At 43.0% G+C, this 66,137-nt stretch overlaps 4 protein-coding genes across 4 annotated transcripts; 2 read left to right on the forward strand and 2 right to left on the reverse strand.

Moving 5' to 3' along the window:
* Window positions 1–2,571: 2,571 nt before the first annotated feature.
* dlgap3 (discs, large homolog-associated protein 3) lies at window positions 2,572–20,884 on the forward strand (the record flags this gene model as incomplete). The annotated part of the gene is made up of 12 exons (XM_080485014.1): window positions 2,572–3,618; window positions 9,710–9,742; window positions 10,877–11,088; window positions 12,873–12,975; window positions 13,075–13,291; window positions 14,608–15,146; window positions 16,617–16,711; window positions 17,698–17,917; window positions 19,277–19,571; window positions 19,661–19,752; window positions 19,858–20,004; window positions 20,555–20,884. The coding sequence occupies 12 exons, from the start codon at window positions 2,572–2,574 to the stop codon at window positions 20,882–20,884; spliced, it is 3,330 nt and encodes a 1,109-aa protein (XP_080341140.1).
* Window positions 20,885–29,013: 8,129 nt separating this feature from the next.
* Window positions 29,014–33,536, reverse strand: LOC308123246 (tissue alpha-L-fucosidase-like). Its single transcript, XM_080485645.1, has 8 exons — window positions 32,982–33,536; window positions 32,334–32,468; window positions 32,035–32,172; window positions 31,827–31,932; window positions 31,175–31,375; window positions 30,869–31,059; window positions 30,678–30,777; window positions 29,014–30,490 (listed from the first exon to the last, which is right to left on the reverse strand). Exons 1-8 carry the CDS (start codon window positions 33,320–33,322, stop codon window positions 30,356–30,358), a joined length of 1,347 nt encoding a protein of 448 aa, XP_080341771.1. The 5' UTR covers window positions 33,323–33,536; the 3' UTR covers window positions 29,014–30,355.
* Window positions 33,537–37,618: 4,082 nt separating this feature from the next.
* zbtb8b (zinc finger and BTB domain containing 8B) lies at window positions 37,619–42,878 on the reverse strand. The gene is made up of 5 exons (XM_080484244.1): window positions 42,757–42,878; window positions 42,138–42,330; window positions 41,155–42,037; window positions 40,882–41,060; window positions 37,619–39,726 (listed from the first exon to the last, which is right to left on the reverse strand). The coding sequence occupies exons 2-5, from the start codon at window positions 42,309–42,311 to the stop codon at window positions 39,412–39,414; spliced, it is 1,551 nt and encodes a 516-aa protein (XP_080340370.1). The 5' UTR covers window positions 42,312–42,330; window positions 42,757–42,878; the 3' UTR covers window positions 37,619–39,411.
* A 14,549-nt stretch (window positions 42,879–57,427) lies between these two features.
* On the forward strand, window positions 57,428–61,870 carry heyl (hes related family bHLH transcription factor with YRPW motif like). The gene is made up of 5 exons (XM_080485705.1): window positions 57,428–58,193; window positions 60,143–60,209; window positions 60,313–60,396; window positions 60,482–60,563; window positions 60,780–61,870. The coding sequence occupies exons 1-5, from the start codon at window positions 58,114–58,116 to the stop codon at window positions 61,466–61,468; spliced, it is 1,002 nt and encodes a 333-aa protein (XP_080341831.1). The 5' UTR covers window positions 57,428–58,113; the 3' UTR covers window positions 61,469–61,870.
* The last annotated feature ends 4,267 nt before the right edge of the window (window positions 61,871–66,137 follow it).

The following is a 66,137-nucleotide window of genomic DNA, read 5'->3' on the forward strand; positions in this document are numbered from 1 at the left end:
CTACTGGAAGCTTAACGATAGACCCACATTTTACAATACCATCAGAAACCATGGGGGGCAGTGTTGAGATTTTAATAACAAAAAGTGGAAGTGTTCCAAGAGTGGCTGTGTGGTGCCTTGAGCTGATAGCCTCATAGACATTTTTCAAAATGAACATCATTGCTACTTCCTGTCATCGGCATCATATTTATTTTTGACTTCCTTCCTTTTCTTGGTGTTTAGCCAGTGTTTTGATCTAGAGCGGCGGCTTCTGGCAGACTGAAGGCAAATGCAGTGATGTGTGTGCAGCTTGAAGTGCCCATTTCTTTTGTGTGTGCGAGTGTAGAGCGTATCTTACCCTTGAAGGTGCGTTTGTGAAATCTTGCACACCGAAGGCTGCAGAAATAGTATGATCAAGGACGGGCTTTTGTCAAGATTAGTCAGGAGAGAAATACTGTGGCAAACCTGATGTCAGCTTTTGTAAGAAAGAGCTAATCGCCTCTGAATATATACTTATTTCACAAGATATTCATAGGTTGTTATTAATAGGTTATTATGCTTCTTGTTGCAGGTGCAGCCTCAGCTCAAACTTGGTTTGAATGTGGCCCCCGATGTAAAATGCCTGCCTTGTAGGTTTCTGGCTCTATTTCTCGTTATATTTATTCTGCGACAACAACAATGCCTCCTCCATCAGTGCTCGTCGGGTGTTTTGATTGTTTTCTCTCAGCTGATGCTGTCTGATTATTGAAATCTCTCTTTGACTTGGCCCCAATTGTGTTTCAGCCATCAAATGAGCACACACCCGCGGAGTTAATGTGAGGCGGCCCAGTCCACTCAGGTGCCACGTCTGTCTGAAATCTGTCCACGGTGGGATGCTGACTGGAGGAGGCCCGTCGTCACGGCTACACCAATGCCACGGCTTAGATGTGGGCGAGCTTTCTGGGTGGCAGCTCTCATTCAGCCAATCAAGGCAAACAGGCCACGCTCTATTTAATAATTATCCCAGCATCTGTCCCCTATCTCTCATCTCTGTGTGAAAGCCGGCAAAACGCAAGTGCAAATACACTCGCAGGAGCTCGGCGAATCCCCGTCTCGCCCAGCGGCTCCTTTCTGGCTCTCCCACCATCGTCGCCTCATCTCAATTTAATCAAATCTGGAATTGTTGGGAGAATGCCTGTGTGCATTACGAACGGGCTTGTGTGCCCGTGAAGCATTATGTAGTTAGCGAAGAAGTGGCTAATAGAGGACGTGATTACTACAGCTGCAATTAATGCCAGTCCAATAGAATACATGATTACCACATTTGGAAAAGTAATCTCAGCTGTTATCTCCACGCTGAAGAGAGAGCCCTTCCAAATATAGCTTTTATCTTGTTTCCATTTAGTTTAACTACACTTACAACATCCGCAGTGTTTGGATTGGCTTTTACAATGGGCAGCTCTCCTGCTGCAGCTTGGCAAGGTGCGCTGTATGTAGGATCTCATATTTATTTACTTTTCTATCCTTTCAACGCAGCAGCGGCAGCTGGATACTGCTATTGTTGAGTCTTTTAAAACACTATTCAACAGATCGCGCAGACAGTTATGCTTGGGTGTTTACCTTCGCTCTCCATCCTCTCTGCATTAGAATGCAGTTGATCGATAAACACGCTGTTTTTGTTTTTTTTTTCCTCAGCTGTAAATCACGTGAATGCTGAGAGACTCCCTGCGGGCCCCTGAACAGAGGGGGGAAAGGAAAACAACGAGAAGCTTCTGGGCTGATGAATAAAACGATAAACGGCAGAGAGTGCAGCACGAGGTGCAAAATAGGGAGGCTGAAGCTGAAGAGGCGCGTTAAGAGAAAAGAAAGGCTAATATTCTTGATTTATCAGTCCGCCAGCCTCTGAGATGAATGACAAGAAAAAGAGCTGTCTGTGGTCACCTATTGCAGCCCGTGTGAGCTGAATGCTCCACTGTTGTCTTGTTTGTCTTTGATTGGGCAGAAAGAAAATAACAAAAGAAATGAAGTACACCATCAATAAAAATGATAATCAGAAAAAAGAAAGGGGGGAAAAAAAGGAATCATGGTTTTTACTTTCAATTTATGGGCGCACTTGACAGAAGAGCGAAAACAATCTGACATCAATCAACAGAATCTATTTCTTTCTTGCTGCGATTCATTTTGTAAGTCAAACTATGAATTTCAATTCACTCAACCTCCCAGATTCAAACAAAATTGTGCGAGTCTTTCTGTTTCTGTTTTGGTGTCCTGCGGCCCGTTGTGTGAACTCACAGACTCAGATGCAGAAAGCTGGGAATTTTCTGTTGTTACCAAGTGATTGGCAGGAAGAAGCAAACACTTCCTCATCATCTCAGTTACTCTGTGTAATGAGACAGTAAAATATTACTGATTGCAAGGGTGAGCACGAGATTCAATTATTTGATAGGATGAATATTGCAATTCATCCAATGTTTACAAGACCCTGTTTGTTGCTCCTCTCTTTTGGCTCCAGGTGAGACCGGTGCAACCCTGTCGCGACCACAGCGCCCCCTTTCGGCCCGGACGGCTCACCACGCCCCGGCGCCTATGAAAGGGTACCATGTCAGCCGTAGCATGTCTCAGCATTCCTCTGGCGGTCCCTGCCACTGCGCACCGGACAACTGTGACGGTCCGGGCAGGGACTACTACCACGGGCACAGCGATGGACACCATTACCCTCCGGGTGGTCCAGCGGAGGCTCTGGCACTAGAGAGGCACCATTCTCACTCTCACTCACACTCCCACAGCCACTCCGGTGGGGGCACCTTCCCCCGGTCCCATCCCAACCAGAACCCACCACTCCAGTCGTTCGACTCCTGTGAGGAGTGCCTGCCGGGCCACGGGGGGAATAGGCACCGCATCCCCCCGAACTTGATGGACCAGTTTGAGAAGCAGGTGCCCTTCCACCCGGACGGCTTCCACACGCTGCAGTACCAACGCACGGCAAGTGGGGGGGCCGAGCCACGTAGCGAGAGCCCCTCGCGCATCCGGCACCTGGTCAACTCGGTGCAGCGCCTCTTTGCCAAGTCGCATTCCCTGGAGGCCCCTTCCAAACGGGAGTACAACGGCACAAGGGGAGGAGGGGAGTACCGGGGTGAGAGAGGGGGAGGTCACCGCAGTGGAGGAGAGGACGGGCACTACTCCGGCCACCAGTCTCGCTCCACCAGGAGGAGCAAGTCTCGAGAACGTAGCAAGAGCGGAGACTCCCGGCACGAGTCAGGCCGGCGCCACCGCAGCAGGACGGCTGGTTGGTGGAGCTCCGACGACAACCTGGACAGCGATAGCAGCTTCATGGTCAGTGGCGGGAGACGCGGGTATCCCAGCGGGCACGAGAGCCTGGATGCCGCCATTCAGGAGCTCACCATGAAAAAGCCCAAGGAGCGAGGCGGGGGGCCGGGGTCCGGGGAGTGCGTGGCCTGTACCACAATGGCTCTGGCGTCGACTGATGGGGGAGGACACCACGGCCACCATGGCCACTCGCTGAAGAGGAGTACCTGGTCAGCCATGACAGTCAGTCAGGCCAGAGAAGTGTATCCTTCCACCAGGGGAGGAGGAGGTTACGACAAAGCACTGGTGCCAATTGAGAGCAAGCTCAAGGAGAGGACCTTCCACTACCTCCAGGTGTGTGTCTGCATACATATGAAACTGTGTGAGCTGAATGAGAATGCATAAATGTAACATAGTCTGCTCTCTGGTGATGAACAATGCCAAATTAGCAACCCAAAAAAAAGGCAAAAAAACCCCAACATTATGCCTGTAGTTTGTGAATAGGAGGACAATAAACATTTGTATATGAAGAAATCACACATTGCTATTTTTCATACAGTATTTAACTCACACATTTAGGATCAAGAATTTCACAGCTTTTCTCTCAAGTTATATCTCAGTGAATCTTTTGCCTAAACTTTCCGATCTTCGTGCTTCTGATTTGTCATACAAGCAATCAAAAGACCACATTTTTAATCTGTGGAAAGGATTTTTTTTTTCCCCATACAAATTCAATCAAACCACATAGTTTTTCATTCATGATTATTGAGTGAATTGAAGTTATTGGCAGGAAATTCTTCTTAAAAATGTATCAAATAAACATAAATGGGGAAGTTTAACCACCAGCAAAGGCACCCACCTTAGTTCTTCCATTGGTCATCAATGAGATTCCATTGCAAAGGATTTTATTTTATTTTTTTAATTCAAGGTTTGTTATAACTTCAGGCTACAGTTCCACCATGATCGAAAATGGACCAAAGGTTAAATATATTGACGAAGCCTGAAGAACATGTTTTTTATTGTGGCTTGCCATCTCAACAAGGACAAATAAGACAAAATCATTAGCTTCCTGCTGTCAACACAAATGAAATGGGGTGGTTTGAATTGCAGGTTTTAATGATGTTACATTGTGGTCAAAGAGGTTTTCTTTTCCTTAAATTAATTATGAAGCTGTTCAGTGAGATAATGTATATCCATCTGTACTTCAGAAAAGCACCGCATAGGTGTTGTTGGGAAAAACCTGAGGTTGGAAGCTTATTTAAAGAGAAAAGTAAGCATTGCAAGGTGTAGGTGTAGCCTTTATACATATTTATAAAATGATAGTTGTTGCTTTGAAGTCATCGTCAGAATAATTTTGTTGTTTGATTTACAACAGATGAAAGCATTTCCCACATTTTAACACAGATGGCAACAACAACAAAAAAAAGATAGACTGAAACATGAGGCTTATTCTTGCTTATCCTGTACGATCCATTAAAATGAGATAACCCAGTGGGGTTATCTTATCTGCCTGGGGCAAGGGTGGGCAATTAATTTTCACGAGAGGGGCACAAGAAAAAACTGAGCCATTGGATTTATTCAATTTGATGCAATATAATCATCTTTAATAATAAGATGTTACATGGTTTTGAAAAGCTGCTGTTCCAACTCTGCAGTAGTGTTTTTGTTTTTTCGTTTTTCATTTGTTTGCATGTTTTATCTGATAGTGGTGATGTAATAATTAGTAGCAATTGATATTCACACATCAGTAATGTTTACAGGAATGGCCCAGACCTTAGTATTGCACGTCGGTAGCTTGAACCCCAGGTCAACCGGGTTTTGATCAAAAACCACAACTGGTTTGCACCTTACTTGCCACCAAAGTATAGTAGGTGCTTGAGCACTATACTTCTAAAAAACACATTTTTTTAAATAATCTCAGTATTTAAAGTTGAAATATTTTATCACGACTGTGTCATGATTCACCTTCTTAAACTGAAACGTGTCTATATTACACCCACAAGCCTTTCAAAATAGTATATATACAGTATATATATATAATTTTTTAAATAACTAGAGTGAATTCTAATTTTCCTACCTTTCAATGTAAAACGTTTTAAACGGAGACAAAAATATTTTTATCCCTATCTTGAAACTGTATTTCCATTATCTTTACATCAAACATCAAGGTGCAAAACTGCATGAAGCGTTTGGTTCGTAAATTTGTTCTAAAAAAATAATAAAGAACTTGCTGTGGACATTTCACTGCACGTTTAGTTTTGGGTGAAATGCTGGAAATATGCAGTGCAATAAACACATAAAAGAATGCATATGTGCACTTTTACAAAGAATTCTGCTGTTGTTCCTGCACTAGCCACACATATGCAGGAGTTTGTTGCATCCTGATGCAATTTCACCCACAAACAGCAATTCTGAATGGTGTGACACTTTTTTTTTATTTTCTTGTCAGAAATATGACAAGAAAAGTGAGATGTAAGCGGCCCAATAATCAAAAGTGTTAAAGTATGCAAGTAATTGCTAATTGCAAGTATTTGCAAACCACTTTTAACTTAATGTCTTTCACTTATACCCAACAAGCGTAGACTTAAATCAAAGCTGCGTCAAAGGAGTACATGTTCAGAATATGTGTTTTCTTTCACTAAAACTAAAGGTAAAACTTTGAGGTTATCAGTATTTGTAGGTCACTGTGCCCTTATTTCACTGGTCCACTTGAGGTCGAACTGGACCGTATGCATGAGGGGCTCTAAAATAAGTTTGACACACCTGTCTTGAATACATTATTCGTAGTTATCCCAGTGCGCATCAGCTCATTGATGCGTGTGGAAATCCTCCTAACTTGTTAAGCTAAAACTTGTCCCGCAGTGAGCCTCAAAAGTCAGTTTAAAGAGCCAAAACAGACAAACACAAACCTTGACTGGGTTGAGGTGAAGCTGCCGTGCGGGCTGTGCTTCTTCTGCAGAAACAGCAGGCAGCCACAGGAGTCCCTGGTGTTTTTCCAACTCTCGTCCTTTAGACACAGCTGACCTCTGCTGATAGAAGAGGCAGAAAGAGCAGGGTAGTGGTTTCAAAGGACAAACCCCACATATTTCTTTTTGCCTCTGTGCTTCAGGCTGCATTACATCCACACCTCAGGACACAGAATGGACTTCGCCGCCGCAGCTTTTCTGTCGTCTAATGGCATCACTTGCAGTTCTGGGATGGCCGAGGGGACTGTGTTGAGTAAATTTCATTGTGGTGCTTAGGAGAGCTGAGGAGAAGCCAGATTGATCCATGGGAGCAGATAGCTTTCTGTAGCTGCAGATATGGAGCTTTGAAAGTCTCCTCCACAGGACAAGACCCACGACAAAAAGCAGCAGAAAAGCAATGTGGTAACAGTAGCTTCACAAACAAAGGTAGACACACTCTCAACAGCTGGTTTTTAACTTCTCACATGGTTGCTGATTGTGACATGTGTCTCCTCAATTCCTTTTTCATGCCTTTTCAGCCAGAACCTTTGCTGTGTGGGTTCAGCGCCACCACTCCCACTGTGTGCTCAGTAGTTGCCTTTTAGCTAGAAAACTATAAAAACCCAGCCTTACCTGCCAAACACTGACTGCAGAAACAAAAAGAAATACCTTGTAAACTTATTTAAGAAGTGTGGATTTGTAAAATGGTTAATAATCGACCACTTCAACTTTAAAGCTCTTAGCTCAGGGTGATCATAACACTTCTTGTGCTCCTCTCATGTGGCCAGAAATGTCAACTTTTCAGTTAAATTACATTGAAAAATAATAATCAAAAACATTGTTTTTTTGCATTTTAAAATTCAAAAACCAACAGGATGGATGGATGGATGGATGGATGGATGGATGGATGGATGGATGGATGGATGGATGGATGGATGGTTGGTTGGTTGGTTCATTGGCTCCACATAACAAACAGTGTACATTTAACAATTCCACAAATTAAACAAAAGAAAAAGAAAATTATTTTATCTCAAAGCAATCAGTATACATGACAGCGTGAAAGATACACCCTATCTAAAGTGGATATACGCTTTGTTCTGTCAGCCATCTATGAACATCTCTGGATCAGATCTAAACCGTGTGTGTTTCAACACTATAACATGTACATGCAATTTTACGGTGACAAGTCCGCACAGGGTGATTGTTCACAAACTCTGAACAAAAAGAGGAACAGCCCAAACAAAAAATGAGTGAATCTTCACAGGTCTGAATTGCAGCGAGAAGGCGAAAGGACGTGCAAGACCTTCTCCCATGGCGTCGACGCCAATCACGATGTGCACAATCGGAACCAGGCGGGCGCTCTATGTTCCCTAAGCTTCTCCCATCCCTTCAGTCTGTGTGTGATAGATAAGAAATGATAATAAAAAAAGTAAGAGAGAGAAGAGAAAGAATATGGAGCAAGACTCAAATGAAGACAGAAACAGCGAGGGAGAGGGAGACAAAGATGGAGAGGATAGGGAAAGAGCAAGGTAAAGGGATGCAGAGATAGCAAAGCCAGCACAGGGATAGAAAAGAGATAAAGGAGGTGATGGCAGCCAGGGGCCAAACTGAGAAGAGGAGAGCGAAACGCCGGATGAGGAAATGAGAGAGATAGTGAAAGGCCAGGGGGATCGGGAGATTAGGCTGAATCATCTTTTAAGTGATGACCTTAAAAACACACACTCAGCTGGATGCCAAGCCCTGGGGCCTCAAAACTGTGTGTGTGTGTGTGTGTGTGTGTGTGTGTGTGTGTGTGTGTGTGTGTGTGTGTGTGTGTGTGTGTGTGTGTGTGTGTGTGTGTGTGTGTGTGTGTGTGTGTGTGTGTGTGTGTGTGTGTGTGTGTGTGTGTGTGTGTGTGTGTGTGTGTGTGTGTGTGTGTGTGTGTGTGTGTGTGTGTGTGTGTGTGTGTGTGTGTGTGTGTGCGTGAGCGTGTGTGTGTCACCGTGTGTAGGTGTTTTCATTCAGTTTAATTCGGTCACATGCTCATGCGAGGCTGCACACCCCGCAACATTCGCAACAACGGAAAGATTGAAGGGTCCTTCAGCGTAAGCAGCTGCTTTTACTCACCAAAGGATGGTGCGAAGCTTTTATCATGCCAGGAACGAAGTGGGATCAGATGGTACACACACAAACACTTTTACTTGTCTTCCTGAGTGGTCCTCCACAATAATAGAATCTCATGCACAAGGTTGAAAGGTGCACTCGTCTACTATGATATTAATTAAAGTTTTGATTGTCCGTAATGGAAAAGGGTTCACTCCAGGTGACAGACAACCCCCCCCCCCACCCCCCCCACCCCCCCAGCCCCCCGCCCCCGCCAAATCGTCACATAACCTCACATCTCAACAGCTTGACAGAGCTTTTAGCTTCTTTTAGTTTGTTGTCTCAGCTTTCTGCCATCGCAAAACAAAACGCATTTCCAGCACTTTAGCTTTATGAACCATCAACCCATACAAATCATTTCTTTTTCTACTATATTTTAAGCATTTTTAGTTACAGCAAATTAGAAGGAGATAACATTGGCAGCAAAAAGAGGACATGGTTTTCAGACATTTCACTGTATTTTGCATAATTAAAAATGCCATCGCTTTCAAATGTACTTATTTGTTTTTGTACCGTTCATCTTTTTCAGGTTTTGCGATATGATATTTAAATATTCCCAGAATGTATTCATACTGTTTCAGGAACACAACACTTTATTAGTAGTTATTTATTTATAAGATTGTGCTCTTATTTAATTTATATCATCGTATTAAATTTAGCTCCAATGAGTTTCACAATGACATTAACTCAAATATATACTTCATAGTGTTCTAATCCATCACATACAGTACATTTCATGTATTAGCATATATAATTTGTCGTTTAATTGGGTTCCTTCATCAGCTTCAGATATTGTATGAATTGTAGAGTTTCTCATCTTTTTCTGTTTGTTTGTTTGTTTGTTTGTTTGTTTCTTGCTGCTTAAGTCTCTGGAGTGTTGTTTAATTAAATTGTTGAATCATCGTAGGCCTGCTAAGTCGGGGTATTTGGTCAAATCTGAAAGTAAATCATGGAAGAGTACAAAAATGTTACAAATACATCATCCCCACATTTGAATATGCCAGGAAGCAGAACACATTGCCTAATGTTTTGTCTCATTATTGTCTTGTGAGAAATGGCCCCCTGACTCAAGTCTTGACGGCTCATACATTTCACACGAGGGACACAGTGGGAATCTGTCAGCGTGATTCTTCGCTTCAATTCTCTATATGTTGTTTACCCCCTTAGTTTTCTTGTCTTGATTATCCTCCTGTGTGTATGTGAGTGTGTGCATTTTTTCCAAAAATCGCCGGCGTGTCCATCTCTCATCCCGGTGTGCCGGCCCCTCCGCCCGTCCACCTGCCTCTCTGTGCGCTTGTAAAGTCGCTCTAAGTCTGTCGGCTTCTCGCTTATACGCTGCTTCTCCTTCTCCGTGTCAGTGTCTCTCCAGCTGTCAGAGTTTCACTCTCTCTGTAAGTCCTTTCATCCCTTTTCTCGCTCTCTCTCTCTCTCTCTCTTGCTCTCTCTCTCTCTCTCTCTCTCACTCTCTTTCTCTGACATCATCTCCCATGTTTGCATATATAAGCGCATGTGCGTGTGCTTTAGCGTGTGCATGAGCATGGCTGAGCGCTCTCTTACGTGCACGTGTGCTGCCAGGACGGTGTGTCTGTGTGTCGCCGCTCTCCTTCTGGTTGAGGTGCGAAATATTTTTCGGTGATGAAATATATTTCCCTTTTTGAGAAATGTTTGGCCCATATTAACAGATATTGGGAAGAAGCTGCCACTTTCGCAGTCAAAACACTTCCAATATCTCAACACTAATGAATTCATAGTGGTGCTATGACTCCACCTTTAACAGTTGTAGGTGTAGAAGACGAATGCCTGTGATACATATGAACTGTTTAACCCATTAATGCCGAACTCAAAGTTTGACCATGTGGCTGTGTTGGTGTTTACAACCTGATCCATAAACATTATCACGCTCAGTAGAAGATAGTGATGGACTCTTTTTTTTGAATCAGGGATTAAAAACTGGTTTTCAAAGTGTAAGGCACCAGAGAGCTTAAGATTATGGGTCAATTTTGTACCTTGCTTCCATCTTAGAGAATAATTCAGGATTAAATAAACAAAGGGGATGTTGTAAAACTGCTTTGTAGAACTGAATGTGTTCAATATTTAAGAGTGATGGAGACTACATTTTTAAAATCAGTTACACCAGTTACCAACTGTATGGAAAGATTTTCTGCTGATAAAATCATCTGGCTAGCTTGAAACAAGAGCTTATTATTGCCTGTGGATTCCATTAGATGTTGGAAATACTATATTATGCTGTGTAAATCATCAAGTATTTAGACAAAACTGTACTTGAAATGAGACAAAGCATGAAAATCTCGGCCCACAACGCAGTTCAAGCACTGTCAAATGGGCCCACCCTCCCATACTTTGAAAACCCCTGATCTAAAACATGCAGAGCAGCCATACTCCAGAGCAAGGACTGAGAAACACCAGCCCGAGCCACATGAATGTTTCTAACTCACCACATGTTCAGTTCTCGCTGGTTGTTTCTTGTGGTCACTTCTGTGGACTTGTGGGTGAATGTGTCTCAGGTCCCATCGGAAGACTGGGGAGGGGGATACGGCGGCAGTGCATCCGACAGCGGCGGGGAGATCCCGTGCCGCCGAATGCGGAGTGGCAGCTACATCAAGGCCATGGGTGACGACGACAGCGCCGACTCGGACACGAGCCCGAAAGCCTCGCCCAAGTCCACCCTGATCGCCCAGAGGGACGCCTTCAGACGATCCATCAGCATGGATCAAAGGTTGTATGCCTCAAATGAAGCGTGTCATATTGAAATGAGGAACCGCGGCTCTCGGAAAAAAACAGACTGTGGGAGTTGCAATAATGACACGATATTAAAGCGATTACACAGATGTGGCAAATGCACTCAGCGGTACGATATATTGTACAATGACAGCCAACAAGGACAAGACATAAAACCTAATTGGAACATGAAAAAGGTTGTTCTTTTTATTTGGTGGGGGGAAAAGGTCACTCTATTAGTAAGCTGACATTTCACATTAGAACTGTTTTTGCACAATGCTAATTTATTGTGTTTCTTGAATATATCAATCCCCCGGTTTTTGATTGCGGCCCAAAGCAGCGCCGCAGCGTTTGATTACGACGTTGAGATCCCAGACTTCAAACGCGGATGAAAATAGTTTCACAGCTTGGAACAATACATCAGAAATTCATGCGAGTTTATGTTTCGACCATATGTCGTGGAAGATTTGTTCATGAATACTGGATCAACTTGTGAATTCCCTGTTTACACCCCGTCTGAATTTGAACGGCATGTCAGTGTCTTTCGACTATTTTTACTCGCATTATCAAACAAAAGCATAAGCAAACAAAAGCTCTTTATTTCACATTTACGGTGTGTCGGGGAACCTGGTGGTGCCCCGTGTGGGAGGTCCTACCCAGACAGTTTGACTTTGCAGAAGACATCTCAGATTTAATGTCTAAGATCTGTTCGATGACTCCGATGACATAATGAGATTGTGCTGTCAGACTTTTAAAGAGGCTTCATTCATAGCTGCAGAGGTGTCCCTGTTCTCACAGTCTAAAGTGGCCCTTTAGGATATCCAGTGACATATTTCTGTCAAATTGTAATCATTTTCTAAAGGATGATAAAGGTTTTACATGTGTTTGTTGGCATAAAAACTAGAAACCCCCAGTGTGAGTCCAGGATAAGCCCTTTATGTGTTAAATTTGCACATTTCCCCTGGTTGTTGGTAGGTTTCCTCCAGGTACTTTAGCTTCATTCCATGCATTTGAGGTTAAGTAATGGGCTTGAATTGTGTAAATGTGTATTTTGTTCAATAACGGCTGTTATGGGCTTAAATGAAATAGGTATATAACAGCAATTCCCATGTGGTGATCCCGATTGTCTCTAAGAAAGACTTTGGAGCCACTTTCTGGTCTCCGATTGTCCAAAATATTACAGTGAAGTCAAACACTGGTGGTCACAGCTACTCTCAACAACAGATTCTTATTATGACCATAACACCAGGGAATGTTGGGACCATAACTATTCACACTCATTATCACCCAATCCAACTGCAAGCCGATGGAGTAAAGGCATTTTCATCACATTGGCACAACTCTGTTTCTGCTATTTGAAAAAAACAAACAAACATAAAAGTCACTTTTTTTTTGTCATTTTATAAAAGAGACCTCTTCATACACATGTGGTAGTTTTCACATTTAGATGTAGTTTATTATCACCGGCATGATAAACACTCAAAAATTACTGCTGTAATTTGTTGTGCATTTTGCCCCCATTGGCATAGAAATGCAGCATCCCAACACTCGAAATGACTCCATCTGGCATATTCATCAAGCATGACTCAGTGAAATTTTATTTGATAATTGTGGCGAGCCAAATGGCGCACTGTGTGCATTACAAATATGAGTTTTTTGCTAAAAATAGCAACGCAAATGGCTGAAGGTTTTACCGCAAGAATGTGACATCAAATTAGTGTGAAAAATCTGATGTTGGGTGCAGGTAATCAACCATGTTGTCTGTGTTTGTGTTCATTCCAGGTATTCGTGTAAGCAGTGCACAGACTCCTACCCCAACAGCCGCACCACGCCCAAAACCCACACCCGCTCCCGCAGTTACACCCGCTCTTTGACCAGCTCGCAGGTAATAACGGGTTGTGAAATTAACAATCCGACGATTATGAGGGATCCTCCTCCCAACTCTCGTTCGACGTTCCCCTCACTTTCCTTATCGCCCCTTCAGCTGGGAGACACGCTGAACCGTCAGTTTGAGGCCGTGTGTGAGACCATGTTCGGGGAGGTGGAGTCTCAAGCCGTGGACGCCCTGGACCTCCCCGGCGTGTTTCGCACTCGCAGCCACAGCTACGTCCGCGCAATCCAGGCCGGCTGCTCCCAGGACGACGACTGCCTCTCCGTCTTCTCCATGTCCGGCCCCCAGGGAAGCGTCAAGGGCGGGGCCGGTGAGTACGCAAACGCCTTGTGAGCGACGGAGACGTTCCTTCTCGCCTCTTTATGTGGCAGCCACCTGGTGGGAAACTCAGTGGGAGAAGGAGTTTTGTGACAGCCTGTGTCTGTTCACCTTGACAAGACCAAATTTATGCACACAAACCCTGCACTCTCACTCAAAGCACAGCTGCCACCAATGTGTGCATCCATTTTTAATCTCTCGCGTTTCTTTTTCCACTCATTTCCTTCCATTTCTGACGATCACACTCTGTGTATGTCTGTGTGCGCGTGCTCCAGACACCGACTTGTTGTGTGTTATTGTTCATGCTCTTTGTTCTCTGTCATCTCTCTCTCGCCTTTGGATCCCATCTCTTCCTTCACACTCCCTTGTGTGATCGCAGGTTTCTCAGGCTCAGTAATAGGTAGAGGAACACTCATGATTATGATGATAGCTCAGTGTCTCCAGCTGCTTCTCTGTCTTCCTGTCGGCGTCTCTTCCTCATTTCTTTGCCTTCTCCCTCCCCATCGCTTTCGCTGATGTTTGTCTCACTCGGAGAATTCTTCCCCGATGATGCACAAGCCTAATATACAGTACATCTGTAGGTGACTTGTGTATTCATGTGTGTACGGAGCCAATTTAGTCCCAGGCAGGACTCAGATTTCTCAGCTTCCAGCAAATCCCCGTTCGAGATTTATTAAAGCCTCTGTGAAGTGTCATCGACGTCAACCAAGAGGCACCTACATACGTGTATATTCACACACATGAGGCTGGGGCTTTATAGATAGCATCTCTGCACTCTGAAAATAAACTGCATCTATGCATATGCATTTGAAGAGACTGCCAGGACGGAGGAGACAGGAGCTGTGTGTTTAATATTTCTCTCAGGAAATTGTTTCATCTATTTAAGAAGCAGAGTTAAATTACCTCGAGAGATGAGGTTTTCTTTTGTCACTTCTGTTGTGTCGGTCTTTTTCAACTTTGCAGGCTGCTGCCTCACTGAAACTCCTTGCCAAATATTTCTTTTCTCTTTCTTTTTTTTTAACAAAAGTTAACAAAGCGTCACATGGTCGTCTCATCTTGCATTATTTCTTAATGATTTTGTTGTTTCTCTCTCCCTCCCTCTGTATTGGCTCTTCTCATTTTCCACCAACGTTTTTTTTTTTTTTTTCATTTCTTTCCACTTTCATACTCTCCCGTGTCGTTCTTTCTCCAGTCTGTCCCCTTTGTAAGTATCCACCTCCCCTGCTCCCTGTTGAAAAATTACTGTTATACTCGTAACAGCCCGCTATGCCTCTGTCTTCCTTCTCTCCTGCTCCTCTGACACTTCAGTCTTTCCATATCGTAAAGGTGCTCCTCCCCCACTCCCACCTCGCATGTCCAAGTCTTCGCTCTCGGTGCGAGCCCAGAGCAGCACCGAGTCCACCCAGGACGCGTATTTCCAGAGCAGCGCGCAGATGGGCTCGGGCGCCGGTCCCGGGCGCCCAAAGCAGCACAGCAACTCAGTGGACCTGGGAAGCGCCGACGGACCCTCGGGCCGCTCCTCCAGAGGGGGCTACTACACGGCCAGCGGACCCGGGCGCTCCCGACAGCACAGCAACTCCGCAGAGAGCCTGGATGGGGTCAGGGGGTCAAGGGAGCTGGTGCCCTACAGCGGGGGTCCGGGCATCGGGGTGCGGGCCAAGCACAGCAGCTCAGCCGACAGCTTGCTGGAGGGACCTCCGAGGCCGGCCAGGGAGAGGGACAGCAGGGTCGGAGGCAGCCTGGGGAAGTCTGCCTCTCTGCCTCAGAACAGCATAATGCTGAGTAAAGCAGGAGGGCAGGACGAGGGCCGCGGGGGCAGGAAGTGGAGGCCATCCATCGCTGTGCAGGTGATAAAAAATAGGCACCTCTGATTAATTTTTCTACCACTGGAATCAGTTTATTGTTTGTGTGAATGTTTTGTTTGTTACCACTTATTACACTTAACCACATTCTGGTCCCGGATTTGACAGGGTACTCCCTGAATGTGTATATTTCACTCACAACACCATGCAAAAACCTCATAGGGATGTGTTTACATTTTAAATCAGTTGTGTACGATTCAGAATTCAGATCTAGTACTTGGGCTGTCAGCCACTAAATTCAGGTGAAGGATTAAACAAAAAGAACTGGTTCAGTACCTCTTACTTATAGGTGAATATGTCTGACATCAGCAGGTTATATCACTGTGTGATCACAGCTTAAGATTCAGTGAACTGTTTAAAAACACTTCTTAATTAATATGCGTTATGTTATTATTTAATTCAGTTTAGTCTACTATTTTACATTTGGTATTCTGTTTTTAGTTTGCTCTTCTCCAGTCCTCCTAATGTATTAATTCATTCTGTTTCTCTATTACACTTTCTAGTCTGGTTGCTTCTCGATGTTGCAGCTTTTTGTGAAAGTTCTTTTAAAAAGATTTGATTATTACCATAACCCAAAAGGAAATAGGAGAAGAGAAAACTGTAATAAACATGCCTTTAGTCTTAGTTTATTGTGACATTTTCAGCTGTAATGAGAACAAACCATGTCAGGAGTTTAAAGAATGAAAGGAATGTGGAGCTGTTAACAATTCCCTGACACATCTGTTCACTGCTTTTTATTAGATTATTGAAGATCACACAGTTAAACCTGGTATAATCTTTAACAGTCTGTTGCATTTTTAAAGTAATTTTTTATATTGTAAGCGCTTCATATTTTAAGTCACTAAACAATGTCAAATAAATACTCTTAAGTTCAATAGTTACCCCTGAAATTAAATGATGTGGAAGTATATAAAGTAGCTTAAGTATAGCACATGATTGAATGTGTTAATTCCAACCACTAAAATGTAAAGTTACTGTTTTTCCTTTTGCTCATTGAAATAGCCTAGTCATAAAACTAACCACTCCACAGTGGAAAATGGAAAAAGGTGCCTGCATTGTCTTTACAATAAGAAAGACAACAAAAGCAAGGTAAAGAAATAACAACATGAACTGAATAAACTTAGTTAATCCTATTAGTCTCAATATTATGGCAGCTTTCATTTGTATCCATATTTGGATATCCCACAAATTTGGTACCCCCCTTTGCTGTAGCCTTTGAATTCAAGAAAAGAAATAGTTGCATAAATGTCATAAATGACGTGATTTCCTACAAAAAAGCAGCCACACAGACACTACTACTACTACAGAGGTACATCGATCTTTTAACTTAATTGTCAGCAAGAAACCAGGCCTTTTCTCACAGATGTCTCAATAATCCTTTTTTTTCCAGTTGTGTTTGTTAGCTTTATGGCATTTGGTCCAACTAATAGTTGCTTTTTGGTTCTTCTGCTGCAGGTGGACAGCTCAGAGACTCTGTCAGATTCAGACGCGGAGGGCAAAGCTCTCACTGAGGTTCACTCTATAGGAGTCCAAGTGGAAGATGAGAAAAGGTAAAGAAAGTACAATGCAAGGCAGCAAACAAACAAAACAAAAAAAAAAAAGTAATTGCCTCTGAAATCTCTTTCAGACTTTAGCTGTTTACTTTGCTTGGCATTTAAGTTACTTTCATTACAGGCACAAATTTGCAAACTCACATGAGCATTTGTTTATTTGCTAATTTGTCTTTTCCCTCAAAATATGTGGCTTCATCAAGAACTTTTGATCTTTCCTCTGTGATTTATGTGAATAATTTTGATTTATAATTTGAGAAAGCCTTCATCTTCAGGGCGCCCAGCAGTGCGGCCACCTATGGTTGATTTCAAGGCTAGAGCCTATTATTTAATTTAACATTTCATCAGACATCACAGCTTGAACTCAGTCACACTTTGTTCCAAAAATGTCTTGTGTTTGCACCAGTTGTGTGTGTAACCATGACTACCGCAAATCATACGCTCAACATGACTTTCACATGTGACTCAGACCCCTCTCCTAATTATATCCAGCCTTGCTTACAGGTCAGATTTGCACTCACGCATGCACACAAGCCCTCGAAGCAAAACAAAAACCCTCCTACAAAAGATGCGAACAATCACGCACCAGGTGAAAATGTCCTTCCGCCCTCTTGCCGTCATTAAGAATGACAGTGTGAAGAAAACCCGGGTCCAATAATGAAAGGCTGAGTCATAGCTCACACCTCATCAGACAGCAAAGACGGATGAGGGGAGGTGGGGGGGGTTAACTTGTAACAGAGTAAACACTCATCACTGAGTCCACTGACGTGACATTTGCACACACTGGTGCGTCATATGCCAGAGGATTTAGCAGGACTTATCGCAACCCATGTGAGCTACAGTGAGTGCATGGACAACACAGGCTCCAATATGAATGTGCAATTATTAGGGATGGAGAAAAAAATAAATAAATGAGAGAGGCTTTTGCATGCCATTGCCTACGTGACTGATTTGCTCAGGGCCCGCTATGACTCCCTGTCTTGCAGGCGCGCTCGCTTCAAACGCTCAAACAGCGTGACAGCAAGCGTGCAGGCCGACCTGGACCCCGAGGGCTTCCCAGGGCTCAGCATCGCAGTGCCAACGCAGGACAAGAGTCTCCAGTTCGGCTGCTCCTTTCAAAGGCACTCGTCAGAGCCGGAGTCTGCCAGTCAGTACACAGAATGCCACCGCACCGTCCACACACAGGGACAGTGGGCCTATAGAGAGGTAGGTGTGCAAGGGTGTGCGCAATTCATCTTGACTTTGTTACCTCCTGGAGTTCTAATTGATAATTTTCAATAATAAAAACAATAATAATAATAATAATAATAATAATTATTATTATTATTATTATTATTATTATTATTATTATTATTATTATTATTATTATTATTATAGTTAATACTTATAATTAATAACGTTTTCAAGTCAAAACTAAAAACTTTTGGAGGCTGAGTGGTTATTGTGTCTGACTCTGATACTGTGTTGTGTCCTTGAGCAAGGCACTTTGCCCGACTTTGCTCCAATCTACTCAGCCGTATAAATGGGGGACCAACCTGCTATGGACCAGTGTCACATCCAGGGGGAATTATAAACTTTCACCCGCTGAGCACTACGGGAACCGGAGATAAGCCTGATAAGCCCTTGTGGCTTGAAATGGGTTTAGTTTAGTCTCAAGTCAGAACTTTTTAAAAGTGCTCCGACTATGTGTCCGTGGAAACAGCGGAAAACGCAACTTTTTGAAATCACTCCGACTTCATTTCCATGTGAACAGGGAGAAATGCAACTTGACCTTCCGACTCTGTCTCCGTGGAAACAGGAGAAAACAACTTTTTTTAATGTGTATGCGTTTACGTGCATGTGCGTGTGTTACAAAGAAGCTGTGAAGGGCAATCATTATTTAATCAGTTGGTTGGTAGAATGGATGGACAGCTAATTGATGAATGAACGAATGATTGATGGATCGACTCGAGATGTGTGCGATAAAGTAAATTGTTAATGGTAGTGTGGACTAATATTCTCATTGGTCATACCCACTTCGCCCTGCTCGCTATAGTGATTCATAGGGAGCAACCTATTTAGTAGTACTGTGTCCTTGACATTACAGGCACATTTCTTGCCACGTTACGGTCACCTACAGTAAATCATTGACATGCCATTCAAACTGTGACGGGAATGCAAATTTCTGTTGATACCCTTTAAACATCTGCACAAAAGGTCAAACAAGACAAATATTTAAACCCTTGCTTAGTAGCAATAAGAGCTTGCACAGGCTTAAAACTCATTTTGGAATAAAACTGATTGCACTTCAACACCACTTCTGTTTCGGATTTCCCTACTTGACCCCTACTACATACTGTGTAATGTACTGTAAAAAATTAGGTTTTGTGTTTGGATTATAATTCTCACTCCATTCGGATGCATTATGTCACTTGACATCAATCTGTTTTGACCAGCTGTTGTAATCAAAGTTTTGGACCGTGCGAGTGGGAGATTGCAATGCCAATGAACAGAATGTTTACAAGACCACAGACCATTTAATGGACTGAAAATCATGAAAAATAGTTTTCTCATATGTTATCCCAGGACTTTATCCAGAGCGGTTACGCCACTGACGCCTGCCAAGCGGACCCACGGTCCCACCAGCACCCACACTTGCCTCCACGTTCCCACTCCCCCCTGCCCATTACGTCTGAGCGAGCCTGGGCCGGGACACCGTCCCTGGAGGGCCCCCGGAGCCTGCCCGACTCGGGTCGCGCTTCGCCCTGCATGAGAGACGGAGAGTTCTTCTTACGCCTCCTACAGACAGAGGTGGAGAGGATGGAGGGATGGTGTCAGAACATGGAGAGAGAGGCAGAAGAGAACGAACTTCCAGAGGAAAGTGAGTTCCACAAGGGTAAACAGTGATGGAGAGTATCAGCGGGGAGTTCTTGTGTTTTTAAAGGTACTCGTGTGCTGTTTCCTCCCCAGTTCTCGAGCCGATTCGAAACGCAGTTGGCAGTGCGCAGATGCTCATGTCTCAGAAAGTCCAGCAGTTCTTCCGTCTCTGCCAACAAAGCGTGGTGCGTATGCATGAGTGCATGCCAAATTATGACAAGACATATTAGATATGGTGCGTGGTTATGTGGAGATCCACTGCCGTTGAAAGCACTTCTCTCCCCACGTAGGACCCGTCAGCCTACCCTCAGCCCACGTCTCAGGACCTGGCAGCCTTCTGGGACCTGCTGCAGCTCAACATAGAGGACGTCAGGGTCAAGTTTCAGGACCTTCAGAGGCTCAAGGACTCTGGCTGGAGGCTCCCACCTGAAAAGAAGGTGAGAGACCCGGGGATCCAGAGGACCCTGGTTTCCCTGCAGCGCTCTCCCCGAGCTAAAATGGCCGTGTGCAGACGAGTAGCACAGATTATTGTGCCCTCCAAGCATTTGCAAGCTGTGAGAATACAAAACAAGAGGAACTGAGCTGAGCGGCTCACAGGACTGTTAAACTTATCTGTTACCTTTTCCTTTGCAGAAAATCATTCTCCGAAACTAATAGTTATCTCTCTTTTCTTCCTTTCCTTTGTATGTTACCTCTTCCTTTCTCATTTCATGTTCTCTTCCCCAATGCATGCGGAAATACTGTTCTGCTGATTTTTTTTTTGGTTCGTTTGTTTGTTGTTTCGGACCTTGATTTCGCCTCATTTGAATTGTGCCCTTTCTTTTGGTGGTTCTTTTGGCCCATTGATTTCACATTCTTTTTGTATGTGTCAATATATTTCCTTTCGTATTGCATGTTATCCCCTGTTACACCACCATACAAAACCTGCATTATTTTCACCCACCCAACACCACCAACCCACTGTCCGCTGAACCATCACCTTGCCAGGAGGACAAGAAGCTTCCTCCCCCGTTACCAAAGAAGCCAGCAGGCGGGGTGAGCGGCAGCCTCCGTGCCGACAGCGTTGGGGACGGGGGTGCTGGAGGTGGAGGTGGAGGAGGAGGGGGGGGTGTATCAGGGAGCCTGGTGGTGCCCCGTGTGGGAGGTCACACCCTACCCATCAGGGAGAAGTCCCTGGATCTCGGGGACCGTCAGAGGACAGAAGCGAGGAGGAGGCTGCTGCAGACCAAGCGCACTGCCTCTTTCAGGCAGAACTCAGCCACCGAGAGCGCCGACAGTATCGAGATTTACATCCCCGAAGCCCAAACTCGACTCTGAACGCAGGATGCTCGAGGGAGTCTCGCTCCCACCTTCTCACTCTCACTCGCCCTCGGCATAGCTGACCCATGTACCAATCTCAGTCTGTGGATCTTATTGCGCTATGCCCCTCAGTATTTCCACTCACTTCAGTTATCATTCTCACTAAACAAGCAATGACAGCCATTTCAGTGTCTTGAAAATTTTGAGATTTTACTGACACAGTGCCGTAGATCTGATATGGTAGCTAGAAGACAAGTTACAGTGGGGTTTTTTTTAGGTCTCCGAGTGTTTATTTTTTAGCGATATTTTTTGGCTGACAAAAACAAGAACCAGTCCACTTTTCTAACAATAGTCAGCAGAGGTTCACGCAGTAGTAGCATGCCTGTGCGTGTTCATCTAGCACATCACCATCACTGAAAATAAAGGGCTTAATAGGCACAAGACCTCTGACAGAAGCTCCCTTTGTGGATCCCCAATGCCATTTGCAGCAAAAACATCTCTGTAATATTTATGGGGTTCCCGAATCACAACTTCTTTTCACTGATGCTAGTATGAATGAGTAGTGACGGATGATTTTCCACAGCATTGGTTTAAATGCCCTTAAGGTCAGATGGTTGGCAAAACCCCCAAAGAGCACCCCCACCCCGCCAGCATTATCAGAACCCAGGGCCCACTTGTCCATCCAAGGAGCGTAGACACACAGTTCGAACCAATTTTTATCCCTGCTCTCGCTCTTTTCATTCTTCACCAAACGCGTCTCCATCCACTCCCATCAGCATTCAGCTGAGAGGCTGTTTGAATGTGCAAGTGCTATTTGTATATAGAGTGCACACCCATGTTTGCCAAAAGGAGCTTTTGCAGTGTAGCATCACAGCCTTGACTGCGCGAGAGCATCACAGACAAACACAGAACAAGACAAAACTACTACAACAACAAAAAGGAAAAGCCGTTTGCTTCTTACGTAGTCTTTTTGAAGTTTCGAGCGTTCAGGGGTGGGGTTTTTCTGGGAGTTTTTTGGGGCTTTTCAGGACTTTACTGAGGAAGCCACTTTTTCACTGTGAGACTATAGCACCACCAAGTGGTTTACAGCCACCTAAACTGACAACAGTGGTATATGTGGAGTGTTTCTGTCCCACTTCTGTCAGGAATTAACAGACACCCTGAAACAGCCATGAAAGCTCACTTCCTTTATCACTGTTTTCAGTTTCCTCCTTCTGTCACACAGTGAGTTTTCTCCTCTGTCCATTATGGTTCAAAAGGAATTTTCCCTGTGATGTTTTTTTTCTTTTGCTTAAAATAAGAGGGCAGTGGATCACAAAGTACAAACATGGAGAGCTGACAGGGTCTTCAGCTGAATCCGTGACTCCAAGATGAAGCATTGCCTATTTAATTGCACACGGCACTGATGAAAAGAAGGGAGGATTTGTATTTGATCAGTATAAAAGAAAAGGTGTCACAGTCAGTCAACAGTAGCTCCCTCCAAAACCTTTCCAAAGACAGAAAAGCATCCGTTGTGGAAATTCACACAACTTGTTTGAGTTGAGTAATTATGGATTATGTATGTGTCTGACACTTTGATTTCCCTCTTCCCTTAGTTATGAAATCACATTATCTGGTGTTTCTACAAAGTGTAGCATGATTTTAAACATTTTTAAAGGAGAATCGTTCAGATCAGATATTTCTAGATTTTTGTATGGGTCTCACATAAAATCTTGGATTTACTGGAATACGAAATGCTTTCTGTCATAAGGGACATGTGAAGCTTGGCGAATACTAAAAAGTCCCAAAGAATCTGCCATTTTGAAAGAAAGAAAGAGAAAATACGAGAATCTTTCAGCATGACACATTTTTTTAATCCCTTAACATTTAGATGGTGTTGGCAAAATGGGATATTTTATTGGGAGATGTATATTTTATAGTATAATCTACATTTCTAGATTAGTAGAGATTATTGAGAAACAATATATGTACAAAAAAAAGGCATATATCAATTGTGAAATACTACAGTATTATTATGATAGATTATAGTATTGTGTGATACTACAGCTGTGTGGCATATCCAGACTCAGTACATGTGAAAAAGAATTTCAAATGATTATGAATATCTTCAGTTTGTGAGTCAGGTTCACAGGGTATAACTGGCAAGAGTGTTAATTGCCAAGTATGATCCTCCTTAGGCCTACTATATATCTGTCCGTGGTTCTAACAACATATACTGCTGTATCCCCTTCCTGTATTTCCTCTTTAGAACCAACTACATGTGCCTAACCAGCTATATGTGGAGGTTTCCTTTGAACACAGTTTACAGTATAAATATATATAAATATATAAATATATAGAGAGAAATGTAAATAGAAAAGTATGAGCTCTGCAGAGAATATTGTTAAGAAAATGTTTTTATTGTATTGACACGCCGTCCTTTATCTCCTTCACTTTCACTTTGCAATACACAAACACACACAAGACTGGTGATTTCTTTTTTTTTTTTTTTTGATGTTAATACTGCATGTTTATTGACAGCCTCCTTGAGAAGAGAGGGGAAAAAAAGCCAAAATGTCACTTTTGACGATAAAAGGTAATCAAATTTTATAGCCTAACAACTTTTTTTTTCTTTTTTTTTTTTTGTGATTGAGATTTAAAAAAAAAAATGCTAGGATTTTACAACACAGCTATGACAGTGAGTCACTTCTTTGTACAAAGATTACACCTGTGGAGGACAATGATTCTGGCTTCGTCCGGAGCAGCAATCAATGTTTTGATTTGAACCTCAACAGATAAATTCTAACAGCCTCCATGTAAAACGTGCTGCCTTGGCGACTGAAAGAGGGACGGACATCATGTTTAATTCATCTGCGGCAGAGTGGGATGCAGAGCAACTTTTTTAATCATTTCAATTTTTAATGTTTTTTTTAAATCCATCATCCTCTTTTTCCTCTGTTCCCCTAAAAACTTGACAACATCTCCGCAGCGTTTGACACAGCCCTCATCGAACAAAGCACAAAGACCTGCTTTAATACTGTTACTCCACTGTGAAGGACTCTTGACTCCACCCTCACGATCCTCAAACCTTACTTGCGGAGGGATGGCAAGGTCTTTCCATTATGACTTGGCCTTGAAGGACACCAGGAATCAAAGACGCTTTGTTGGATATTTATCCACAGTAGCATCTACTTCTTCTTCTTCTTCTTCTTCTTCTTCTTCTTCGACTCTTGCTGACTTTCTCCTCTACACTTTTTATCACAAGTTGAGGTGTTAGCTGGCCACCTTGCCTTGAAACAGGTCCATTGCAAACACACTCTTGGTGGTTCAGATTTCCATTTTCTTTTCTTTTCTGTTTAGTTTTTTGGTTTGTTTTTATTGTACCTACCCATCGTCCTGTATCTGCACAGTGTAAACACACCCGGCACTATGGGAGTGTATTTGTAAAAACATGATGTGAGCACTCACCACCACACACACACACACACACACACACACACACACACACACACACACACACACAGACGTCTCTGCGAACCCTTTCACCTCTTTCTAGAAGTGCAAAAACCCCTCGTGGACAGCCAGACGGACAAGTCAACTCCGAGTACCTCAGTTTCTAGCAGCAGCGTCTCCACCTGACCCAGGCCTCTGTCCTCAGGGGATTCTCCAACACCCCACAACCAACGGACCCTGAAATTACCGGGGCCAACATCAGTCCTTCAGGAATGTTTCTGAATGGAGGGGGAAGTCCCTCGTCACTTGAGCCCAGATTCTCTTCTAGCCATTATTTTCAAGTCCGGAGAGCATCGGCATGCAGGAGGCGGTGGCTGAGCTCAACTGTAGCCAGTGTGTGTGTGTGTGTGTGTGTGTGTGTGTGTGTGTGTGTGTGTGTGTGTGTGTGTGTGTGTGTGTGTGTGTGTGTGTGTGTGTGTGTGTGTGTGTGTGTGTGTGTGTGCGTGCGTGCGTGCGTGCGTGCGTGCGTGCGTGCGTGTGTGTGTGCGCGCGCGCGCGCGCGCTGTATGCTGTGCATCTGCAACTTACCGGAGCCGGAGGGATGTCATAGCAGCAGATTCGAGTTTTAATTTGACATTTCTGTGAGGCGGAGCTGCTCTGGAGGGGGAACGCTAAGTCACTGAATTGAAACTCATTAGAAGAAGTTAAGAAATGTGTTTTTTTTTCCAGGCTGAGTAAAAAGAAGCCTTCGCTGCTCCCGCTCAAGGATTCCCAGCAATATTGAAAACACATCCTCAGTCAAATAGGAAAACTTGGAGCTGATTTTTAGAGCGCAATCACACACTCAGGCCAGCTTTAGATATCAATAGCATCCTGCACGGACTTGTGATAACACATCGATTAAAAACTATTTTTGATTTCAACAATTACAGGTGGCGTTTTCAAAATGATTTTAGAAATATTTTCGATGTGGTGTGTGTTGCATATCCATTTGTCAGGTTGGTTTCGCACCAGCAGCAAACTCTATATGGGGATATTAGTAGAGTTTTAGGTGGGCGGATGATAAACACGCAGAAATCTGCAAGAAGTCCGTGCTTGAATATTTTAAACATAAAAGCCATATTTCTATTCCTTCTTCGACATTGCTCTCCATAATTTGAAGTATGACTCAAATTCAGAGTCAGACCCCCTTCTCGCCCAGTTTAATGGCCCCCAACTGTATAATTACGGCCAGAAATCCATTTAGAGTTTGCATTATACAGTCACCAACCACCTCATTAGGTACACTTGTGCAGTCTAATGCGTTTCAGCGCAACAACTGCTGTACTCTGTTTTGGCCATTTACATACATAAGAGGGACTGAAGACTGGAAACATCTCTCAGTATATTTTAGTCCAAGTAGCATGTTGAGAATAACACTGTATAAAGTAGGATTTTTACTTTTGCAACACTTTCTCTGGTAGAAATGCACAAGCAACTGATTGCCAATGCATTAGTTGTTACTCTTGCGTTCATGAAATTACAATTACTTGGATTAGTTTTGTAATAATGCATGTTTCTTGTTTTTTTAAGCCGTTTTGTTGCTGCTTCTATATCATTGATAAGATGAGAAAGACGAACTACACATTTCTTTCCAGCAATCAGTAAGTTAACTACTTTTTGAAGCAACTGTGCACAATAGATGACGACAATCCTTAAATACACTTAAAGGCCTATTGCTCAAAGCATTTTCAGCCATGTAATTACTTTGAAACTTAAAGGATTCCATCCTTAAGACTTTGATTCAGACTTAAACCCCCTCCCAGGACCTGTTGGCCCACACCTCCTGCCTTCCAGAGCAGCTCAAACCCGAGCAGATGTTTAACTGAAACTCCAATGTGCCTTTTTAGCACCGAGGTGTGACCTGTGTGTGTGTGTGTGTGTGTGTGTGTGTGTGTGTGTGTGTGTGTGTGTGTGTGTGTGTGTGTGTGTGTGTGTGTGTGTGTGTGTGTGTGTGTGTGTGTGTGTGTGTGTGTGTGTGTGTGTGTGTGTGTGTGTGTGTGTGTGTGTGTGTGTGTGTGTGCGTGCGCTCAGACACACACACACATACACAAACACGACCGTGTGGATCAGAGACAACAGAGCAATTACTGTGTAATTAATGAGGAAACAATTCTACCCTGCCACCAACACGTTTACAAAACTGTAAATACCTGTCACCAGTGGACATTGCTCTTCTCAATATTACCTATATTGTTATTACAATATGATTATTATTAGTATGATTATTGTCATTAAAAGGATTAATTATTGCCATCACTTTCATAAATGGTGTTGTCGATTATAGCGATGGGTGAACATTGTCCTGCTTTCCACGGCGAGTCTTGTGTACGACGACTGGAGAGGGTATAGAGAAGTGAAACACATTGCTGCTACTATACAGACATGGAGTAGAGGGAAACTGACAATAACTCTGGGAAGATATTTTGCTCTGGGATCAAGGATGAACACTCCTGCGAGGATTGAGAGATCAACAAGAGAGTAATGAACAGATGGAGTGAATGGGAGATCCAAACACAAGACTTTTCTCTCTCTCTCCTCGTGTTTTTATTCCTTTTTCTGAACTCTTAGTGCTGCCAGAGGAGGAAACCATGGACCATACTGTCAGACGCTCCATCCTCTGTATTCTACTCTCTAAATGTAGCAAAAACAAATCTGTATCCTCTCCTCCTCGTTCGCCTCTCGTACTTCAACATGATTTCTAATCAGACGGGTTTTGATGCAGCAAGCTTTTCTGTCTTTTCGCTCAGCTTTACTCTTCAGTTCACTTGTTTTCTACAGTGCCAAGACAAGCATTCTGTACATACAGACATTAAAAAGCATTTTGTTCTATTCTTTTCTTTTTCTCCCTCCGATTAAAAAAAAAAAAAGAAAAAAAGATTTGACTTGATCATATAGCAATAGAGATGCCATAATATATGAACTGTCACAAGGCCACCACTGGATACACAAGATGCATGAGGACACACAGCGGAGGCCGCGAGAACGCAGTGCGAGTGTGATTCACTCTCCGGACGGCGGTGGGGGAGACGTTGCACAGTGTAAATCATGGTTCCGTTCGTTGTGTTGTGGTTCTCATTTTGTACATGCAAATTTATTTATCGACCGCGTACGTTTTACGGATCTAGAGGCACGTCTGATAGCGCTGAAGCCAGAAGAGATGGCACACTGTGACGTGGTTTTACCCCCCTCCCCCCAACACAGAATGTAACACTGTCGACGTTGTCTAAACATTTTCTAATGGCTAATATTATTACTATTATTATGATTATTATAAAGCTATTTTAGCGAGTTAAATGAGGGAGTGTGGTGTCTCTTGTCTCTCTTTTGTCTTGATTCTTTGACTCCACTGAAAAGCACCAAAGCTCTTTAGCCGCACTCAATTGGACACCAAACTAAGGCACGGTTAAAATGCTTTCTTGTAACTATAACATTTAATCTGCGGTGGTAATACAAGCAGACTACACTGAGCAGCTTCACTCACTTTAAATCAGCCGGAAAAGACGTCAAATATAATCCAAAACTGCTTTATTATGATTACCCAGTGTATCCTGCCTTCACTGATAAACTAGTGTAACAACCAATAATGGCCTTTTTCAGTTTACAAAGCCACATATGTCAATAATCTTAGTTATTACATGGTTGATTTAGCATTAAAATCTTTTAAAATGTAATAACTGCAGCCAATGTTGTTAGAATACATAAATAATGTGCTTGTGAAAACTAGGTATAGTGGATGGGATATACGATGGAGCCCTCTCACACAGTAATGTTTGTAAAAGTGACTTTATCATTCCATTAAATTATTGCCACGGCATTACATGATTGGCTTTATTAAATAAAGAATGGCCAAAGTATTTATGCTTTTGGCCAGTTAGTAGGTGCATAACTAATACTTGTAATCCTCCTGTGTCTTTTTCTCTTTCACACGCTTACTTAATTATAGAGTGAATTTGAATTGGCCATACATTTAAAAGTGTCATTTTAAGTCCACGGTTTGACCTGTCTTTTGTCCAGAATCAGAAGGGATAATTTCTCTAAGCTTTAAGCAACTGGGGATCACCAAGTCTTCAATCTAATAAGCAAGGCTTTAGTGTGATATTCTACATTCAAAAATAACAGAAATCAATGAGGCCAAACAAGCCAAAATACTTGTTCATAGCTGTTGGAGCATGTGCTAATTCCATTAAACTATTTTCAGCTTCTGCCAATTCCTTTTTGCTTTTTTATTTTTTGCAATCCGCCTTTGAATGAGGCAACAATTTAGGCCACAGACAATAAAAGCTAAACTCCCGGGTAAAATCACCTCATGGAGGGATTTAATTTCTTTCGCGGTGCACATGCATTAACCTCGATAGCACAGCAGCACAAATGCAAAGTAGAGGTCAGGGAATAATATTTTCCAAAGAGAATTTCCTTTTCCTTTTTGTGCCTCTCTCTGCCTGTAGGAATTTACAATGCAAATTCAAAGCAGATCACATAAACCTATTAAGAGAGGTTAAAAGAGAGGACAGAGAACAATTTAGCGCAGGCATTCTGAGCCAAATGCACAATTCCCTGGGGTATTTTTCCAGCCCGGTTTGAACTCCGACATGGATATTTTCATCCATTAACACAACGGAAACGGCTCGGCGAGGTTTAGGAATATGCAGCATGAAGAGCGAGAGACGCAGGCTGCAAAGGTCAGCTTTTACTAAAGATGAGGGATAAGAAATGACCTCAAGAACTTCAGGGAAATCCTGACAATACAAGAGTGCAAACATTAGATTCTATATTATACTTGTGTGCGGTAAAGGCTCTCCAGGTAGATGTTGACTGAGACTTTTGACTTTGTTTCAGTGGTCAGAGACGCACAAAACTGCAGCAGGGAACTTTTGAAGGAGTCTTAAAGATCCATCCAATAAATGTGCTCGTTAACCTTGTTATCTAGCTTCACAACTTCTTCACACTCAGGACTCTGCTGCAGAGAGTCGAGTGTTCTTTTCCTTTTGACAATGGCGGCAGTTGCTTATTATGATTTTATTCAATCACTTCAAAAAAAAAAAATCCCAGTAGAAAAATACATATTTGAACCGTTACCAATCGCCTTCAATTACAAAAAACATTTCTGTGACAGTGAATACAAACTGTTTTCACCAGCAGAAGGGCACGTTACACTTTTCATTCAAAAGAAGGCGAACAAATAATTCTCATTAAAAAGGAAACTTCAGGGGCAGAGAAATGTCATACGTGCATTTGCTTTTTTTTCTTCAAATTGAGACGTCAGATCGCCTCATCTACATGGAACACTGAACCAAATGATTGGCGTGTACGTCTAATTGTAACAAGAATATCATCCTGTTTGGGAAGTCAAACATTCCCAGAATGCTTTTCAGTGAGACGTTGGACATTCCTGACACATTATCCTGCATCTAGCTTGACTCAAAGGCACATGAAAGATGAATTTGTTTGTTTTTTAAAACATTTTCCTTGTCACAGTAAGACCAGTAAGCAACAATAATATTCATTATATGTAATTTGGTACGTTTCCAGCATGCTTGTTGATTCGTATCTAATAGCGTAATACCACTGATGACTTGTGGGGGCAGTGTTGAGCAGTATAACTCGTGCGACCAGTGAAAGTAATAAAGACGACGAGATACAGCGTGTGTGGATAGAAACATATATCTGACATTACTTCGGTTGGGCACCGAGACAAGAAAGCCATACAAAAACTGCCCGGAGGACCTTCAAGATAACACTACTCTAAATTGCACTGCCCCCTACTTTACCGATGTAATCAGAAGTGTTTACATGACTTGTTCTTAATCAGATTAAATCTGAGCCACAGCTACTGAGTTCCATAAGGAAAAAAGGAGTCATTGATGTACAATATGTCTCGTTCTTTTCCTTTGGCAAAATTATGAAATTATAACACAAAGCTGTGTCCCTTCTGTCGATAGTGCAAACATTTCCCCTTACATCCCTTCAACACACGTTGATAACCTGAGTTTATGAACTCATGTAGAGGTTCAAGGCTCACTGGACACCTTCCAGTTTCAGTGTCCAGGCTTGACCCGGAATAAAAGGCAGATTGGGCAGGAGGATTGTGAGGCCACCGCTGGGGTGGAGTGGAGACCAGGGCAGGGGCTGAGAAAACCCCAACAATGTCACCTGCACAAGAGACAAAACCAGAAATACAACATGATGTCCAATAACTTTACACACCAGGGGTGTTTTATGCCAAATCCCTTTTACACAAACGACAACAAACTGAAGCTACTTATTTCAATCTCTATAATAAATATCTGTTACAAGTTCCTATTGGCTCACACCAACAGCGTTGTCCGAGTCACTTTACCTTAGTGCCCGCTGATGTTTTCGGCTCCAACAGCTGCAGAGAGGGCTTTGGGGGATCAGTGGTCAAGATTGCATACACACTGCTCCCTTTTGAAGTATACCTGCAAAAATTAATAATAAAATAAAAAAATGCTTCTACATTTAACTAATTAAGCTTTAACCTGAAGTGAAGCGCTCTCCCCTCCATCTTACCAGACTGGTATGGTGCTGTTTTCTGTCTGGATCCTCCAGGGTTTGGAGGCGTAGATGGCCTCCCCATTGATCTGTAGCCAGGCTCCCAGACCTCGGAGTCTCTCCTCAAACACGGCAGGGATCATCCCATCAGGTGTGGGTCCCACATTCAGCAGGTAGTTACCCCCGAGAGCCACGGTGGTGACCAAGTCCTGTCACGCAGACACAGTCAAAACACTTAATATCACTCACAGTCTTAAGCCTGGTGAGCAAAAATAACTGGCTGCATAGTGAGTTCAGTTTCGGGCAGTAATCCCAAGTCTTTACCTTGATAATGGTGGGCAAGTCCATGAGTTCATGGAGCTTCATGTTGCGGCGGTAACCCCAGGACCGAGTGTCCACAGAGTTGCATTTCTCCCACTTGTGGTCAGGCAGATGGCCTGGTGTGTACTTGTCTTTGCAGTTGTAGTATCCGCCGTGTTTACATGCGCAGCCAGCTCCCCAGCGGTCGTTTGTCACGATGACGTCCTGAAACAGGGAAGATGAAGTCGGCACTGAAACAACAAAGTTTTAATAAAGTATGCTACATTATTCTTGTGTAGATTTTATAGCAATAGAAATGTTAAATTAAAAAAAATAAAAATAATAGGTGAGTACTTCTGTCCTGTTTTAAAAAAGCAACTGCAACTTTCAATATGTGGTAGTTATTCAGGAATATAGGGAGTGTTTGGTGGTGCACTTTTCTGAAAAAATGGAGAATCTTTTACTTTTAGGTTTACTTTTTTTGCCTCAAAGTTCAAACTTTCCCCTCATAATTAAGACTTTTTTTCATAAAACTCAGTTTTTTTCCCCACTCAGAAAACATCATTTTTCTTTATGTTTTTTAATGTTACATGAAGGATCAAGTAGTTACTAGTAGACATTTTAAATCCTGTTAACTGCAACATAATACATAGTTTCAAAGCTTAAAGATAATTACTTTAACAGGGCTGTCATTGTAGAGCCAGGCCAGGAATTCGGTGGAGTGCCAATAGGTGTCGGGTGCTTCCCAGTCACCATCAGACCAAATAAGCTCAGGTCGGTACCTGCAGAGCAGCAAAAGGGTCAAAGTGTGACGATGACACGCTTTTGTAACATTAAAAAAGTGCAATCACAATAATAAACACAATAACCTGTATCTTACACACCTTACAACCATGTTATATAGCTCTGGGAGGAGTTTTTTTGTCACAAATTCCTGGGTCATGAATCCGTTCTTCTTATCAGTCAAGTACAACGGGTTGAACCACTCGTATAAGGAGTTGTAGAGCCCATAGTGCAATGACCTACATACAGAAATCCCAAAAGGCAAATCACAATTGAAGCCGTAAAGCAAGAAATGTCAAGAAGTAAACAAATGGACAGCTGAAAATAATCAAAGCACTTCACAGGGCACCAGTAACCATCCCAGCTTCCTCCTCTGAGTCCAACCGTTTTGAGGGCTCACCTGTTGCGCACGGCTTCTCCCAGTTCTCCCACCAAGTCCCTGTGAGGACCAATATTCACTGAATTCCAGTTCCAGGAGTTTGGAGAGCCCCAGTTGGTAAATCCTTCATGGTGTTTAGCGGTCAGGACAACATATCTGGTTAGGAAATGTAATTGTTACAATATGAATAATACTTAAACAATTATCCAATCGATACTCTGAGTTGTACAAATCAAGGTTATCACAATTCAATTATAAGCCTTGAGTGAGATTTGTGTAATAATCCCACATTATTACAAAAACATTTCTCACATGGCATATAATTATTAATGAAGCCTGCAACGTCGACAAGTTGTTTTCTCCCAATGCACTGTGTATTTAAAGAGCAAATTAGTTTATTATTGATGATTTACATTAAGGCCTGTGCGCACCCCGCAATGCAATTCTATATTAATTGTGTTGCATATTAAAACGCAACCATTAAAGCATTCTATTTTGATGTTTGAGCATATTAGTGGTAAATAAATAATACGAGAGCTCACATAAGCGTACGGTTGACGAGACTTCTCTACAAAGTCCTGGTATCAATATCATGACGGTTTTATGCACTATCGGATCGGAAATACGATCAACGCGTGCGTCCTGTGCGCGTCTGTGGATCAGACTCACTTTGCCCCAGATGCCTGGAAGATCTCTGCCCACTCTGCTGGATTGAAGAACTGTGCGTGAAACTCCGGGGCGAACTCCGGGTAGCTGAACCCCGGGGGGTAGTTCTCAGACATGAACTTTACGCAGGTGGGGTCGGGGGGGTTCTTGCCCTGCCAGTGCCACCAGAACCACTCGCTCTGGAACCCGGGGACGGAAAACACGCCCCAGTGAATGAAGATGCCCACTTTTGCCTCATCGTACCATGCAGGTAGCGGCCTGGCGTCCAGACTGGTCCAGTCTGGAGTGTACCGAGCCGCAGCTTCACAAAGTAAAGCGGCGAACAGAAGATAAGCAGCGCGCATGGTGAGCGCGCTCCGTACGTCCGGGTGTGTTGTGTGCGCGCTCTGCTCGAGCTCCGCTGGGCTCAAACTGCGGATCACACCCGGTCTGCACTCAGAGATCCTCCCGCAATCAAGCGCAGATTAGGAAAACAACCCCAATTCAATGCGTATCAACACAACAGTGCCTATGCATCGAGTCATATGAGCGACGTCACGTGGACGATCACGTGGTCGTGGTCAGGTTTTTTTTTTTTTATATATAACTTTATCCAACTCAAAGACATAAATGGACTGGGAGAATTTCTCACATGAGTGTTTTTCACTGTAATCGAGTGAAAACATTAAACATGTAAAAACGGTAAAACTAGACATTTCAACACGTCTGTCAATATTTTTAAAAGTGTATGAAATAATCTACATCACACTGTTGGATTTTTTTTTAACTTGAATTCTTCTATGTAGTCTGCTATTTTAGCTTCACTGTTAGAGACAATAATATTGCATCCTCCCATGTGTTTTGCCCTCCATTTTGAACCATGTACTTTCAATGATACTTAAGAACAATAGCCTGTTAAAGTGTAAACAAGGAAGTGTCTACAGACAAGAGCCCGCCTCAGAGAACAGAGTCCATTGTGATTGGTGCAGAGTGTAACACAGGAAGTGGTCACAGGAGGCGGTTCACAGAGACGGAAGGAGGACTGCCTCTCTGATTCAAAAGTCAATGTTTGGGTAGAATCTCTCTCTTTCCCTTCCTTAAGTTGGGGGGAGCAAGGCCGTGACCTGTACAGCTGACCATGTGGTGAGAATGTCTTTGTTTGATAAATAATTGTGTAAATTCTTAACAATCTCAGATCTGGTGTTTCCATAGTCAGCCACAGTTTTAGGAACAAGCAGAATCATGAGAATTAGATAAAATTCTATCTGACAGGTAGCAACATCACTGAGTGAAGCTCTGAGCAGGGAGTGTCTCCATAGCAACAGACATTGATCTCCATGAGGTGTCTCTCATCCACTTGGTTTGGGAAATAATTTCGCAGTTTTTGGTGATTTATTTGGATCACCCCTGAAAATTTTGTGCAATTCAGGTGAGCAATTTTATGCGAAAAATTTGGAAAATACATAGGTTTTATATAGTTTTCAGGACACTCAAAGATGCTTTATATTGCATTATTCATTCTCTCCATGGGCCAGACTGACGGAGGCGAGGCTGCCAATATGCGCCATCGGCCCCTCCGACCACCACCAACCACTCACTCTCACACTGCATTCACCCAGGCAGTTTGTGGTTCAGTGTTTTGCCCAAGGACACTCCGGCATGTGGGCAGGCAGAGATGGGAATCGAACCCGCAACATTCCGATTGGGAGACGACTGCTCTACCAACCAATACAATACAATACAATAAATACATGCAGACGAAAACAGAACCTTCTCAGCCAAACTTTCATTGGCGAGGTAATAAAGGGTATCCATGTTGAAGTACAGTGGAGGCAGCATCATGATTATGGGCTGCTTTGGTGCCTCAAAGCCTCTACAGCTTGCCTTTGAGAAGGAAAGATTAATTTCAAAATGTATCAAAGTATTTTACAAGGGAATATAGCAGCTACTTGATGACCCCTACAGTTTCTACAAGTCCTCTGATGGTATTTCTTGACATTGCAGTCATTCAAGAAAGCAGCGTATGCACTTCGTCTTACTTAGATGGTATAATGGATTAAGCCTAATACAGAAGCTTTCAGGGAGACAATTTGTGTTAAATTGAGGTCCTCTTACTCTTTTACATTGGCTGCTGGTGTTACTCAATCAAACACAAGTCTGTCTTTTGCCTCACTGTCAGAGTTTGTTTTTGTTTATTCGATTGGTACCTGTACAAGTCCAAGTTAGGTAAATTATGTGCAAGCTTTTGATCATATTGGGATTCAAACCTCCAATCCCAGACCATTGTTTAACTTATATTAAAAAAACACACACAAAAAAACAAGTGTCTCAAACTACAGATGTTAGCATTAGCAACCCACCCAGTAAATATCTAGTATGATGTCTAGTAGTTCCACAATCACTACCATATAGTTCACAAGTGACACCAGGACTGTGTAACACTAAGCCACTTTTCTCCCGGCATAAGCGGCGCTGATATGTTTGACCGCTCTGTAATGTAGTTTTCACTATCAAGTCAACTTAATTTTTTTTTTTACTCTTTTACTCCTAAATTATCATATTCTAGCCTGTATATTTTTACGTGTGGAATTTCTATTTTTAAAATGTGAGAGAAAAGCTATTTCGGTTCTCTATATGTGAAAATGTTTAGAACTCACAAATAAAGCGACGTTGACGTTCTTTTGTTGCAAATGAAATTTTGCAGGTTTTTTGCTTCAATAAAGTCAACTTTCGAGCTTCACTGCTTAGAATAGAACCTTTATTTACTATCTGAATTAGTCGTTACTTGACAAGTTGGTACCACTAGTCATCTACTAGTCTTTGCACACTAAGTCCAAGTAGATACTAAATAAAATCCACAATGCAGCTTCCATTTATAATTTATCAAAGCAACTACATTCGCAGACTTCCCTGTCCTGTTCCAAAAAGAAAGAAACGAGACTGTCCCACTCTGAAACTTTTGTCAGTCTAATCAATGAAATAATACTGGGACGCCATAATGGAGTAGTTTTTGTTGAATACAGTCATGTCTGAGGTTTTCCCTCCTGACTGCACACAGGCTGTGTGGAGGACTGGGTCTTTGGCTCGGTCTCATGCTGTCCCGGAGAGGACGTGTAGGCGGCCAGAGCCTCCAGTCCGGCCGCGATGAGCGCGTCTTGCTGCGGCGTGGTGCGGCTGTAGCCCAGCCTCTTCAGCGTCCTCCTGGTGGTGGTCAGGGAGATCGGCCTCTCCGGCTTGTTGCTGTTGTACAGCGCCTGGATCTGCGTGCACGTCGCCTGGTTGTTCTCCTCCACCATCCTCTCCAGACGCTTCTCGCCGCTCTCGTCGACCAGCCGCTTCCTCCCGCAGCCCCTCCTCTGGCTGGAGGTCTTCTGCGTGTCGCACCACTCCCGGTAAACCCGCGACACGGCGGTGCGGGAGAACTCCAGCAGGTTCGCCGTCTGCGTGATGCTGCAGCCGGCGCGGCGCGCTCCCACGATCGTGCCCCGCTCGAACTCGTTGAGGTCCCGCGACTTCCCCATGTATCACCGCAGGGAAGGCTGGATCTCTCTCTCTCTCTCTCTTTCACACTTCCTCCTGGTGAAAACCTCCAAGGCTGCCATAGATCGTCACTCTTCTTCTTTGTGCTGCACACACACTAAAGAGGGCTTATTGTCGCCCTCCTCAGTTGGTTCAGTGAGTTCCTGGACGCAAAAATCTCAATGCATTAAAATTATATCATCAGGATGTTTAATTATGCACTGAAAAAGAGTAGGACAAATATCTGCGGAAGCAGGGGTGTTTCTTGACAATCTGGGGGCCCCAGTCAAGAGCCTTGGGGGATCCCGGACATCAACCATACACCCTTCTTAGCGAGATCTTGACTGAAAGCAATATTTTGAATGAAATTATATAATTATTATGTAATACAATTCAACGATCCTGTAATACTATTTGATACAAATAAGTCCAACATTGGGATCCTACACTAATTCTTTGCACGAAAAGAATAACTTTAAATTCATGTGGCATAAGACAACAGTTCATCACCTTTTCTTTCAAGTCATAAATCACCCAAGAAAACAGTATCATCTCTGGGCCCCAGTCAAGAGCCTTGGGGAATCCCGAAAACCCCAACCCTATAATCTTCTCAGTGGGATCATATAAACCAATAACTAAAAGCAATATTTTGAATGAAATTACATCTTTATGTGATACAATTCAAGTTATTTCCTAATTCAATTAACAGAAAAACATTTTGTACTTTGTACAAAAGAATAATCCTATACTAACGTGGTGAATGACGACAGTTCGTCATAAAACACACTGAGCTACTTATTAACAATCCAGGCTTTAATGACAGCATTATTATTAAAAAGTGGGATGAATATTTTATTGTAATTATGAGGTTATTTCACAAATCTCATTTGATGATTTAGACAATCCCTTCATTTTGTTTTCTACTGAACAGAAAATCTACTACAACCACGTTTATCCGAAAATATTAAATATATTGTAAATAGAAATATTTTAACCAGAAACTTGATTCAGAAGCAGACCAAACTGGGATTGAAAATATTGCATATTGTAAACAGGATTTTAAAGTCACCGACTGACAGAGAACCTGGGGCAATGTGAACCCTTTACACGCCACAACATATGCTTTTAACAACACCCAAATTCAAGATGCAAAGTGTTTATTGTCATGTGTACAGTAAAGAAACCTGTTTCCCTGTACAATGAAATTCTTACTTTGCTGCCCACACTGAACGCCACATAATAGAAAAACTATAAAAAAAAAAAAACCTATAATAAACTTAAGTAATAGAAATATAAACCTATACATTAAAACTGTGCAAAATACAAGTGATATATACAAGTGAATATACAATTGTGCAGGACAATGACACAAACAGACTAAAAGTGTTTTTATCTTTGTATTTCATACGCAATATGCATAAAAACATGATTGGACAGGATAAGAGAAGAAGACAGACAAATGGCACACATTAAACAATAATCTGCACGCATGGCAAAGAGTCGCTCAGTTAGCACCAGTGGCGGGACAAAATTCACTATTCATTAAAGGAAAATCTTGGAAGTTGATAAGAAAAGTTTTTTTCACCTCATCGCATAACGTGACTACACACCCAGATGTTAGCAGGAAAGTGAACAGTTTTCCCTCAATGTTGATTTTAAGCAACAAAATAATGAGAAAACATAGGGATGGTCATGACGTTGTACAGAACAGATATGCAAATGTGGACTTCAGGTTGTGAAAATAAATATTCTCTGGAAGAATAAAAGACACCATTCACCAGCATTTCCATTGGACTCTATGGAGCTTGATGAATACCTATTCACAGTTCTGATGAGTACTTTCATATTTCCTGTCATTATACAGGCAGTTTGCAGCCAGATTCTTAAACCTTTCAGCAGCATGAATATACACCTGATTTAAATCCAAATTATTAGGAAGCCGCCACTTTCATTTCATTAAACACATTTCTCTAATGGATCACAGAAAATTTGCATGTCATTTCAGAGGCTGTTGTCTCAAATCTGAAGTCAATAAAGAGCGCCAGAAGCTACTTTGGTTACCAATGTGGATCTACTTTATGCAGCGTATGAATTAATTCATATCCGGACGAAGAAATACATGATATAGACAAAAAGGCATGTTGAAGCACAGGTCAGGTTTGTCTACAGTTGCATTTATTGCAACAATGACCTCAATGGTAGTTACAACCACAAAGATTTTATTTTTTTTTAACAAACTGAGTTCTTTATGGAGAAACCAAAAAAGAAACACAAGCTACCACCAGCTCAGGCCGTGTTTACACGTACCCAGGTTTTTACAGAAAGTGACATTTCCCCCCTCTACACTCACAAAAAAAAATAAAAAATCATCTCCACAGACTGCATATGCACCTTGGTTCAGAGCCACTATGAGCATGCCAAACCTGTAGGGGGCAGTATAACGAGACGCACCTCTCTTTAGATGCAACCGGAGACACAGAGTATTTCAGAAGTCTCCACAGTGGCTGGAGTTTTCAGGAATCATCATTTGTGGTGACTTGTAGCTGCTTTTATGTGTAAATATAAGGCCCAAACACAGAGAAATATCACTGTTCCGCAAATAACCGGGTACGAGTAAACGTGGCCTCAGACAGACACGATTCTCTTAATGTACAAACAAGTCATACAGAGACATTTGGTTTTCATTAGCTGTGCAAAAACATTGTTAAAATAAGCAATGTATTAAAAAAAAGGCTAGTACTTGGTCCTATTTCCAGAAAAATCAATGGAGAAATTTGTGACAATCAGACTAATTATTAATAAAAAATTTAAAAAAACTTGAATAAATTAGAATTACAATAATCATTTCATAACAGCGTGGCAGCAGCTCATTGAACAGTGGAACAACTGTTTAAGGAAAGGTTTTTATTCTCTCCGAGGACGACGGGCAAGAAATTCACAGTGTGTGACTCACATCAGTACAGACAGACAGCTGTCTCTCCAGCATCTGCTTCTCCACCAAGTCCTCCACTCTGCCCACCTCCACCTCGTCCACGTCGTCCATAAAACTGGACCAATCGGTGCCCCCGTCCGTGCGCTCCATGGCCTCCGGCTGGCTGGACGGGTGCCCGGGCGCGGAGTCGTCGTGAGTCGTGGTTACGCAGTTGCAGCTGTCGCAGATGCCGAAGCGCCTGAGGCCCGGCGAAACGCTCGACCCGGTGAAGGTTCGCCTGCAGCTCTTGCACGACACTGGCCAGAAGTGTCTGTGAACCTGCAGACGGTTAATACAAGAAGAACGTCAGTCATTCAGGTTAGGACAACACACGTATGTACACTTTTAGCATTTTTCTGCAAGAATCTGTCCGAAACTGTGATTCTGTTCCTGTCAGTCACTGGTACCTGCAAATAAAATGTACTTTACCCCCAACAAAGTCTCAATTTATTGCCATTTCTGAGTTGACCCAAACCAAATAACTTTCACTAACACAGATAATAATGTCACTCAAGTCAGTACAGCTTGGACTGGTCAAGAAATTCAATCTTCACTTACTTTTCTAAGCAAATGTCCTCATTAAAGACCAGATTTATTTTGTCTATACATCAAATAAGAACATATTTTATGATTTTAAGCAAACAACTTTCCCCCCCCACCAACATGCATTGGTATGAGTAAACACTGGAGCAGGAATTTAACACAAAGCATCTCAAAACAAATCTTTCCAGACAGAAGTATTCAGACGGTGTAATATGCTACTATTCATCCAACATGTAATACCAACAGGAAAGTATCTTGATTGTCTCTTAATCCCTTCTCCAGCAGAAACCAACAACAAACTTCTGCAGATTCTTATGCAGGAACAAGTCGGGCCGGGCGATTTGGCCTAAAAAAAAAAAGAGTCTATCATTTTTCCAAGAAGAATTTGAGTTTAGATTTTTTTTTCCTCAATGCACTTAAAAATGACTGCAGGCATCAGATTTATTAAAGTGCAACTTTATTGCTGTGACTGTCCTCAGAGTTAAAATGCATGTAAGTGAATGAGGCTCCGTCATTCGATAAATTCTAGCTTTAACCCAGGTTTAAGCAACAGTGCAACAGCAACTACAAAAACCCACAAGGAATGGTAGAGCGGAACGTCAAAATGCCCAAAAAATTGGGGGGAGAAAAAAAATTGAATTTGCAAAATAAAAATCTTTCATAGCTACAAATTTGATTCATTGATTAAATGGATGTTTTGCCCAGCCCCAGGAACACCTAGGGGTCCTGGAAGTGATGATGCGGCCCTCGCAAAGCCCCACACTAGCAATGAACTGGTTCAAAACAACGAATGCAAATATTTTACTCGTAAAGTGTTCACACAATCCTGAGAATATGTTATTTTACATCTTGAGCCAATCAATGCTCAGGTAACAACCACAGCGTTCTTACACTGAGCGCGTGACTGCGCAGGTGCTCCTGTCGGGTGAACCTCTTGCCACACATGGGGCAGGGGAAGGGCCTTTCTCCTGTGTGGCAGCGTATGTGTCTCTTCATGATTCCCTTCTGTTTGGCTGTGTACGGGCAAAAAGGACACTTGTGGAGTTTCACCGGCACTACCAAGCCATCACCTGCAGGGGGAGAGAGAGGCCATCAATTCACATCTACCTCAGCCCAACAAAGCCAGCATCAATTTAAATGTTGACTTGCATGATATTTGATTACCTGTTTCCTCTCCGAGCCAATCAGTCTGGATCTCCATGATAGAGGAACCCCCAAACCCTAGACCTTCATCCATTCTGCTTCCTCCTGCGCCGTTACCTAGTCCTTGGGTAAACCGCTGACCCGCTCTGTCCCCTAGAGGACTGGGACCTTCACCTCTGGACAGCATCTCCATCAACTGCCTGGCATTAAAGGAAGGACTGTATCCCAAAGGAGAGCGCTCACTAGAAGGAGACGGACTCGGGGGGAGTAGTCTGCTGTGATGGCTATTATGCAGCGACGGTCCAGAATACGATGCAAGGTCTTTATTGTCGGGGGACTCCATAAGTTCCTCATCAGGGTCATATTCTATCTTAGGGTTCACTAACTCTGGAGTTAGAGCAGAAGGTGAGGAGGATGACAGGTTAGTCTGCTCTATATGTCCCTTCTGTTCTTCAGTCCCAGATGTAAACTCCTCCCGGGAAGTGTAAGTGCGGTCCATGTCCCTGCTGGAGCCTGGTGCCGAGGTCTCCGACTCCGTACCTCCGGCAGAGCCTCTGTCAGCCTCTGTGACCTCTGAACAGGGCTCAGCATCTCCTTCCCCACCAGAGATCGCTGCGGCAGGAGTGCCACTGTCCGCAGGACCCATCGCCCTTTCCTCCGGCTGGTTTTCCTTCTCCGTGTACCTCTCCTTCTCCTTACTGCAAATCTCCAAAGACGAGCGAATGTACGATTTACAGAAATTCACCAAATCGGTCATCTGCAGGTAGCTGGCTGCGGACATCACTTCAATGACGTTACTCCTGTTCAGGGCCAACCGGCCTGAGTAGAGGAAGTCCAGGATGATAGAAAAGGCATCTGCAGTTACAATGTCCAATGATGCTGTGCTGTACCGCTGTCCATTGTCCTGAAAGACATGCATTTAAACTTTCAATATAATCTGATAACCACTTCATCTCAGCCAAATTCAAAATGGGAACGAAAAACTGAATATGTCATGTGCTGACCTGCAGATAATGAACCAGAAGAGCCCTAAAGTATCCGCTCCCAGCAAACAGCACATTGCGGTGGGCCTTGAAGACACGACCCTCGACAAGGATGCTGCAGTCACAGAAGAAGTCACGTTTCCTCTGCTCGTTGAGCTCAAACAGCAGTTTGGGCAGGTAACAAGGCACTTCCATATTTGTACCTCAGATGACTCTGACAAAGTGAAAAAGTTCACGTTAGAACTGCTATAGATGGAGGGAATCTCCATGTTTCGAGAAACAACCTATTAGAAGTCTAATCACTGCATTCCAATTGGAGATTACAAAGGAGGAAACTGCCTCAGAAAGTACAGAGTTCAAAATAATCACTACTCAAGTATACCAAATGAGGTTAGATAACCTGCAAGTGTTCGCATATGTCGGTGGTGATTGACTACACAAATACAAAAGCAAACAGGTTTAATAAATGGGAATTGTAAACAGCTTTGCTTTGTTTTCTTGCTGACGAGCGTGTGTTGCTAGCGTTGGCAAGCTAACTGGGCTCGCTGTATTCCACCGGGAAAGAGGACCAGAACGACTTATTAACGACGAAATAAACTAACGCTGTGAGATTGTAGGATACACAACAAAGCCTGTATACCTGTGTTATTACAGTGGAGGTTATAAATCCTTCAAATTCGCAGGAAAGTCGCGTTTAGCGCTGCTCATTGTCCCACCGTGTCCACAAAAAGATAAACAGTTCCGCATTCGGCGATTAGTGACGCACTACTCCCATCCAATCAGAGAGTGGTGGGCGTGGCCTGACGCTTCCATAGAATATCACCTTTCGCAGCCACTCACACAGGCAGGTTTATTAAATCCCACACAAATGGCTGGATTATATAACAACACCAACAGATGTTCACAGCACACTGCAGCTAAAAAAGAGAATAATTTCACACCTGGACCTCTACACCAGTTTAGTCTTTTTGGAAAGCAGCGATACTGGGGATTTTAGGGGTTTGCAACACTACTCAAGTTTAATTGGACAATATACAACAAGAACTCATAACTATAGGATTTATATTTTTACAAGAACTTATTTTCTGGGGCTGTTTGGTGGTTCCTCCACTGTGTTCAATTTGTGGTTCAGGGTTTTCCTTGCTTGCTGAGTGCAGCCTCCAGGAGGCTTCCATGAAGCATAGAAGAGGAAAGGGGCAGCATCTGATGTGGTGATTGATAAAGAAGTCGAGCTCAACGTACCCTGTAACAATGAGAATAACACAATGAATAAGGCTGTCTGTGAGAATCCCTCCCCAAAAGTATTCAAAGAATACTATGAATCACATCTTAATTTACTCACCATGATGGAGATTCTTCTTTTTTTGGGGCATCACTGTGTGTCACAAGATTATGGATACCCCCAAGACATCCAACACATGCAATTTTAATCTATTCAATGCATGAAGACCTGAACATCGTACATTTTGGACAGAAAAACACAAACACCGAAGAATTTACAAACAATTGCTGATAATCAAACGGGACACCTCCAAATACATAAAAATGTCCAAACACCAGTAGACAGATTCAACCAAAATACTAATCAAACATCCATGTTAACAGAAATCTTGTGCTCTCATCAGACTTATTGTAACTGTGCCTTGGCAACCACATTTTGCAAAACACCCAGCTGTGATTCACATGAAGACACGAAGTGCGTTGAATCTGGAACGTAAACGCATCCAAGCCTCACGGCCAGTATTGTGAATCACAGCTGTACATTTGCGCCATCTAGTGGACAATTCTAATACTGTGCTCTTTTCTGAACCTTATTAAGCGATATGTCAAATCCCAAAAACTTGAATATGATTATATTTGACAAGATTTTTTTTAAAACCATTTGTGCATAAAAAAAAGACCTAATCGCTTCATTAAACTGTTACTGATTAAATTTTTGGAATAATCAAGTATTATATCAATGCATTAACTAAGTCAAAGTTTTGTGTTGTTTCTGCCCCACTACAGTAATAGTTAACTCAAACGTGCATCATTTATTGTGAAATATACTGTAGTACCACAATATTTTATACCCCTTCATATGTCATTGAGTCGCAAACACAGAAAGGCACCTTGTATTAAATTGTTAACATATTCAGAAATGGAGAATTTCAAGAGCTGGGTGTTGTTAATTTCTGGAGTCAGTATTAAAAACAGCACTAAATGTTATCTATATGTAATTAAAATCTGTTGTAAAGTGTCAAACTGACAATATATTTCACTATACAAAATACACAAAATACACATGGACATGGAGAACATGCAAACCCCTCACAGAAAGTCTACTGTGGGACTTCAATCAAGTTTGGGGTTTTTTTTCAGTGAGGTGAAAACACTGTACAGCCCCTATACATTTTGCATTCCAAAAATACCTAGAGCCAAAACCTTCAGGTAACGGGGCGTCACTGAGGGGAACTATCTAAAGTAAGAGATTAAATAAATATTTTGGCTCACATATCTATACACGTCTTGGCCCTGATCAATTCAAGCAAAGTAAAGGCAATTAGAAACGAAAAATAGTTTGATGACATTTCCCTAATCAAGGCTAAGGGGTCTTTGAATGCTTGGCCTGTTCAGACCGTACATATTATTGTTTGCCACATTCCCAGTAACCAACGCAATCTGCGCGGAGTTTTGATTCAAAAGGTAAAAACAAAGAGAAGTAGCAGCATGTGCAAACTTTGATATTGTTGAATGCACGTGTACACCAATGCCTGTTGAGTAAGAAAGGAGGAGTCGTTGCATCAGGAACACTGGCATGTGAACCCCGTATGTAATTAAGTTTCTTGTGTTTTGTTTTTACTTAAAAGGGTATGGCCTTCTCATACATCTATAAGATCATTTATGTGCAGCAAAATCTATCTGCCTGCGTCTTTGATTTTTGTTCATGACATTTCTCTTCTTCTGCTAAGTAAGACAAACAAAAACAATATTGCACACTTGATTTTCACAGCAACCTAGAGACCAAAACAAGCTGTTTGTTCATTATATTGATCGTTTTATTGTGGTGCAGCTGCAGAAAATCCTTCCAATCAGAGAACGACACATGTACGGATCCTTTAAGTATGAATTTCCATGAAAACAGTGACACTGACTCTTGCCATGATGTTGTCTTTTACTCCTAATTGCATCCTCATTAAGCCTCACGGACACTTTCAATTGGGATTATTCCATGAGTTATGAGACTGAGAAGGAAAACATAAAGAAGAGAAGAAACACACAACTGAAGTGAAAGTAGTAAGTAAGTAAATGCTGGCACACCAAGTGAAACAATCTTAAGGTCACTCGGGTAAAACTAATCAGAACTAATCCTTTCATATAATTGGAGGCGTCCCCCTGGGTGGCTTTATTTAGTCCTATTTTATTTTGTTTTGTTGTTTTTGGTCTGTTTAGTTTACTGTTGTTATAGTGACTGAACTATAGTCACAATACCATAGCTCCTTCTTGCCCAATGTCAGCAAAAAGTCAGGTCCAGCACTCTGCTCAGGAGGAAGTAGGCACAAATAATGACTTCTTGGACTAATACAAGTGCTATATAAATAAAGTTGAATTGAATTGAATATCTATTGGGACTTTGCTAGGCAATAGGCAAACCTAATCTATATTCAAATAAGTTTAATGACTTGTAGAATAGATCTTAAACTCCTTGCATCAACCAAGCCATTCATTTTCTTCACACACTTTATTCAATTTCTGGTCATGAGGGGTTGTTGCTTCTTTCAGTTGACATCAGGTCAAGGGCAGGCTCAGGTCGAAGATACAAACTCATGGATGTATCATTTAGAGTTATCTGTTACTCTTTTAAGCATGTCCCTGTGTTGGGTGAGTCGATGCAACTGTAGAAAATACACAGAGAGAACGTGCAACCTCCACAAAGGAATTCTTGTACCCAGAAATGATCCCAGGCTTTCTAAATAAGTAAAAATCAAAGTAATGGTTTGTGATATATCGTATGAGCCCAACTGTCATGTTAGAGGCCTCAGATGATGAGGGAAGGATTACATGTCGGCTGCAACCATGTAAAGTAAAACGGGGTGGAATGTGGAATGCAATAGAAACAATTAATGAAATTGTATTTTTTATTTATTTATTTATTTTTTTTAAATCCCGAAAAGGGACACTAACAGATTCCAGTTCACAAACCATGAAGCAAACCAGCACAACAACCATTGTGTAGCCACAGTCTGTAACAACTGACAAGACTGACTATCATCACTTTTCACCTCAGACTCAGACTTGTTTTGTTAGTTTGCAGTTAAACAGTACGACATTACTCACCCTCTGAGAAGAATCCTTTTTTTTTAAACAAGCACGTCTCCATCTTAGTAACTAAGAAAGCCACGCGATGGAGTCGTGGTTTAGACTCTTGCTTCACACCAAGGAGGCCCTGGTTCAGATCAAGTCTCAAGGGGTTTCTGTGCAGAACTGCATGTTATTCCTGTGCGCGTTCAGCTCTGGCTTCCTCCCACAATCCAAAAACGTGTCCACCCTTCTGTGATTGACTCGCAACCCGTCCAAATATTTGTCCAGTCAAGTAGGATTGGCTGAAGCTTCACTTTTCCTTCGGTTGGATAAAGAGAGAAGATGTTCTTATTTAGTTTGAAGATGTTCTTCCCAAACATTTAACCACAGTTATAATGACTTTTTTACTCCTCGTCTTTGCTTCTTCATTATACTTTATATTGATGTCTTAACATCAAATCAAAATGAGAGGGATGACTTCGATGAAACAATCTATCTGTGTGTTTCATGCGTGGCAGATAAAGTACGACATTTTAAGGACGCAACTGGGTGAAACAAACAAGAGAGGGAGTCTTGACAGCAGAATAAAAAGGCTGACATGTCAGACAGAGAGAATTCAAATACACGTGACTGAAATTGACCAGATAGTACTGAGGGATTCAGAGCAGAAACATAATCTATTACATCTGCCTTTATGTCCCGGAGAAGTTGAATGACGCTGACGATGGCAAGGATCATGATGGCAATCATGTTTTAAGGGGTAAAAACCTTAAAGCGTCGCCCTCCTCCTCAAACTAAGTCCAGCATGCCAACGCACGACCGCAGGCCGCTCGCGTCTGCCCACATTGTCTGCTCAAGAATACTTGTTTATTTGCCTTTCATTTCAGAGAGAAAATAGTTCCTTTTTTTTTTATATTTTTGGACACAGAAAGAGTAAACAAGTAGTTCCTTTAGCACGGCGCCACACCCTCTCAGCGCAATCCACAGCTCTTAGAAGTGTTTTAGTTTTTTTGCTTTTTACATTGATGGGTGCCGACCAGGCAACTTATTTGTTTCAGATATTTTCCCATGGCAAACAGGGCGAATACAAAGGCTTCGTGGTGGCCTCGGGAAACCACAGGGTAGGCGTCCATGATCTTCCACACTCGTCCCCTTTTTTTTTTTTTTTTTTTTTTTTTTTTGCAACCGAAATTTATGGCGCCTCATAAAAACTCTATTCATCCTTATAAGCACTAAATATAACGTAGTATAAACTGGCAGGGTTTCAATGAGCCCCCGTAAACTTGACCTGAGGGAGCGTTGTGTCCAGCTCAAGGCGAGACCAACTGTCAGTTGACCCAGCTGGCCGGCCCTCGCACGAGCCTGCCCCCAAAACAGAGCTGAATTAATTTGAACTGGGAGGCTGCTTGCTGACCTTCCTCAGGGTGTGACTCCAGGAAACTTAAAACCTTTTGTTTTGGACATTTGTTGACTTCGGGACAGGAAACCCCCTCTCGATAGGCCTTTTTAAAACAGTCACGCTGGAGTTTCGACAAATCTGTGTTGTAGTTTTGCTCCGGTTTATACCCAGCAACTTCTGCTGAGTGTAAATCGCTGATTTATGATTCGGTTTTGGCTCATGCCTGTAAATATGATTGGGTATGATTTACTCATCGACGCTCAGACGGGAAAAAACTCGATAGATGCAGCGATGGTTGTGATGTAAGGTTGCGTCCAGACTTCAGACCTCACTCATTATGTGTGTGTGTGTGTGTGTGTGTGTGTGTGTGTGTGTGTGTGTGTGTGTGTGTGTGTGTGTGTGTGTGTGTGTGTGTGTGTGTGTGTGTGTGTGAGACCCACGGCTGGCACAGCGGGCTCCAGCAGCACCCCTCTGGGTCCCTGTGGTCTGCGCCTCAGCACATAACAGCCACTTAGGCCGGCATTTTCCCAGGCTGAGACAACACACCACGGTGGCAGCGCGAGCCACAGAGAGGGCCTGATTAAAGAGTAGGGACAATGGAAGGAGAGAGAGCCGGGGACCGTGGTGGCATTTTCCATCTCCGCCGCTGTCTCCTGGGGGGGACCAAGTATGTGCCGTGAAACGTTTGAATTATCCCAGAATCTCTGGAATTCAGACAGAGGCACCGCGGAGAGGACCCTCGACCGGGGATCAAAGAGCTTTGAAAGGAGTGCGGTGGACTGGTGGTGAATTCGAGCACATAGGAGAGCATGAGTGTGTGTGTGTGTGTGTGTGTGTGTGTGTGTGTGTGTGTGTGTGTGTGTGTGTGTGTGTGTGTGTGTGTGTGTGTGTGTGTGTGTGTGTGTGTGTGTGTGTGTGTGTGTTTTAAGAGAAACACAACATGAAAAAGATAAAGACAATGTTTGAATCATGTCTTTCCTTTCATGGCTTCACGTCTAACGAAAGGAGTAAAAAAATAAAAAAAGAAGTCATGTTTGACTTCTGAGGAGGCAGCGATCCTTGAGCAATGAGATACAGGCATGTGGCGGTTGTGTGTGTGTGTGTGTGTGTGTGTGTGTGTGTGTGTGTGTGTGTGTGTGTGTGTGTGTGTGTGTGTGTGTGTGTGTGTGTGTGTGTGTGTGTGTGTGTGTGTGTGTGTGTGTGTGTGTGTGTGTGTGTGTGTGTGTGTGTCGCCGTCCTTTTATCCCTCATGGGATCAGATAATGCAATCATAGCCAATCATTGAGAGTCTAATACAGTGGGCGCCTCTCTTTAGTTTAGAGACGCCACTCTCTGCGGTGACAGAGGAAAAGGAAAAGAAAAGGGGGGAAACCTCATCTCTCTCTTTCTGTCTATCTCTCTCTCTGTAATTATCACTTAATGTTCTTTGGTAATCTGCAGACGTCTGTCTCGCGCTTGGTCCTTTTATTCCCTGAGAGGAAATGTATGTGTCTGAAATAAATCTGCCAGCCTTTTTATTATTGTATATTTAGCACCAGAACAGAGGAGTGAAAGGAGCCGTCCCAGACCACAAGCTTCCGGTAACGCGGGGCCTCAACGCCGGCTGGCTGTCTTTGCCACAGCCAAGTCCGAACATCAAAGCCTCCCGCACTATATACAGTTAGCCTGCCGTCCCCAAGCTTTGACCTCAAGCAAGTTTCCCTGTCTGACAAAGACAGAGGGTGTTTGTGCACAAGCCACACGTCGAGCCGAGTAAAATTAGTTCGCTGTGCAAAAACGCCTTTCAGCAAGCAAGTTTTGCATCTGCGAGTGTCTGTGGACCGTATATCACTGCGGTGACATTGCCTTGTGTTGTGTTTGTTTGATGTGCACAGAAAGTTCCAGTTAAAATAGAAAAAATCGACAAAATGATACACGGAAACTCCCTCATGGCATTTGAGGAGCACAAATAGCATCATATTAGACTTTTACACTCCATTCACAGCTGGTACTTCTACTCTAAGGGGTAAATATTGAGTAGACCCTATAAGGAAAATCCATCATCATTTAATAGACACATGCCAAAAACAAAATGTGCAAAGAAAAGTGAAATACAAACGGGAGCTTTGCCAATATTTTGGAAATTGTCAGCTATGAGCGAGCTATAAGAAACACATTGACATCATTTGATTAAAACTTGATAAAGGTTGAATAAAAGTTGACATTTTGTTTGCCATGAATACTTGTAAATCAGCCCAAAATGTATAAAACTTGAGGTTAACAATAATCAAACTTCATTTTCTGTTGATGTGTTCCAGCTTTTTTTGGGCAGGCGTTGAAACATCTTTCAAATGAATGCTTTGGATAATTTCTCTTACCGTTTTTAATTTTTTGTAACACTTTAAATAACCAATAAAATGACATTGTTAGAAAATATTTTGAAAAGTGACATAATACTTCACAATTTATAGTTAAGAGAATGCTTAAATGGGATAAGAGTCTTACTGGATATCTTCAAAAAGCTTTCACAATCCCATTGTGTCATTCTATGTACTAGATTGTACTAATATCATGCAAAACATTGTGTTATAACCTGAAATGTAAGACTTCCCGCATCTGTTCTTCCCAACTATAATGACTTCTTTTCTATCACAAACAGTGTAAAAACAAAATCCTGTTAAAATTCTATTTCAAATATTCACTTTGTGATTATCATGAGGTAGAGGTATTTACTGCGCCGACTGTGTCTCATAAGAAAAGTTAGGAACAATTGTGACATCTGTTCAAGAAAAGGTCAGTTCACAATTTCATGTTTTTTCTCTTTCAAGCAACTGTCTGATCTAATTTTTGGGGTTTTATTGAATGACTCAGTGTGGCGTCAGGGATTTAAAAAAAAAAAAAAAAAAAAAAGCAGAGACAGAAATCTAGCGTCAGTATTCAGTGCATCCTTTATTTCAATCCTTGTAATAATATAAGCTTCTCGTAAGACCAATAAAACTGGTACAAGCTCCCTCAAGAGATGAAAATGATGCTCGTCATTTACCCACATCCTTCCTCCATCAAAGCCTTCCTTTCTTTCCCTGCACACTCACCGTAATCCCCTTCCAGGAACGCTAAAAATTGTCCCAGCAGCACAGCGGCGGCAAGTTTTTATGCCAGTTTTTAAGGGCTTACGGCTGCCCTTCCGAGCTGCCGTCGGAGCAGGGTGTCGGCAGGATGCCTCCCTGATAAGGCCGTAATCTGAGGTGTTAAGTTATAGGAGGGATTTGGAGAGGTGAGAGGCTGTCAGGGAGCAGCAGCCACGGGTGTCTGGGGCAGCGTAAAGCAGGGATGGAGCACCATCTCCTGGGTTTGTGACCCGTGGGACTTCTGCTCAGACAAACTGAAGCGCAAATTTCCCCCAGATTTCTGAATTTCAAGCAACGTTGGAGCAACTGCACACATTTTTTTTTCTCCAAACCTTATCGTGCTGTTTGGAACTTTTTTTTTTTTTTTTTTTTTTGCCAGGCCTGACAAAAATAGAGAGAGAGAAAAAAAATAAGGATCACATGAGTCCACACAATAAAAATTAGTCTCCTCCATAAACTTGAATGATTGTCAGCGTCTAAGTCAAAAATGCTTGGGTGAAACTAGTTTTACAGTGGCTAATATTAGCTGAGCCCAGTCATCAAATCGGGCACAGTCGCATGCATGGTTGAGGGGGCAGAGCGGATTAGCCCTGAACTCTTTCATTTTTCACTTTCCCCCTTTTTCTTCTTCTCCTCCTCTTTCCCCGCGGCTCATAAAATATTGCCTCCCGAGTGTGATGTGGCTGGGGGAGCGCAGTCAGAATGAACTGATTACGGACGAGGGCCAACATGCCTTTGAGTCATGGCACCAAACGGCATTCTTGGAACGCTTAAAAATAGTAACAGTCGGCTTTTTTTTTTTTTCCAGGTTTGTTTTTCTCATCGGAGGACTCTGGGGCATCCTCTTTCAACTTTTTTCAGAGAGTCAAAATCATAACCAGATTCCCATTTTCTTCACCCGACCCCCAACCCCTCCAATTTTCTTTCATTTTCTTGTTGGTTAGTTTGTTTAATCTTGTGAAGATAATTGGCTTAGCGTGGGAAAGGGGAAATTCTTTTGGGCATAGGTTTTGTTGTTTTAGAGTTGTGCATGTTTGTTTGTTTTTTTTGTGTTTTTTTTTTTTATTTAGCACAGAAAGAAAAAGTGCCAGCTTGTGCCAAAACCTCATGAAGTACAGATAAAAAGGAGCTGAGTGAGAGGGAGGCCACAACACCACGACAAAGATACGGGCCGTCTAAGCAAAGAGCTTTACAAATGACGATCTCCAGGGGGAAACGGGAGGGGGACACTACACGGGGGGAGGAAGGGAGGCGAAGAGGAGAAACAAATGTGGATGGATTGGTGGGAGGAGAAGGATGATGGCTATTGGGGGGAGGGGGGGGGGGGGGGGGGGGGGTGAGAGGGGGGAAACATTCCCCCTTGCCCACATTAGAGACATAAAAAAGAAAACAAACAGAAAAACATGTCTGACATAAAGAGGCTGGTTTCCGCGGCGACAGCACAATAGCTGCCTGTGGCTCTCGGGGCCCTCGCCGTCCCGTCTGGGGCCCGGCACCAGCGAAAGTCACCACAGTCACAGGGACCATCAGTGTGTGTGTGTGTGTGTGTGTGTGTGTGTGTGTGTGTGTGTGTGTGTGTGTGTGTGTGTGTGTGTGTGTGTGTGTGTGTGTGTGTGTGTGTGTGTGTGTGTGTGTGTGTGTGTGTGTGTGTGTGTGTGGGTGTGTGTGTGTGAGTGAAACACGGTGAATGTCATCACAGGACCAATGCTGTGGGAACCGCCATGAAAGGGACCCCACTTGGAAGCCACAAAAGCTCCTTTCTGCTTCTTCTCCTCGGCTTTTGGCCTCCTTATTTATCTTTGCAGAGGGGGAGCCGGATGAGGAGGGAGGACTCACTCTCTCTATCCCTGTTGTCTCTCTATGTCTCTTACTCTCCGACAGACATTGTGACCCATCGCTGCATCCTCCCCGCCCTCTCAGCACTGCACATCACCAATCATGGGAATAAGGCGTTATAATGCGATGCATTGCTGTCCGACCACTTCAGGTAGTCAGAAGCTGGCAACCGATTACTGTCAGGAAAATAATGATGTAGTTGCAGTTATAAACATGTACAGTCATTTTGTATATCATTATTATTATTTGGCCTATTTTAATCTCCTTTATTCCTCTATTATATTACTTACAACATGCAGATCACATGAGCTGCAGTGTGATCCTTTGTTGTGAGCAAGCAAAACATAATCTCACACATACACTTCCACAATATCAGCTTATTTACCATGATTTATTTCTTTCTAAAAAAAAAACAAGGAGGAGGAAAAGAAAAGGCATGCAGGGAATTATCGCCTGTTTCTCTTTTCGACAATCACTCACTCCTTTCTAGCACCAAATCCTCCACACACCCTAAATTAATGTTTCCTCCTCTATAGATCATTCAAGTAGGAAGTTGTCTTATTGATAAACTACAATTCTTAAAACACTCAGTTCACGGATCTGGATTGAGATAATCACATTATATGTGTACATGCTCAGAGAAATGTTAGTAGTTTTAACTTGTGGTTTTTTGGGGGTTTTTTTTATTAGGAGGGACGCTTCATATGTGAAACCTGTCTGACCTGTTTGAAGCACCTTAACCTCAATGTCCCTGATGCTTTTATGACTGTTTAACAAGAAGTTAATATACAATCAGCTCAATCTGAACCCAATGCAGCTGTTCGGAGCCTGTATGAGTAAATTCCTGTGATTCCCTCGAAATAACCCTCATATGCTCGGGTTATTCCGAGCGAATCGTGAAAAACGACCAGGCAGCCAACGCTGCAGGTCCCAGGCATTCCTTAAGTGTCTGAAAGGCAGACAAATCCCTCATGGTTTTGATCAGGACAGTGCCAAATGAGACCGGTGCCAGTTCCCATGCCAATCCAGTCTAGATCCCAGTGACTGAGCAACCAGCTACAGGCTGCATGGTACAATGGCCTCATACCAAAAAGGAATCAACCCATTTTGAGGGAGTGTGTCAGTAGCACTTGCATGCAGCAGGGCACCATGCAGAGGCTGTATTGACCACATTTGGCCGTTCATAAATTCTCCACGGGGTCTCCAGACGGAGAGCAAACATTTTATACACTCAAATGCATTCAATGGCAATGCCTTGCATTTCAAAAACTCTGTCTTTCCAGCAATATTACAATATGTGCCCATATGTATCAGTGACCATTTTTGAATCTACTCCAATAACTAATTCTCATTACAAATATTCAACTTTATTGAAATACATTTATTTTGAATGTTATAATTGCTGTTAAATATGCAATGTCTTATGTGAATAATTTGCAGTCATCTTGCTTTTGAACATTATCGTTTAAAATAAAAAGCATCAAGTAAAACTGCACGGGATTTTTTTCCCTTACTTTAATAGTTTTATTGATGTTTTTTTATACTTCTCTTTCAAAGAGTTTAAAACTCTTAGAGTCTCTTCATAATTGAGTATTGATGTTTTAGGGAGTAGGAGAAAATAAAAGCGGGTTTTCTGTTGTAGAAACCCAAGAACACATAATCAAAGAAAAACCGCGCAGTGAGACATAGCTGATCAGTTATTCCATTTGACATCAGCACAGAGAGAAAAGAAGAAGAAGAAAAAAAGAGTCACAAACAAAATATCCCGCTGAGCTGGTTCCATCTCACAGAATTTTAAACAATAGCAATAGTCATGCATCAGAAACAATAATTGCCGCTGAGTGTTTGTGTCCACATTCGTGTGAGGGAGCTGTGTGTGCATGTGTGTGTGTGTGTGTGGGTGCGTGTGTCCATGGATCAGTTCATGGCCCTGCGTGTGTGTGTGCGTGTGTGTGCAAATTGTAAAAGTATGAGCTTGTTAATTTCAATAAGGGACTTTGCCTTGTTGTGGTTTGGTGGGATGGGAGGGAGAAGACTTGAAGTGGCCGACCAACATCGTCAGAAATCTCCCAGAATTCCACCCCACCATAGAGTGCCAGCTCTCTCTCTCTCTCTCTCTCTCTTTCTCATTCTCTCTCTCTCTCAGTCTCTCACTCTCTCTCTCAGTCTCCGTCACCGCACCCTCATACATCCCCACCATGAAACCATTCTGATAATTAATGTATTTATTTCTTCATTCGTGTCCTTAATGACGTTCCACTTCTTGCATGTTTTTCATGCAACTTGCCTCATCCTGCAGCATCTGGGAGGTGTGGCCAGGCGGCGGAGTATAACCCAAAACCCAGAGTGATTTCATTAAATAAGAAGAAGAAGAAAAAAAAGAAGAAAGTGGCACTGAGAAGAAAGTTCATCTTTAAAGAAAAGGATGATAAAAATAACAACAGAGAGGACTGAGGCCTTACTTCATAGATGTCTCTTTTCTCTCTTTCCCTCCCCTTCCCCTTAGTGTTTCTGATGCTGAAATGAGATCCAGATCTGAATTAAGGAATGATTGGTAATGAAAGGATTTGTGGATGGGGAGCGGGGTGGGGGTTGTTTGGAGGGAGAGAAAAGGGGATTTCTCTTTTCTCTTTGTCCTGACTCATTTTTGCCTAACTGTTAGCCCCCCTGGTGATTTGTCGTATTGATTACTGACACTTGGGTATTACAAACACACACACATGCACATGCTTTAAATTAGTTTACTACTTTACATGTGCAAAATAGGGCCGAGCTGCATCCAGCGTGGGCACACCGCACGATAAAAAAAACCCCAAAAAAACAAGAGAAGCATCAAGCGGATTAGACGTATAGCAAAAGAATGAAGTACACCTGCTTTTTAGGGGTTCATTAAAGCCTACATGGAAGAATTGCGTTAAGAAGAAGACAGTCGGTCAATAAGTACACACCGAGATCTTGCATTCAAGCATTGTAGTGTGTTTAAACTAACACACCCTTCCAGTCTGCCAGGCAGGAAGAGCCACACTCTGCTGGGCATTGTGTGGAAGGGGGCATGCCATTTGGCCTCTCGCCGTCTTTCACACACAAACACATACACACACACACACATGTGCACACACTGCCGGGCCGGTCAGGCATCGCTCCGAACAGCCGGCGCCTGGGTCTCATGTTTCCATGGCAATCTGCACCAGCAATCTTCCCACGGTGGCAGCGGAAAGTGTTGTGAGGACTCGTGTGCGCCTGTGTGTGTGTGTGTGTGTGTGTGTGTGTGTGTGTGTGTGTGTGTGTGTGTGTGTGTGTGTGTGTGTGTGTGTGTGTGTGTGTGTGTGTGTGTGTGTGTGTGTGTGTGTGTGTGTGTGTGTGTGTGTGTGTGTGTGTGTGTCGTCTTAGAACAAGATTGTGCTATCTTGTCTCCTGAAGAGCTCAGATGTTCAGACACTCACTGGGATGATTCTACTCTTGACCCCTCAGTTCCTGCACTCACCTCTGCACACAATGGCAAAAATTAAAAATAAAATTAAAAAATAAAAACAGAGGGGGGGGGGGGGGGGGGGGGGGGGTTATGTTTTAAGTTATGTGTTAATGTCTGAATGCCAATCAGGCAAAAATTTCTTGATGGCATGATTGAAAAAAAACACTGATATTAAAACTCAATACAATAAAGTGTACTTTAGAGTGATCTAAATAGCAAAAGAAATGTTTAGAAAGGAAAAAACTGTATTGCTGAATAATCGAGCTATATAAGTTAATAAAACCATTGTTGTGCTTCAAGAGGTTAGAATATGTGTGATTTGAACAATTGTCACCAGTTACATGGATCGTCATTGTCGTGTGCTGGTTCGACTAACCGCACGCTGAGTGCCAATGTAAATATACAATATAATACAAACATATGGAATTCTACATATGTTGAGTAATTCTAATAAGATGATATTAAAGTTATTTGAATGTCAGGCCCCTAAGAAGTCCTGCAATTGATATGCAATGCTCAATATACAGTTTAACTTTTCTTAAGAATGAATTTCATGCAAAATTAAGTTATACAACAACTCTTTTAAAAATCTTGTTGTTTTTGTACCTGTTCTCTTTGTGATGAAGTGATGACCCTGTATTTACCCACTGTTAACTAGGTCCATAAACAAATATAAACTATAGATACTCAAGTGTGTTTAAGGGGCACATTTGCCCACTTCCTTCCTCCAAAGCTCAAGCTGCAAAACATTTACTCTGCATTCACTAAAACTATCATTTCTCTCTTAAAGTAACTCACCAATAGCTGTGGTTTTTAAAGTTAATAATAAATGCATGCAGTGAAAAGTGATTTACAGGAAAAGCATGTCCTAGTTGAAGAATGATTGTGCAACAAAATGAAAATATTTTTTTTGTTAAAGCAATAGCGGGGCCACTAGAAAGAGGCTGCACACATCTAAATGGCCGGGGAAGCTATAATTTCAGACACTACCCGGAGCTGTCTGTGTTTTTATCACTCCAGCAGCTAGTTCCTTCTCACCTGTTTCTCTCTCACACTCAAAAAGAAGCTCAGCACCTCAAAGTCACCTGTGTGATTGTGTGATTCTCCGATACTGAAAGTGCTGAAAGTGACGGAGTCTATAATTCCCACATTCTTCACCTCCCTCTCTCCTCCTCCCACTGCCATTGTTCTACAGAGCGGAGTGATTAAAAGGAGCAGAGAAAGCGAAAGACAGAAGGAAGGAAGGAGAGCGGGATGAGACTGAAGGCTAATTGACTGAGGATGACTGAGCAAAGGGCTTGCTGGCTGGTGGAGGGAGGGAGGGATCGTGAAGGATAGATTAAAGAGAGGGAGGAGGGACATGGAGAGGAGGCGGGGGAGCCAAAACTGGCAACCCTGCCCCAACTGCCAAAGTCCTATTTTGTCATTGGGTAGCTGTGACAGAGAGAGCAAGCCAAGAGAGAAATAACAGAGAGAGAGAAACTATGATTGGATGCCAGTGATAGAGTAAAAGACTCAGGCAGCCGGTGAATTTTCTTAGTTGTCATGGGCCCTTGGGGGTTGAGCAAGTGGCACCACTGACTCACAGAGCAGAGGACGGATGAAGAAACAACAACAGCAAACAAACACAAGTGACAAGAAGTAACTAAGGACAACACGGCTCTTATAAGTAAGAGCTCGAAAAGCAGCAGAGACCGAGGGGGTGAGCCTGTTCATCTGGGAGAGAGAGAGAGAGAGAGAGAGAGAGAGAGAGAGAGAGAGAGAGAGAGAGAGAGAGAGAGAGAGAGAGAGAGAGAGAGAGAGAGAGCGACCAACAGGATCCATCACCAAACTACCCATCCATCCATCTACCAATCATCCATCCATCGTCAACCATCTAGAAAACGAGGACGGGGCAGAGAAATGAAGCGACCGCACGACTACAGCTCCCCGGACTCGGACACAGATGAGTTCATTGACGTGGGACAAGAAGACGGCTACTGGTGAGCATCCGTCACCTGGCTTTGTAAGCCATGTCCTCAAATCACACTTCAAAAGGGGAATGATGGTTAAGTTTAGTAGCCACAGATGGATTAACTCCAAACATAATTTGCTTGTGCAGAAATTCCCCTAAAAGTTCACAGACTTTGGGAAAATGTCAGTTTTACATTTCCCAGAGGCCGGTGTATTTATACAGCAATAGTGATAAACTGGTGAGTCAAATTCCTTAAAGCCTTTTGGTTGTAGGTCATAGTTCATGTCGGATAGCTGTATTTTCTCCACAAACAGAAATCATTTCAGCGGATATAAAATAGACTCATTTAAAGTTTCAAAGTTCAATTTTATTATTTAACAATCTCTCTTAGTTTTGCATTTAAAAAAATGTAGTTATCGTGCTGATTGTACACAAACCTGTCAGTCAGTGTAGACGCTGACATGCATTAAAATCCGCACAGCTCAGACATGATCTTATATCTGTCACAGCTGATGCATGGAGGCAAGGGCAGAATCCTTCTCACGCTATATTGTGTCGAGGACGTATCTCAAGATGAGGTTTTGTGAGTCAAAACTATGTATTAGAGTCTTTTTCAAATGCTTTTGGTGAATTTAAGATGATTTATTTATATGATGTATTATTGCCGCAAAGCAATATCCTGTTTTTAATCCACTGTCTTTGATGTCACATCTGATGGAGAATAAAAAGGGAATTGTCAGCTTAACTAAAGCAACAGAAAGTGACGATTCCCACATCAAATATGTTTTGTAGGAAAATTTGACACATGGAATGTGAGTGGATTCAGAGAGATGATTTATTACATGCCTTCCCTTCGATGTATGTTACAAATATTTCTACTTTGTTTAACAGTCAGAAATACTTACTACTCAAGGACTACCATATTCAGATTATGATCCTTTGGATTTAGTGTTTCGTGATATTTACTAATGATGTATTTAAAAGAAAATATAAAGGGACATGCACACACCAAGGGTTTTGGTAAATTCAAACACATCATAATCCTCATATATAAAAGTTGGCAAAGTTACTCCACTTCACTCACTTCTGTGTAAGTTGTTTCACTAATGTGGAAAATGTCAGTAAAACGACTGTTAACAGGCAAGACTCTTAATACCATTTTCAGATTTGAGATGAATTAGTTCCTGGCTGGCATTACAAACATCTGGATTAAAGGGAGTATTCATTAGAAAATATCTGTAACAGCACGCAAAAACTCATTCGCACAAGCCCCGGTTACATCACACAACAGGGAGCGAGCCAGTGTCACTAAAGACAATTTGGATAAATAAAATTGCCATGTGACATGCAAGCAGAAGACAGCCCTGTCTTTTTTTTTTTTTTTTTTCTTCAAGTCAGCCCCATCAAACGTAGACCTAAACAAAAAACACACAGCTAAACTGGCAGCGTTCATGTTCAAATCTAATAGAGGCTGTGTAAGTCTCTGGTGGGGCATTTTGAAGGGATCTCCGAGCTGTCAGACCCTCTTTCGGGCCCTGTAAGATGAGAGTTCACAAACAAACACAATCCACATTGAGAGCGACTCGGCTCGGAGGAGCTCGGATCCCGTGCCGCACGCTGGAGCCCCATGCGAGCGAAAGCATCGGCCCGAGGCTATATAATCATCTTTCTAAAAGTGCTTTCGCTCAGATGGAAAGGAGAACAGCATGTCATTTCACTGAGACTAATGTCCAGAAACGCATTAAACCAAAAACAATCTCATCTTCCCTCCTCTCCCGGGCACTTCTCTGCCTTTCCCTGCCCAAAAAAACAAATTCGATTGAAGGGGCCTGATGTGCCATCCTGCTTCTGTGTCATATTAAGGAGGGTAACAATAACAATATGCAGGAGAATCAAAGTTACCATGTTTGCTCTCTGTGCCAGTGCAGTCTTCTCATCTCCCTCATCTCTCTGTTTCCTCTCATCTCCACGCTGCAGTCCAGTCACTGGGTCCATGTCTCCGGGCAGCGCCTCGCAGATTCTGGCCAGGAAGAAGAGAAGAGGGGTGAGTGGATCAGAGCCGTGCATCATAATCCTTTTAGTGCTGTCTCTGGGGATGGTTCTCAATGTCTCTTTGCTCTTTTTATTTATTTTGTTGCCACTTGCAGATCATAGAGAAGAGGCGCAGGGACCGGATCAACCACAGCTTGTCAGAGCTCCGGCGACTGGTGCCCAGCGCTTTTGAGAAGCAGGTAACTGCTTATGGGTGCAGAAATACGTCTGCATGGACATGAAACAATAAAATGGCCCCACAAACCAAGAAAATCTCCCCTGCAGGGTTCGTCTAAGCTGGAGAAAGCGGAGATTCTGCAGATGACAGTGGATCATCTCAAATTGTTGCATGCCATGGGCGGAAAAGGTATTAGTTGCTTCTGGCTATAGGTCTAAACTATTTTATAATCGTCATCTGCTTCCATTTTACTCAAAATGCCATTATTGGTGAAAATTTAGATTTAATTACAACAAAGCAGATAAACAGTAATTTACTGACTTCCTTTTTTGAGAATAATCATGACCAAAAAACATTGACTGTACATTTATAAGCTCATGATTAAATGCTTCTTTTCTCTCTCAGGATACTTTGACGCCCGGGCCCTGGCAGTAGACTACAGGACCCTGGGCTTTAGAGAGTGTGTTGGAGAGGTAGTACGGTACCTCAGCTCACTGGAGGGCGAGTCCCCGGACCCCATCGGAGCCCGTCTGGTCTCCCACCTCTCCCACTGTGCCAGCGAGCTCGACCCTCTTCTCCTGCAATCCCCCCCAGCCTCCGCATTGCCCTTTGCTCCATGGCCATGGGCGTCCTTCCCCCAGATCTCGCCCGTCTCGCAGGCCTCCTCCTCTCCTCCATTCCCCAACGGGCGAAGGGATCTGGCCCTGCTGGGGAGCTACCCTTCGCCCGCCTCTCTCCGCCTGGCGCCCCTGGCTGGGTGCCAGCAGGGTGTGCCGCAACTCCTTGCGCCCACAGCTCTGGCCAACGTTCACAGGCTGCCCTCCCTCACTGCCCCTTCGGCCCTGGGCCCCTCCAGACTGACCCAGCCTTCACCTCACAGCACCACCCGGGCCTCACCTCTACCTCTCCCCATCCCTTCCTCTTCCTCCTCTCCTTCCGCCTCCTCTTCCTCTTCTACTTCGTCATCTTCTGCCCCTCCTCAAGTCTCTTTCAGGCCTTTTGCACCTCTGGTGTCTCCTGCAGCTCAGCGCAGGGGCTTGAGCGGGTCAGCCAAGGCAGCCCAGGGATGGGGGACTGAGATCGGAGCTTTCTGAATGTTTGGTTTCCAAATGAACTCCGTGGACGTGGACCTCCAATGTGCACCATGTAGCGAATCTGATACCTTTGGAGGGAGAAATATTGAACCTTTGATGACCGTCTCTGCTTTTGAAGGATTCTAAAAGCCATATCAGACTGTTGTTCAATGCAATCATATGTAATGGGATGATGAAGGAATGTGAAGGTGTAGAATTCCATAAACCTGCGTTTACTATCTTTCCCGACAATAACAGAGCCATATATGCGGTATAATGCTCAACAGAGTGAGGTTGGGTTTTTACTGATCTGTGAACTGTGATATTTTATCTTTTTTTTTTTTCCCAAAAACATTTATACATTTGATGACATTTTCCATTTTCTGAAGAATGTTTGACAAAATCTCTATAAAGAAAAACTAAGTGCCTTCACCTTTGCTTTTGTTTCTTTTGTGTGACGTATCTTACTGTAAACAAACGCCAACATGTAATTGCAGCAATATCACATGTTGTTAATACAGACGGCGACAGTGAGACACAAACCAAAACCCCCAAAAAAACCTATGACTTGTTCACCAAGTCTGCAAACACTGCCGGCATGTTTTCCAGCCATATACCCCCCCTTGTCGCCGATGGCTGATGGGAGCTGTGGTCTTGTGGCTGCAGAGGATAAACATGGTGGGAGATGGTGATGTTTTTGGGATGCCGCGGCGAGGCAAACAGACCCTTCACTTTGCCCTCTAATTGCCAGTCCCCTGTAATTAACTTTACCCTCATATCAGTCCATGTATCTTCCTCTCCTTTACGTCCCTCCGCCATTCTTTCTCTCCAATCTTGCGGTAGACCAGCGGATATCTTCTCTCCCCGTTCGTCTGCACCACTGTCTCCTCAACAATGGACAGAGGGCGAAGAGGAGGCCGAGAGGGAGGGATGGAGCGAGAACGAGAGGGGAGAAAACAAAGGGAAAGATCTGAGAGGCTGCGGTCGAGTGACTGATTCAGTGTAGACGTTCAATAACAGGATGGGAGGGAGGTGGGAGACAGGGGTTAAGGGGAAGATGAGAGAGGCCGTGGAGGTTTAAAAGGACAGCGAGTGAAACCGTGTGAATCACCGAGAGTCTGCCAGCATGTTCAGCGTACACCAGAAACACCGTCTGAAAGAAAGATGAATGACAGTTGCAGCGAGTTGTTTCTCGAAAAGATCAACATAATTGTGCCATGCATCACCAAAGACTGCGCCGTGGGGATGAGAGAGCAGCGAAGGCTCTTGTGTTTACTGCCGGAGAAACACTTTGATCTACTTCAGGATGCAATGTCTGTGGTCTGTGGCCTGAAAATGTGTGTGTTCCGCAAAGTGCATATTGTTTATTTGAGTGAGTGTGCTGGTGTCTGCTTGAGCCGGTCTCATGTACTTTTCCTTCTGTGTGCGTGCGCACGCGCTCTGGCCAGTGTTTTTGTTTACGTGGTGTGCACACTTGTGTGTGTCTGTGTGTAGTGTGAGTATTCAGGGCTGGCGTCAGGACTGAACCGCGGTGACGGCGTGGCTCTCGTGCGAGGCCGGACGGCGGTCGGACGGACGGTATGGTGGAGGAATGTTTGCCGAGGATACGCACACACACACACACACACACTGATACACACTGAGATGACACACAAACATAGACACACACAGGCCGCATTGGCTGGCTGGCACTATTCTAGCCTCGGAGCGGAGGAGCCAGAGCCTCCACCACAACTTCCAGGAAGGACGACCACAGTCACACTGCACTGGGTTTCCCACGGGGGAGGGGAGCACTGGAGGAGCACCAAGGAAAGAGGGAAGGGAACATCGGAGGAGGAAGGACAGAAGTGTGTGTGTGTGTGTGTGTGTGTGTGTGTGTGTGTGTGTGTGTGTGTGTGTGTGTGTGTGTGTGTGTGTGTGTGTGTGTGTGTGTGTGTGTGTGTGTGTGTGTGTGTGTGTGTGTGTGTGTGTGTGTGTGTGTGTGTGTGTGTGTGTGTGTGTGTCGCCGTCCTTTTATCCCTCATGGTGGGATAGGATATAGTGGAAAGGATATAGAACACGCTGAATCAGGAAACAAGGAGGGTTTACTATGGAGCTACAACAAGCGAATTGAGTGAAAATCCTTCCTCTTGCATCATTAATAAACTACCTTCAGTATATATATAGACAAACCTCTGTTCAGGATTAGACAAGTATGACACAGCATGACAGTGTACAGCGCTGTTACCCCATAGGTCTGTACTTTGAATCCCATCTGAAGGTTATCTGTGTGAAGTTTGCATGGTGTTCTTGTGCACGCGTGATATCTGCTTGTTACAGATGACTGCTGGGTATAAAGTGTGTGTGTGTGTGTGTGTGTGTGTGTGTGTGTGTGTGTGTGTGTGTGTGTGTGTGTGTGTGTGTGTGTGTGTGTGTGTGTGTGTGTGTGTGTGTGTGTGTGTGTGTGTGTGTGTGTGTGTGTGTGTGTGTGTGTGTGTGTGTGTGTGTGTGTCTGCCTGTCTGTCTGTCTCTTTGTATTAGCCCTGTGATGGACCAGTGATTTGTTAAGGGTTCCTCCTGGTTAACATCAGCTCAGATTGGCTCCAGCCTGCAACATTAAAGCATGTATTAAAGACAGATAGCTAAATGAAAATAGCATAGTTGCATGATGAGAAAGCAACTTTACCAGAGGCTTCTGGTTTATTTCAATAAAGTGTATTTCCACTTCATGTGTAAATTGTTGCTCGAAAGGGATTCAAACTCGTCGAAGTGGCCCCCACCCATCATCCTCCTGGCCCCGAACTTCAAGCCAAAATATTTAATGCACATTTGTTACTATTTCATTAACTTCCCTCCTCATTTGTACATGCAGTCAAAAACTAATGTGTATACTAATTTTGTTGAATACAAAAAGTCTGCTTCCACCGTTCACAGTTTTGTGTTATCGAACAGGACCAACATTTGAAATTAAAGGACACATTTTGACTTTTTGTGCTACTCGTGGTGTGATTGAGGGGGGGAAAAAACCAATTGCAATAATATCAGGTTTGGAGTCTGCTTCTTTTCATTATAGAGGGAAGTTATCAAGTCAGGCTGACATGCATGCTGACTAACAATATCAGGGGAGTGATAAACTCACCTGATATACCACCAGAGGTCATTGGCCCAAAGTGTTTCAATGCTATTTGCAGATATTTAAAGTGGCCTAAATTAACTACATTGATATATTTGAGTTTTGGGACTGAGTCCGGTGCAGCAGGATAGGACATGACACTCTGTTGTGCATCAAAACAACTTGTTGAGATGGACTTAATGAGGTTTTGTGTTTATTCTTATTTATCCGGGAATGAGGCGTCACGACGCAACTGAATCGGGTCAACTGGGCTTGGCTATTTGGAGGGAACAGCGTGAACTGATGAAGCCTTTTGAATAACAAGTGGATCATCTTGTAGTAACAAGTCCAGTTGACCTGATTCATTTCCTTGAAGAAGTGATTTCTGTAGTTCAGGTGGCGGTCGAGCTGATCCCAGCTAACAAGATCACCAGTCCATCAGAGGGCAAGTGAGACAGTTACACACAAACTCACGTGTACAATTTACTCGGTTAATTTCATATAAAATACTTGTTTTTTGAAAACCCATGCATGCAGGGAGAACATGCAAACGCCACACAGAACCCTTTCAAACCAGGAAAATTCCATCAACCTGTAAAAGTTGACACTAGTTGCAGCGTTTGGACCAGAGCAAGTGAAATATGTGTGACCTCAAACTGCATTAACTTGTATCAGTTTTACACTATGGAGGACAACAAAAGCAGTTTACTTGTCGCCTATTAACACGTTAAGATTCAATGTAATGAATCAGTATCGGAGAACTTGCTGCAATCTTTACGCACCGACTGGAGAACGCTCAACATTAAACACTAAATAGTTGATTTGGTCGAGGAGGATATCACAGATATCGACAGAGGGGCTCCCATCAATTGTCAACAAACAGATTTGCTGACATCTTGCAAATATGTGCAGCCAGTTTCTTTATCGAATCAATCATCAACAAAGCATTAAGGACGGACACTAGGGTACTTTAGACTTTCAATTCTCCCTCTGCCTTTGCACTTCTTCCTTTGTGATTTAATTCAACATCCTTTTCTGAAATTACTTCCCATTGGCTTCTTGGGAGTCCACCAGCTAATGGACCCCAATATTTGGCTGGTTAGAGAGAAATTCAGCCACACATGTCAAGAAATGTAGATAAGCAGCTTCTTGAAGCTGACTGGGTCTTCAGATCTCTTTTTCTTGTCATTTTTAGTTTGACAGGATATGCCTTAGACACTTGGAAGTTCACTAAAAACAAGTGTCTAAACATGAAGTACCAAGGACAATGTGAGCGGCTTTGAGGGTTTAGTGACCTCTGCAGGAATTAAGGAAGAGCTACAGGAAACAGCGGCTTCACTTTTGTCTAAAATGTATCTGAGGATTGGCGGCATTCTGAATAACAGTAGCCTGAGGCTGAGGCCACTGTACAAATAGCTATGAGAGAGTATTACAACAGAATGTAATACAAAAGGATTCAAATATACAACAAATATGAGTAAAACCATTTAACAAAGGTGCAAAAAAGTGTGTTTCTCAGAAGTATTTTATACATACTTTTATGTCAGTGTGAAGTTTTAAAAGGCTACTTGGTGTTTTGTTTGTATTGGTTGTAAGAGA

Source organism: Lipophrys pholis, assembly GCF_963383615.2.
Source record: "Lipophrys pholis genome assembly, chromosome: 17".
In the NCBI taxonomy this organism is placed as follows: Eukaryota; Metazoa; Chordata; class Actinopteri; order Blenniiformes; family Blenniidae; genus Lipophrys; species Lipophrys pholis.

Bases quoted from the DNA above. Each gene is read 5' to 3' on its own strand.
- LOC308123246 (XM_080485645.1), bottom strand. From the start codon at position 33,322: ATGCGCGCTGCTTATCTTCTGTTCGCCGCTTTACTTTGTGAAGCTGCG. The intron at 32,173-32,333 runs GTGAGCCCTCAA...TTCTGTATGTAG, and splicing joins GGAGAAGCCGTGCGCAACAG to GTCATTGCACTATGGGCTCT. The intron at 31,376-31,826 runs GTAATTATCTTT...TCCCTGTTTCAG, and splicing joins ACAATGACAGCCCTGTTAAA to GACGTCATCGTGACAAACGA.
- zbtb8b (XM_080484244.1), bottom strand. From the start codon at position 42,311: ATGGAAGTGCCTTGTTACCTGCCCAAACTGCTGTTTGAGCTCAACGAG. The intron at 42,038-42,137 runs GTCAGCACATGA...CATGTCTTTCAG, and splicing joins TTCTGGTTCATTATCTGCAG to GACAATGGACAGCGGTACAG. The intron at 41,061-41,154 runs GTAATCAAATAT...CTCCCCCTGCAG, and splicing joins TTGGCTCGGAGAGGAAACAG to GTGATGGCTTGGTAGTGCCG.
- heyl (XM_080485705.1), top strand. From the start codon at position 58,114: ATGAAGCGACCGCACGACTACAGCTCCCCGGACTCGGACACAGATGAG. The intron at 58,194-60,142 runs GTGAGCATCCGT...TCCACGCTGCAG, and splicing joins GGACAAGAAGACGGCTACTG to TCCAGTCACTGGGTCCATGT. The intron at 60,397-60,481 runs GTAACTGCTTAT...TCTCCCCTGCAG, and splicing joins CCAGCGCTTTTGAGAAGCAG to GGTTCGTCTAAGCTGGAGAA.